Raw genomic sequence first — 72,089 nt, forward strand, 5'->3', positions numbered from 1 at the left:
ATTTCAGCTGAATATGGCCTGATAATTAAAGGAGAACTACTGTATAAGGCCGGTTTCACACATCAGTGGCTCCGGTACGTGAGGTGACAGTTTCCTCACGTACCGGAGCCACTGACACACGTAGACACATTAAAATCAATGCATCTGTGCAGATGTCATTGATTTTTTGCGGACCGTGTCTCCGTGTGCCAAACACGGAGACATGTCAGTGTTCGTGGGAGCGCACGTATTACACGGACCCATTAAAGTCAATGGGTCCGTGTAAAACACGTACCACACACGGACGTTCTCCGTGTGCCGTGCAGGAGACAGCGCTCCAGTAAGATTACAGTCATGAATATGCGGCTCCACCTCCCATAGGGGTGGAGCCGCATATTCATTTCTGTAAATGAGCGGCCCCACGTGACCGCATACAGTAGAAGGTGCGGCCAGGACAGGAAGCAGCGACAGCCAACGAGGGAGCCGGGTGAGTATTTTCAGAAAAGCGGGGGGGGCGCACAGGGGGTGGGGACATGGAGCTTTATTTTAAACACGAAATACCACTAAAAAAATGGATTATTCATATCTTCTTTACAGCAAACGCTGCTGCACAGAAGATATGAATCGTGGCTTCAGCACGATGCAGGGGACAGCGCTAAACTTTAGCGCTGTCTCTCCTGCACGGTCTGAGTGGTACCCAGGCGGCACACGGCTGCCGCACGTGTGCCACACGGATGGCCTACGTGAGCTCACGGACACACGGACACGGATAACTCCGGTACCGATTTTTTCCAGTACCGGAATTATCTGGATGTGTGAGACTGGCCTAACACAATGACTGAAGTGGAGACCAGCATGTCTGAACTTAAATATGTGCTCGCTATGCTACCTGCTAATAGGTATCAACAGTGTTGACAGCTCAAATTACAGGACAGTTTAGCTTGTCAGCAATGTGTTCCTAATGTCCATATTTGCATTTACAAAAATCTATAATCCATCATTTTCTGTAAAATGACAACAAATGAATAATGTGTGAGAAGAACAAGTGATCGTTACTGTTCCTGTGACAGCAAAAAACAAGGGAAGACTTGACAATTACCATTTCCTTCAAATGAGGCTAATGATTTGATCATCTCTCATGATATTCCTGTGCTGGTCTGCCTTCTTTTTCTGTAAAGTGCTGATTATGTTTGACATTCTTGCTTTGTAAATGGAATACAAGAGGTTATTGAGTAAAAGATCACACAAATTACTCACCTCGAACTACTGCAGCGCTTGTTCTCAATTACTAATGGATGACTTCCATTTGTTCAAGTAATGAATAGTAGTAGATTTCTGGTCTTGCAGACACTTAATCTTGTCAGGTGTCTATACATGTTAGGGATAAAATATTGCAACATAATTTGACTTTTGGGGGTAATAGTTTCATAATGATTTGTTTTTTACGATATCTACTTATGCTTCAGGGATTTAGAGATCAGTATTTTTTACAATAGTTTTTTCGGTTACAGAAAAAAATAACTTAATGCAGATATGTCTAATAGAACATGCAGCCCAATCTATGAGGAATGACTTATTGACTAATGCATCTGCATAAAGAAAAGGCTGCTCTTTAATCATTTGTTGAGAAACCACTTTAGATTGAAAAACCAGGAGATAGGATAATTAAGTTACCATGTACTTTGCCCACAAAATTATCAATCTGCACAAAAGCATTTACAGTACCCAATAAATTCTTTAAAGTGCCATGCAGTGTGTTTGTGTACCATGCAGTGTGTTTGTGCAACATGCAGTGTTTGTGTAACATGTAGTGTGTATTTGTGTGACATTCAATGTGTATAACATCCAGTGTGTGTGCCATGCAGTGTGTTTGTGTGCCATGCAGTGTGTTTGTGTCCTAAGCAGTGTGTTTGTGTAACATGCAGTGTACTTGTGTACAATGCAGTGTGTTTGTGTACCATACAGTGTGTTTGTGTACCATACAGTGTATTTGTGTACCATCAGTAGCGTAGCTACCGGGGGGGCAGAGGGTGTGGGTGCCCTGGGCCCGGTGCGCTGAGGGGCCCACCCGGAGCTACGCTACTGTAACTGTATCACCGATACAGTTACCTTCTGCGGCAGAGCAGGGAGAATCGATGTCCCTGCTCTGCCGCTATGGGGCCCCTGTCAGGAAATCAGCGGGAGCAGCGCAGGAGCCAGGAAGAAGAGAGGTATTTATTAATTATTTTTTTTTATAGGTGCTGCTGCCTTATTACAGGGTCTGACTATGGGGGCTGCCTTATTACAGGGTCTGCCTATAGGGATGCTGCCTTATTACAGGGTCTGACTATAGGGGTACTGCCTTATTACAGGGTCTGCCTATAGGGGTGCTGCATTATTACAGGGTCTGCCTATGGGGGTGCTGCCTTATTGCAGGGTCTGACTATGGGGGCTGCCTTATTACAGGGTCTGACTATGGGGGCTGCCTTATTACAGGGTCTGCCTATAGGGATGCTGCCTTATTACAGGGTCTGACTATAGGGGTACTGCCTTATTACAGGGTCTGCCTATAGGGGTGCTGCATTATTACAGGGTCTGCCTATGGGGGTGCTGCCTTATTACAGGGTCTGACTATGGGGGCTGCCTTATTACAGGGTCTGACTATGGGGGCTGCCTTATTACAGGGTCTGCCTATAGGGATGCTGCCTTATTACAGGATCTGACTATAGGGGTACTGCCTTATTACAGGGTCTGCCTATAGGGGTGCTGCATTATTACAGGGTCTGCCTATGGGGGTGCTGCCTTATTACAGGGTCTGACTATGGGGGCTGCCTTATTACAGGGTGTGACTATGGGGGTGCTGCCTTATTACAGGGTCTGCCTATAGGGGTGCTGCCTTATTACAGGGTCTGACTATGGGGGTGCTGCCTTATTACAGGGTCTGCCTATAGGGGTGCTACCTTATTACAGGGTCTGACTATGGGGGCTGCCTTATTACATGGTCTGACTATGGGGGCTGCCTTATTACAGGGTCTGACTATGGGGGCTGCTTTATTACAGGGTCTGACTATGGGGGTGCTGCCTTATTACTGGCTCTGACTATGGGGGCTGCCTTATTACAGGGTCTGACTATGGGGGCTGCCTTATTACAGGGTCTGACTATGGGGCTGCCTTATTACAGAGTCAACGAACATATTCTAATATGGAATACCATAGAAGAAAATAAGTGAAAAGAGGATCATACAAGTAAAATAGTAAATAGCAAGGTACCAGACCAACTGAGGAATGTCAGTTGATAAACCAATGGGCAATGCATTGCACATTGGTTTATCAACTGACATTCCTCAGTTGATTTTGTACCTTGCTAAATTCCCACTTCAGTACTGGTGGTTCTTTTTTTCCCCCTTCTTACCATTATTGTGTATTGTCAAACTTGTTTTAATATTTATTAATAAATTTACTGTTTTACTTGTATGATCCTCTTTTCACTTCTTTTCTTCTATGGTATTCCATATTAGAATATGTTCGTTGTATTGCCGAAGTGACTTCAGCCACCTATGATTTAGGACTATGGTAATAATTATTACAGAGTCTGCCTATAGGGGTGCTGCCTTATTACAGGGTCTGACTATGGGGGCTGCCTTATTACAGAGTCAGACTATGGGGGTGCTGCCGTATTACAGGGTCTGCTGCTTTATTACAGGGTCTGCCTATGGGGGTGCAGCCTTATTACAGGGTCTGCCTATGGGGGTGCTGCCTTATACTACAGAGTGTGCCTATAGGGGTGCTGCCTTATTACAGGGTCTGCCTATATGGGGGTGCTGCCTTATTACAGTGTCTGCCTATGGGGGCTGCCTTATGCTATAGAGTCTACCTATGGGGAGTGCATTATACTATATTGTCGACTATTTGGTGCATTATGCTACTGTATATGGAAGCTATCTAGGGGCCATTATACAGTATGGAGATTACAGTGTGGGGGTCATTATACAGTGTTAGAGCCATCAGTTTGGGGGCTACTAAGGAGTCAGTATACTGTGTGGGTGGTACTATACAGTGAGGGGGCATTATACAGTGTATAAGAGAGCATCAAACCGTGTATAGGGGAGCTGTACAGGGGGAGACTCGGGACATTATTAAATGTAAAGTAGGCACTCATTGTTATAGGGGAACTCAGGTTACTGTGGCTATCAAAGGGGCACACAGGGCAATATTACTTTCTAGGGGGCAAGATATGGGCACTGTTTTCTAGGGCACTTAAACCCAGTATTACTATATTATGTTAAAATGTTCATTCACTGGGCGATTGGAAAGTTCATGCTAGAACAAAAACCATCGTTCTTGGTAGCACACAGCTTGTCGTGTAAACGGGACATGTCCTACCAACAACATAATACGAACAGGGACAGAATGACCTTATAGAAATTGTTCTGTCCCAATCATTCTTTGTCAGCATGTGTAAAGAGGCCGGTAAAGGACTTAAATGTAGTTCAACAGTATGCAATCTGCTTGTGTAAATGTACTCTAAAGCATCACTTTTTAATTTTGGCCATGGCCACACTTTGTCTAAAACTGCAACTTGTTCACTTAATGTCTACATAAAGGATGAGTATTTCTGTTTATTATACACAAATGTCAGCAGTGTCTTTTTTTGTTACTAAAACTGGCTATTGGTTAAAATTGTAAACTTATACTTGATTGTCTTAAAGGGAATCTGTCAGCAGGTTTTTGCTGCCTCATCTGAGAGCAGAATGATGAAGGTAAAGAGACCCTGAATCTAATGATGAATCACTCAATTTACTGGGGGCAGCAGTTCTGACACAATCAGATTTTTTAGATTTAGCAATGCAGCAGAGCTGAGAAAGCTAATCCCGCCCACACCAGGCTCTTTGTGTACAAAGTCCATAGAAAGGTGCTAATCACAGTGGGAGTGGGCTGATTCGGAATAGGGCTCACAGCTTTTGCTGTGTCCAAGCAATGATAAACTCATTGTGCTAAAATAATCATTGCAAATAAACAAAACCAGGCGGGTCATAACACAGGCATAGCTGAAATCTGTGTTTTAACCCCTACAGCACGCTGTCTTCAGGTTACATAGCAAAAATCTGCTGACAGATTCCCTTTAAAATGCACCAGATTTACCCCAAAATTCTAAAAGTAGCTCATGATGCTACTATAGATAAAGATTATGCCATTAGTTGGCTTACTTTGGTCAACTAAATTACACCAAATTGTGCTGTATATATGAATTTTGAAAGTGAGTAAATCAGATTCATCAGAACTAAGTGATCTTTAAGTACTACCTTTGTACAAACGTAAGCTATGGCCGTCTGTAACTTCTCCTTATGACTGAGGGCTTGTTCACATGTTAGTTTTTCTCGTACCAGAGCGATCTGTTTTTTTCATGGATAGCACTCGTACCTATGATATTCTATGGGGCTGTGCATGTCCAATGTTTTCTTTGGATCGAGTTATCCGCTCAAAATATCGGTGACATGTCTGATTTTGATACGAGGGGTGGATCAAAATCAGCAATGCGAGACAACGGGTCTGTGAAAAAAATCAGACTGCACTCAGAAGTCACAGACTGTCAAAAAGAAGAAGGTGGAGAAACTTTTTTTTTCTTTTCACGTTTTAGAGAAACAGATGACACTCAGACCCCACTCTGACCAGATAATAGATCCATTTTTCTCGTATGTGTAAAATACTGACTTCTGAATGTGGCCTTACCTGTAATAGTTGTCAAGAACTTTCAGTGACATCTGTATTGGTGCCTGTCCTTCTTAGCTCTGCCTTTGTAGCTGGGTAGTACTGCACATTCATTGCAGGTGACGCAACTCTTGTTCTCTGTCTTCAAGGGATTGTAGTTCCGTCCGGGATGGGAGATTGAGAGTTGACTTTTGGCAATGCTTTCTCCTTGCTTTGTGGCCTAGGTGGGACTGCAAGCTAGTTACGCTCCTGAAAGCCTGCTGTCCACTGCCAGTTATAATTTGACTAGATTCAGTAAACTCCTTGCTATCCTGCTTGTATTCCCTGTAGACATTCCTGATTTTGACATCAGTTTGTTTTTTTAGCTATTCTCCTGCCTTAAGATTTTGGCCTGCACCAACCTACTGGTTCTGGCCCAACTACTGGACCTTTCACTTGCCTTTGGTTCACTCCTCTTGTCAGAAAACCTTACGTGGAAACAGTTTAGTGGACTACTTTGTAAATCTAGATCCTTGTACAGGGATTAAAGGGTTAAAGTCAGGGTTTCTTTAAAATCTGTTACAGTGGCTCCTGCCAAGTCTGTCCGAGGAAGTCTTTTTTATACATGTCATCTCTGAGAGAAGTTACAGTACTCTTTTATTTTGGGGTAATGCTTGAGCTATACCAAAAGGATTTTTGCAATGATTAGATTTGTTTCAAAATAGCAAAAAAACTTCCCTTGATAGTGGTAAAATGTACGGCGCTAAGGCAGGAAGGAGTACTGTAAATGTATCACAGACTTGTCAAGTTGTGTAAGAAAAGTCACATATTTATACTATAAAATTACCATTTACTATCACTTAATCAAAGACCAATTAGCATTTTTCATAATGTTACGGATGGGCTACAATGTTAAGTAGCACTAAGATTCCACTTTTCCATCTGCTATCATTACCATCCGGTAGGAATTCTGTCGGATTTATGAAGCACATGCACACAAAAAAAGATAGATCTGCAGTATTACATTGTGTCTCTTGTCTCCCGTGTGTTTGTCACATTTAGTTTAATGAACATTGTTTTTGAAGGTCTGCCAGAAACAATTAAATAAGGCAGCAGCCCATAAAAGCTTCTACTGTAAAATGTGTGACCTATATCAAATCCAGCAGAAATTGTTCAATTTGCTTACCAGTGACAAGAGGTACAAGGTCGCAGTGTCCATGGAGCTGGGCTGGCTTCTGTCCTTAATTTAACATGGCCCCTTTGGAATTCTACTAAAGGGCAAGAGCTACAACTTGCTGAGCTGAACTTTACTCTGATCTTTTCATCCGCTCTACTGAGAAGCATTATTGGTTTATTGTAATTCCATGGAGTCAGGAAATATTACACTAATAAATAATAGATGTTGCATTTACAGATTGTAGAAAGAACTACCTTAATTCCAACAAGAGAATTAAATGTAAAGTAGCAGAGGAGCATTTAATATTACTGGAGATATAATACTATAGATTTTGAATTATCTTAGTAACAAATTGAATATAATGTATATTACATCAAAGTGGATAAGAACATTCTTTGGAATACAACCAAAATTTTACAATCCCACCTTGAATCTTAATGTCACGGTCCTTAAAGCAAGTGAAATGTAATTAAAAATCCTATCTTCAGTTTAAATGAAAAAAAAGAATTAATAGGAAAAAAATTATGTCTCCGAAAAGAAAAGTATTTTGATAAGAAAATTTTCAAAATCAAGAAAATTCAGAAGCTAAAAAAAAAACAATAGCAGTAAAGATGAGCATAAAACGTTAGATCATTAAATCCTACAAAAAGAAACCATACATGGATCAAAAATGCTGGACATTCTTAACCAACTGTATATTTATTTTTTTTAAATATGGTCCCCGTTCATTGGAATTACATGGCACCAAATCATATGAATGGGTGACAATGTAATACATGTGATGTCAGACTGGCATGCATTGGACCCAACAGAGAAAAATGACTTTGAGGGTCTATTGTCAATATAAAATAAACAGAACATATGCATGCCCACTCCTGAACACACCCCAAATTATAGTTTTACTATTGCACATAAGTCATGTTAATAAATGGGCTCCAGGTCCAAATAGTTTCTTTTGGACCTTTGGCGCCTCTTATTGTGCCAGACCTTATGTTAATAAATGAAATGAGAGGAACACAATTACATAATTATACAGTGTAAGGCCTCATTCAGTCATCTGTGTTGCACGTATGTGTTGCATCCATTTTTTTTTCATGGATTCATCACGTAACCATTATAATTTATGTTGCCATTCATATGTACTAGTTTTTTCACAGACCGCGTGTCTATGCAAAACTCAGAGTCATGTCCAATTTTTTCTGGTATCAAGGATGAAAAGTGCCAATACAAGTCTTTGCAGCTGTGGGGTACTGTTCTTATATGACGTTACAAAGTATAGGAGATTTATTTATTTGTTCATCCATGAAAAGAACTAATGACACACTGATGGTAAAAACGGACATCCTGATTATAAAAACGGATACACGGACTATGTACTGACGACTCACTGATCCAAAACACTGATGACATACTGATGGTAAAAATGGACACATGTACCGTAAAATACCAACACATTGATCGAAAACATTGATGACAAGGGTGCCTTTTTTTGACATCTGTGTTTAATCACAGACTTGTGAATGAGACCTAGTACAGAAAAATAATAGATAATTCTTACTGTTATTAGAGCTGTGTGACATGGCACGGAAGAACCAGGTGGCCATGAAATAAGGGCAGAAGAGGAAGGGTTGGTAGACATTCTAGATCATTAGAAGATGTTGATATTTTCAAGGGAGCTTTTTTCTGTCCCAGAAACCAACAACGTCTATATATATAATTGTCTAAGGGTCTGTTTGTCTGTAACCAAAATCCCGTGTCGCTGATTGGTCATGCCCGGCCAGCCTCGACCAATCAGCATTCATAAATAAACTACATACATATACTAGAACGAGAATAACATGGAGGAGAGTCTCTGAGGGAGAGAATAACATGGAGGACAGTCTGTGAGGGAGAGAATAACATGGAGGACAGTGTGTGAGGGAGAAAATAACATGGAGGACAGTGTTTGAGGGAGAGAATAACATGGAGGACAGTCTGTGAGGGAGACAATAACATGGAGGACAGTGTGTGAGGGAGAAAATAAAATGGAGGACAGTGTGTGAGGGAGAGAATAACATGGAGGACAGTCTGTGAGGGAGAGGATAACATGGAGGACAGTGTGTGAGTGAGAGAATAACATGGAGGACAGTCTGTGAGGGCGAGAATAGCATGAAGGACAGTCTGTGAGGGAGAGAATAACATGGAGGACAGTGTTTGAGGGAGAAAATAACATGGAGGACAGTCTGTGAGGGAGAGAATAACATGGAGGACAGTGTGTGAGGGAGAAAAAAAAATGGAGGACAGTGTGTGAGGGAGAGAATAACATGGAGGACAGTCTGTGAGGGAGAGGATAACATGGAGGACAGTGTGTGAGTGAGAGAATAACATGGAGGTCAGTCTGTGAGGGAGAGAATAACATGGAGGACAGTGTGTGAGGGAGAGAATAACATGGAGGACAGTCTATGAGGGAGAGAATAACATGGAAGACAGTCTGTCAGGGAGAGAATAAAATGGAGAACAGTCTGTGAGGGAGACAATAACATGGAGGACAGTCTGTGAGGGAGAGAATAACATGAAGGTCAGTCTGTGAGGGCGAGAATAATATGGACAGTCTGTGAGGGAGAGAATAACATGGAGGCCAGTCTGAGAGGGAGAGAATAACATGGAGGACAGTCTGAGAGGGAGAGAATAACATTGAGGACAGTCTGTGAGGGCGAGAATAACATGAAGGACAGTCTGTGAGGGAGAGAATAACATGGAGGACAGTGTGTGAGGGAGAGAATAAATGGAGGACAGTCTGTGAGGGAGAGAGTAACATGGAGGACAGTCTGTGAGGGAGAGAAAAACATGGAAGTCAGTATGTGTGTAATAATTATAGGGGATAACTCAGGAGACTCTTTGCGTGGAACAAGACAACTACAGGACACAATTTATAAGTGGTAAAGTCTATATTATCACACGGTGATTCAAACAGGTGCAGAGAGAAACTCAAGTCCAAAACACTTGGTGCAAATATCAAATGCAGCTCAGCAGTCTATAGGAAACTTCAGAGGAAAATGCAATCATGCAGAAAGTCTATGAAGCACAATTATTCTTGAGGATACTTGACACAAATAAGTCCTTGATAAGTCCACAACACAGATAGATATGCTTATAAGGTAGTTCAAATAATATCTTAGCTCAACCAGGGAGGTCTGGGTAATAGTCTCAGGTTCTTGCAGAGCAGAAACAGCTTACATGTCCAGCAAATGCAGACGGATGCAAACACGAGCAGCAGATGAAGGAAGATTACTGGAACTGGTGAATGCAGCAGGAACTCAGAGCAGAGTAGCAGGATAACCCCACAGTTTCACAGGAGCAGGTATATAGCCAGGGAGTCACCAGAGGTTAGTAGCTGGATGCAAGGCAGAGTACTCTAGCACAGACTGAAGGCTGGTGTGGAGTTTTATAGCAGGAAGACACAGTGCACATGAGACCAAAGACGCCATCTTGGAAAAGGGCAGTAATGCACAAAAAGGTAATAAAAAATGTTCAGAGTGCTGACATTACTCCCTCATTAGAAGCGGCCTCAGGACGATCCTGGATCTGGTTTCTCAGGGAATCTCCGATGAAAATGAGAAATCTTCTGTTGGGCATTGATGTTTTCCACAGGTTCCCAAGAGTCTTCCTCAGGGGGATATCCCTGCCATCTTATCAGATATTGGAGCCGATTCCTGTGAATCCTGGAATCAACAATTTCCTCCACCACAAATTGTTCTTGTCCATCAATCACCACAGGCTGCGGAGGTGGCACAACACGTCTCTGGAAGGTATTAGGAGATACAGGCTTTAGCAAAGATACATGAAAAACTGGGTGTACCTTCATAGTCCTAGGCAGCTTCAGCAGGCAGGCCACAGAGCTCACAATACCGTTGATCTTGAAAGGGCCAATGAATTTCTGTCCAAGTTTTTGTGAAGGAACGTTTAACTTCAGATTCTTAGTTGCTAACCACACGGAATCTCCTACCTTGAACATGGGTGCAGGTTTACAGAATCTATCAGCCGATCTCTTATAACGTTCTTGAGCTATGGTCAGGGATTACTTCAGAACCTCCAGATTTTGCCTCATCGCAGTCAGCCTTTCCTCCACTGCCAGAACCGGAGAATTAATTGGAGACCTAGGTAAGATACATGGATGATAACCAAGATTGGCAAAGAAAGGTGTAAATTTAGTGGAGGCACTCTGAGAATTGTTATATGAAAATTCGGGTAACGGCAGCAACTCCAACCAATCATCCCGGAGATGGCTGACATAGCATCTTAGATATTGTTCCAGCATCTGGTTGGTACGCTCAGTCTGACCATTTGTCTGGGGATGGTAAACGGAAGAGAGACAGACATTAATATTGAGTGCAGAGCAAAACCCCTTCCAGAATCTTGAAGTGAACTGCACTCCACGGTCAGAGATGATCTCATCCGGAACACCATGCAACCGAAAGAGATTCTATATAACCAAGTTCACTGTATCTTTAGCTGAGGGGAGGCCGGTGCATTGAACAAAATGAGCAGCTTTAGTCAGGCGATCAACTACCACCATGATTGTATTCATGCCCCCGATATAGGCAGCTCCACAATAAAGTCCATTGATATAGACCCCCAAGGGCAGGACGGAACAGGTAATGGTTGTAGAAGACCTGTAGGTGCCACATGAGGAGTCTTGTAACGAGCACATACCTCGCAAGAGAGAACATAGTCCTTGGTATCTTTCAGGCAAGTTGGCCACCAGAAGAATCGGCTCGGGAACTCTTGAGTGTCTTCTGTACCCCCCTGTGACCAGCCAAGTTGGAGTCATGTACCAACTTGAGGATCTGCAGACAGACCACTTCAGGGATGTAGATAAGTCGATCTCTGAACCACATGCCACCCTTAAAGACAAGATTAATATCCACAGGTGGGTAATACATCACCGTCATAGGCCTCCCTGCACTCCTCCCACAAGTCCTGATCGTGGATAACTCTGATGAAATTGGCATCAGATAGAATGATCTTGGACGGGGCTCCAGGTACGGAATCTGCAGCATGGATTCGGGATAAAGCATCAGCCTACCCATTACGAGAACCTGGACGGTACGAGATAACAAAGTTAAATTGATTTAAAAATAAGTTCCAATGAGCCTGATGAGGAGAAAGACATCTAGCGGATCTAAGGAACTCTAAATTGTGATGGTCAGTTAGCACTATGATCTGTTGTGCAGCTCCTCGCAGATGATGCCTCCATTCTTTAAAAGTCGAAATAATAGCCAGCAATTCCTTGTCTCCCACGTCGTAATTCTTCTCTGCTGAGGTTAGTCTATGGGAAAAGAAAGCACAAGGATGTAGCAGACCCTTCTCTCCAGTTCTTTGGGAGAGAATAGCCCCCAAAGCATTATCAGAAGCGTCCACCTCCACAATGAAAGAAAGTGTTGGATCTGGTTGTATCAACAGTGGTGCTGATGTGAAACAGATCTTTAGCCGATCAAAAGCTTCTTTAGCCTGTGATGACCACTTAAAGGGCTTTTCCTTCTTTGTCAAGGAAGTAATGAGATGGACAATATCAGAAAAAATTCGAATGAAGCGTCTGTAGAAATTTGCAAAACCAATAAAACGTTGGACCTCCTTAACGTTCTTGGGTACCGGCCAGTCAAGGATAGCCTGAATCTTACCAGATTCCATGTTCAGCCCCTGGGGAGAGATGATATAACCTAAGAACTGTATCTCAGAATGATGGAACTCGCATTTCTCCGGCTTAATATACAGATAGTTCTCTTTCAGACGTCTTAAAACAGTTTTGACATGTTCTTCATGTTGCTGTAGAGAGTCAGAAAAGATTAGTATATCGTCCAAATAGATCACTACAACTGGTCGAACAAATCTCTGAAAATGTCATTAGCAAGGTGTTGAAATGTTGCAGGGGCGTTACAAAGCCCGAAGGGCATCACAAGAGATTCAAAGTGTCCATACCGGCATCTGAATGCTGTCTTCCACTCATCCCCTGGACGAATACGCACCAAATTATAAGCCCCATGAAGATCCAGTTTAGAGAACACCTTAGCATGGCGGACTCTTTCTAGTAATTTGGAGATCAGAGGCAAAGGGTATCGGTTTCGTACGGTTACTTTATTGAGTTCCCGATAGTCAACACAGGGTCTCAGGGTCCCATCCTTCTTCTTTACAAAAAAGATAGGTGCCCCTGCTGGTGAGGAAGAAGGACGTATGAAGCCTTTGGCCAGATTTTCATCAATATACTTCTTTAAGGCTTGAAGCTCAGGTGCCGCCAAAGGGTATACGTTACCAAAAGGAATAGCTGCCCCAGGAAGCAACCCAATGGGACAGTCATAATGCCTGTGTGGAGGAAGCTGATCTGCATTCTTATTGTCACAGATGTCAGAGAACTCTTTATATGCTGGAGGTAAAGAAAATACCTGTACATGTGCTTCCGTAGCTGTGGACTCAGGGACAGATTCTGTTAACGCTTAGTTGCTCCTTGTTGGAAAGATAATCTCCTTGGTCTCCCAGTTGATAATTGGGTTCTGAGAACGCAACCAAGGAATGCCTAAAATCACAGGAAAATGAGGAGAAGAAATTAGCAAGAAAGAAAGTTGCTCCTGATGATTAGGCTCCAACAAAATTTCAAGGGGTACGGTCTCCTGATCCACAGGCCCAGAGATTAAAGGTGACCCATCCACTGTTTCCATGGTAATTGGAGAGGCTCTTTGCTGAATTTCGATACCATGTTCCTTGGCAAATGCGATATCCATGAAATTGCCACCTGCACCAGAGTCAATCATAGCTGCACTGGAAATCCACTGTCCTGATCTTAATAGGGAGAGAACAGTGAGAGTTGTTTTCCTTAAGCTCCTTGGGGGGTGAAGTCATAGAAAGTGAATGGAATACAGCATTTAAAGGCAGGCTACATTCAGAGATGTCAGACTCATCATCACAGTTGTCATACTCCCCTACTGCTGCTAGCACCTTGTTAGGCCATCTAGGACACTTAGGACAATAGATCAAGAAGTGGTCAGACTGGCCGCAGTAGAAACATAGACTTTCACGAAGGCGATGCTCCCGGCGCTCACTGATCTCGTGCCTCTGAAAGGAATCAATTTGCATGGGCACCTCCTCCACCTCCCGAGATGTTTTACCTGCAGGCTCTTTGGAAGGAAGGGAAAAGTTAGAAATAAGGTTATATGCAGCAAACTTCTCCTGCCTACGCTCAGTAAGGTGAATGTCAATGCGCACACAATGCTGTATAAATGTCTCTAGCTCTTGTGGTAACTCAGAGCGAGCTAGTTCATCTTTTACAATACTAGACTACTTTTAAAAATAGGCAATTGTGCATAACTGTCCCAATTGGTTTCTACCGCTAATCTCCCGTTTTTGTTTGTTGTTTATATAATTTATATTTTGTAATTCATCATATGCATGGTATGATTTTTAATTATTCACTGCACTTGTCATTCACTGCGCGGCCCATTTCCCACAATGTCCGGATTATCTGAATGTTGCATGGTACTGGGCAGTGATGCACTAGATTAATGCACGTTGGGATGTGCAATAACTATTTAATTATTATCTTACCTTATTGATGAAAATAATGTTTTCACTTGCATTAAGCACTTGTCACTTTATGCGCTGATATACGCCGTGCGCTGCTCCTTGACTGCCTCTTGGTAGCGGTTCCCTGCTGCGTGATGTGGGCTTGGCGCCGACCAGCTCACGTGACGGGGACCTCTTGCTGGGAGGGAGGCTTGGAACTCAGTGACGGCGTCTCTCTGCGGCTCACGAGTGCGCACTGATTATTAGTTTTAATGTCACATGACCGGATCGAGTCACTATTTAAGATGGACGTTGATCCCTTATTAGTCACGCCCCCTGAGGAAGCGGTCACACATCAACGCGAAACGCGCGTCGGGGTATTCCAGGGCCTGGACGGATTGTTACAGACAACCATGGGTAAATAACTCCCTGTTTATCATTACGTAGCACTTTATACATGTTGTACCTTGCGGGATATTAGGACACGGTGCGCTGCTAGTACAATGAAGGTTTATCATTGAGACATATATACCTGTTGCGCATTGGAACTAAGGGCTATTATGCACATGTATACAAATGATAATGTTCCGCAACAGTATGCTATTTAAAATTTCGTCCATGTGCTTCTGGAACAACTGATGCACTTTGTATGAAGTCACTAATCACAATTTTTTCTGTATTATCAAATTACCATGTATGATGAATCTTTTAATGGATTCTAAATAAAATACAATTTTAAGATATTTTCTTCTTCTTTGCCATTTTTTGACTCTTGTTTCTCCCATGTTTATAATCTTTCTGCAGTGATCTAATTATGGAAAACACCTGCTCTAGTCTGCTTTCTGCAGTGATTGTTCCAGCAGTCTCCTTTTTTTTAGGCTAGAGTATCCTGTAATAATTATAGGGGATAACTCAGGAGACTCTTTGCGTGGAACAAGACAACTACAGGACACAGTTTATAAGTGGTAAAGTCTATATTATCACACGGTGATTCAAACAGGAGCAGAGAGAAACTCAAGTCCACAACACTTGGTGCAAATATCAAATGCAGCTCAGCAGTCTAAAGGAAACTTCAGAGGAAAATGCAATCACGCAGAAAGTCTATGAAGCACAATTATTCTTGAGGATACTTGACACAAATAAGTCCTTGCTTAGTCCACAACACAGATAGATATGCTTATAAGGTAGTTCAAATAATATCTTAGCTCAACCAGGGAGGTCTGGGTAATAGTCTCAGGTTCTTGCAGAGCAGAAACAGCTTACATATCCAGCAAACGCAGATTGAAGCAAACACAAGCAGCAGCTGAAGGAAGATTACTGGAACTGGTGAATGCAGCAGGAACTCAGAGCAGAGTAGCAGGATAACCCCACAGGTTCACAGGAGCAGGTATATAGCCAGGGAGTCACCAGAGGTCAGGAGCTGGATGCAAGGCAGAGTACTCTAGCACAGACTGAAGGCTGGGGTGGAGTTTTATAGCAGGAAGACACAGTGCACATGAGACCAAAGACGCCATCTTGGAAAAGGGCAGTAATGCACAAAAAGGTAATAAAAAATGTTCAGAGTCCTGACAATGTGAGGGAGAGAATAACATGGAGGACAGTGTGTGAGGGGGAGAATAACATGGAGGACAGTCTGTGAGGGAGAGAATAACAAGGAGGTAAGTCTGTGAGGGCAAGAATAACATGGAGGACAGTGTGTGAGGGAGAGAATAACATGGAGAACAGTGTGTGAGGGAGAGAATAACATGGAGGACAGTCTGTGAGGGAGAGAATAGCATGGAGGACAGTCTGTGAGGGACAGAAAAACATGGAGGACAGTCTGTGAGGGAGAGAATAACATGGAGGACAGTCTGTGAAGAAGAGAATAACATGGAGGACTGTTATGACCCCAATGGCAGAAGGTCTCAGGAATAATGCTAAGTCAGTAAATACAGAAAACCAACTCATAGGGCAGTGGTAACTGGGCTGACCATATAACTAATCCTAGCACCACAAATACCAGCAGCCGGAGAACGTTCCTACGTTGATCCTAGACGTCTCGCGCCAGCCGGAGAGCTAACTACCCCTAGAAGGGAAAAGAAAGACCTTTCTTGCCTCCAGAGGAAATACCCCAAAAAGTTGGATAGAAGCCCCCCACAAATAATAACGGTGAGGTAAGAGGAAAAGACAAACATAAGAATGAGCTAGGAATTTAGCAAAGAGAGGCCCACTAGCTAATAGCAGAATATAGAAAGATAACTTATATGGTCAGCAAAAAATCCTATCAAAAATATCCACACTGGAAATTCAAGAACCCCCGAACCGTCTAACGGCCCGGGGGGAGAACACCAGCCCCCTAGAGCTTCCAGCAAGGACAGGAATCACATTTAGTACAAGCTGGACAAAAATGATAGCAAACAAATAACCCAAAAAACAAAGAAGCAAGACTTAGCTTAATTTAGCACGAACCAGGACCAGCAAACAGGAGCAAACAGAATGTGTCTGATAACACCGATGCCAGGCACTAGACTAAGGTTCCAGGAGGTTTATATAGCAACACCCCTGAAGTAACGACCCAGCTGGGTGCAAACAGAGGGAAGGAAATCCCAGAGTCAAATCACTAGTAACCACTAGAGGGAGCCAAAAAAGTCTAATTCACAACAGTACCCCCCCTTAAGGAGGGGTCACCGAACCCTCACCAAGACCACCAGGGCGATCAGGATGAGCAGCGTGAAAGGCACGAACTAAATCGGCCGCATGCACATCAGAGGCAACCACCCAGGAATTATCCTCCTGACCATAACCCTTCCACTTGACCAAATACTGAAGCCTCCGCCTGGAGAGACGAGAATCCAAGATCTTCTCCACCACGTACTCCAACTCGCCCTCAACCAACACCGGAGCAGGAGGCTCAGCAGAAGGGACCACAGGCACAACGTAGCGTCGTAACAAAGACCTATGGAACACGTTGTGAATGGCAAACGAAACCGGAAGATCCAAGCAAAAGGACACAGGATTAAGGATTTCCAATATCTTGTAAGGACCGATGAAGCGAGGCTTAAATTTAGGAGAGGAGACCTTCATAGGAACAAATCGAGAAGACAGCCACACCAAATCCCCAACACGAAGTCGGGGACCCACACCGCGGCGGCGGTTGGCAAAACGCTGAGCCTTCTCCTGTGACAACTTCAAGTTGTCCACCACATGATTCCAGATCTGCTGCAACCTATCCACCACAGAATCTACTCCAGGACAGTCAGAAGGCTCCACATGTCCCGAGGAAAAACGAGGATGGAAACCAGAGTTGCAGAAAAATGGCGAAACCAAAGTAGCGGAACTAGCCCGATTATTTAGGGCAAACTCAGCCAACGGCAAGAAGGTCACCCAATCATCCTGATCTGCCGAAACAAAACACCTCAAGTAAGCTTCCAGAGTCTGATTAGTTCGCTCAGTTTGTCCATTAGTCTGAGGATGAAAGGCAGATGAGAACGATAAATCAATGCCCATCCTAGCACAAAAGGATCGCCAGAACCTGGAAACAAACAGGGATCCTCTGTCAGACACAATATTCTCAGGAATGCCGTGTAAACGAACCACATTCTGAAGGAACACAGGAACCAGATCGGAAGAGGAAGGCAGCTTAGGCAAAGGCACCAAATGGACCATTTTTGAAAAGCGATCACATACCACCCAGATGACAGACATACCCCGAGACACCGGGAGATCAGAAATGAAATCCATGGAAATATGTGTCCAAGGCCTCTTCGGGACAGGCAAGGGCAAGAGCAACCCGCTGGCACGGGAACAGCAAGGCTTAGCTCGAGCACAAGTCCCACAGGACTGCACAAATGACCGTACATCCCGTGACAAGGAAGGCCACCAAAATGACCTAGCCACCAGATCTCTGGTGCCAAAAATTCCCGGATGACCTGCCAACACCGAGGAATGAACCTCGGAAATGACTCTGCTGGTCCACTTATCAGGAACAAACAGTCTGTCAGGTGGACAAGAGTCAGGTCTACCAGCTTGAAATCTCTGCAACACACGTCGCAAATCAGGAGAAATGGCTGACAAAATAACTCCTTCTTTAAGAATACCAACAGGTTCTGTGACTCCAGGAGAGTCAGGCACAAAGCTCCTTGAAAGAGCATCAGCTTTCACATTCTTTGAACCTGGTAAATACGAGACCACAAAGTCAAAACGGGAGAAAAAAAATGACCAGCGGGCCTGTCTAGGATTCAAGCGTTTAGCAGACTCGAGATACATCAAATTTTTGTGATCAGTCAAGACCACCACACGATGCTTAGCACCCTCGAGCCAATGACGCCACTCCTCAAATGCCCACTTCATGGCCAGTAATTCCCGATTGCCCACATCATAATTCCGCTCAGCAGGCGAAAACTTCCTAGAGAAGAAAGCAACCAGGGCCTCTCTGTGACAAAACGGCCCCTGCCCCAATCTCAGAAGCATACACCTCGACCTGAAAGGGAAGTGAGACATCAGGCTGGCACAAAACAGGCGCCGAAGTAAACCGGCGCTTCAACTCCTGGAACGCCTCCACGGCTGCAGGAGCCCAGTTAGCAACATCAGAACCTTTCTTGGTCATATCCGTCAAAGGTTTAACAACGCTAGAAAAATTAGCGATAAAACGACGGTAGAAGTTAGCAAAACCCAAGAACTTCTGAAGACTCTTAACTGACGTGGGTTGAGTCCACTCATGAATAGCTCGGACCTTGACTGGGTCCATCTCCACAGCAGAAGGGGAAAAAATAAACCCCAAAAAGGGAACTTTCTGTACTCCAAAGAGACACTTTGAGCCTTTAACAAACAAGGCATTCTCACGCAAAACCTGAAACACCATCCTGACCTGCTCCACATGTGAGTCCCAATCTTCAGAGAAAACCAGAATATCGTCCAGATAAACAATCATAAATTTATCCAGATACTTCCGGAAAATATCATGCATAAAGGACTGAAATACTGAGGGAGCATTAGAAAGCCCAAAAGGCATCACCAAGTACTCAAAATGACCTTCGGGCATATTAAATGCAGTCTTCCATTCATCACCTTGCTTAATGCGCACAAGGTTGTATGCACCACGAAGATCTATCTTGGTGAACCACTTGGCACCCTTAATCCGGGCAAACAAGTCCGACAAGAGAGGCAAAGGATACTGAAATTTTACAGTGATTTTATTCAGTAGCCGATAGTCAATACAAGGTCTCAAAGATCCGTCCTTCTTAGCCACAAAAAAGAATCCCGCACCAAGAGGGGAAGAGGATGGACGGATATGCCCCTTCTCCAGAGACTCCTTGATATATGAACGCATTGCGGCATGCTCAGGTACTGACAGATTAAATAATCTTCCCTTAGGAAATTCACTACCTGGAATCAAATCTATGGCGCAGTCACAGTCCCTATGAGGAGGCAGAGCACTGGATCTGGACTCACTGAATACATCCTGATAATCAGACAAATACTCAGGAACTTCCGAAGGAGTAGAGGAAGCAATAGACACCGGCGGGGAATCAGCATGAATTCCCTGACAGCCCCAACTTGACACAGACATTGCCTTCCAATCCAGGACTGGATTGTGGGTCTGTAACCATGGCAGACCCAAAAAGACCAAATCATGCATTTTATGCAGAACAAGAAAATGAATCACCTCCCGATGTTCAGGAGTCATGCACATGGTCACCTGCGTCCAAAACTGCAGTTTATTTTCCGCCAATGGCGTAGCATCAATACCTCTAAGAGGAATAGGATTTACTAACGGTTCAAGAACAAAACCACAGCGCTTGGCAAATGACAGATCCATAAGACTCAGGGCGGCACCTGAATCCACAAACGCCATAACAGGGTAAGAAGACAAAGAGCAAATTAAAGTCACAGACAAAATAAATTTAGGTTGCAAATTACCAATGGCGACAGGACTAACAACCCTTGTTAGGCGTTTAGAGCATGCTGATATAACATGTGTAGAATCACCACAGTAAAAACACAACCCATTCTGACGTCTATGATTTTTCCGTTCATTTCTAGTCTGAATTCTATCACATTGCATTAAATCAGGTGTTTGTTCAGACAACACCACCAGAGGATTAGCGGTTTTGCGCTCCCGCAAACGCCGGTCAATTTGAATAGCAAGCGCCATAGAATCATTCAGACTTGTAGGAATGGGGAAACCCACCATCACATTCTTAATGGCTTCAGAAAGGCCATTTCTGAAATTTGCGGCCAGAGCACACTCATTCCACTGAGTAAGCACGGACCATTTCCGAAATTTTTGGCAATACACTTCAGCTTCATCCTGACCCTGAGAAATAGCCAGCAAGGCTTTTTCTGCCTGAATTTCAAGATTGGTTTCCTCGTAAAGCAATCCGAGCGCCAGAAAAAACGCATCAATATTCGCCAATGCCGGATCTCCTGGCGCTAGCGAGAAAGCCCAATCCTGAGGGTCGCCCCGCAAAATAGAAATAACAATTTTAACTTGCTGAGCTGCATCTCCAGATGAACGGGGTCTCAGAGAAAGAAACAATTTACAATTATTCTTGAAATTCCTAAACCTCAATCGGTCTCCAGCAAACAATTCCGGAATAGGTATTTTAGGTTCAGACATAGGACTACTGGTAACAAAATCTTGTATACCCTGCACACGAGCTGCCAGCTGGTCAACACTTGTAATCAAGGTCTGCACATTCATGTCTGCAGCAAGCACACGCCACTCAAAGGTAAAGGGGAGGAAGAGAAGGAAGGAAAAAAAAAAAAACTCAGAATTTCCTTTCTTATTATCCCACTTCTGCAATGCTTTAAACATTCAATATTGGCCTGGCATACTGTTATGACCCCAATGGCAGAGGGTCTCAGGAATAATGCTAAGTCAGTAAATACAGAAAACCAGTTCATAGGGCAGTGGTAACTGGGCTGACCATATAACTAATCCTAGCACCACAAATACCAGCAGCCGGGGAACGTTCCTACGTTGATCCTAGACGTCTCGCGCCAGCCGGAGAGCTAACTACCCCTAGAAGGGAAAAGAAAGACCTTTCTTGCCTCCAGAGGAAATACCCCAAAAAGTTGGATAGAAGCCCCCCACAAATAATAACGGTGAGGTAAGAGGAAAAGACAAACATAAGAATGAGCTAGGAATTTAGCAAAGAGAGGCCCACTAGCTAATAGCAGAATATAGAAAGATAACTTATATGGTCAGCAAAAAATCCTATCAAAAATATCCACACTGGAAATTCAAGAACCCCCGAACCGTCTAACGGCCCGGGGGGAGAACACCAGCCCCCTAGAGCTTCCAGCAAGGACAGGAATCACATTTAGTACAAGCTGGACAAAAATGATAGCAAACAAATAACCCAAAAAACAAAGAAGCAAGACTTAGCTTAATTTAGCACGAACCAGGACCAGCAAACAGAATGTGTCTGATAACACCGATGCCAGGCACTAGACTAAGGTTCCAGGAGGTTTATATAGCAACACCCCTGAAGTAACGACCCAGCTGGGTGCAAACAGAGGGAAGGAAATCCCAGAGTCAAATCACTAGTAACCACTAGAGGGAGCCAAAAAAGTCTAATTCACAACAGAGGACAGTCTGTGAGGGAGAGAATAACATGGAGGACAGTCTGTGAGGGAGAGAATAACATGGAACACAGTCTGTGAGGGAGAGAAAAACATGGAGGACAGTCTGTGAGGGAGAGAATAACATGGAGGACAGTCAGTGAAGGAGAGAATATCATGGAGGACAGTCTGTGAGGGAGAGAATAACATGGAGGACAGTGTGTGAGGGAGAGAACAACATGGAGGACAGTGTGTAAGGGAGAGAATAAAAATGTTCCCCGTTTTTAAGTTTATCATATGGTAAAATAAATGGTGTCTTTGAAAACTAAGTCATCCTGTAGAAAACAAGCTGTCATACAGCGATAGATGACTAATAATGTTTTGACTCTTAAAATAAAGACAGGAGAAAAACAATGGCAGTGTGTCCAAAGGGTTAAAACATAAATGTAAGCACCAATGATTATATGAATACTAGATGGTGGCCCGATTCTAACGCATCAGGTATCTACTAACTAATCATTTAATTCTGTCTGTTTGTCTGTAACAGAAATCCCGCATCACTGATTGGTCTCGCCCGTGACCAATCAGCAACAGGCGCAGTCCGGCCACGAATTAGCATGGAATTTGAACCACACTTCGCTGATTGGTCGCGCCCGGCCGCGACCAATCAGCGATATTGGCGTGTGATTTAAGCACCGCTTCGCTCATTGGTCGTGCCCGGCCGGCTGCGACCAATCAGCGATATTGGCTTGGGATTTAAACCCCGCTCCGCTGATTGGTCGCGCCCGGCCGGACACGACCAATTAGCGATATTGGCGCGGGATTTAAACACCGCTTCACTGATAATGTATATATTTTACCCGGAAAATCCTATGTATTCATTGCATTTTTCTTAAATCTTCCTAAATAATCTACATACACATTCTAGAATACCCAATGCGTTAGAATCAGGCCACCATCTAGTAGAAAGATAAATAGAAATGCTGATGGGTAATTTCAAACCAAATTCTTATATTTCTTATGAAATAACTTTGTATTACATTATAATATATTAAAACAGTGCATTCTGCTGTTTCTCTGATATCCCTCCTGGAAATACTGTATCTATATATATAATTGCCTAAGGGGTACTTCCGTCTGTCTGTCTGTAACTTCCATAATGGAAATCCTGGGTCGCTGATTGGTCGCGGCTGGCCGCGACCAATCAGCGAGATTGGGGTGGGATTTGAACACCGCTTCACTTTTTACTATTGATGCTGCCTGTGCAATATACTGCGTGGCTGTGTTATATACTGTGTGGGCTGTGCTATATACTTCGTGCCTGTGTTATATACTACGTGGCTATGTTATGTACTACGTGGCCTGTGTTATATACTATGTGGCTGTGTTATATACTACATGACCTGTGCTATATACTACGTGGGCTGTGTTATATACTACATGGGCTGTGCTATTTACTACGTGGGCTGTGTTACATACTGCGTGGGCTGTGTTACATACTGCATGGGCTGTGTTATATACTACGTCGCTGGGCAATATACTACGTGGCTGTGCTATATACTACGTGGCTGTTTAATATACTATGTTAGCTGTGTTATATACTGCATGGCTGTGCTATATACTACGTGGGCTGTGTTATATACTACGTGGCTGTGCAATGTGCTATGTGGCTATGCTATATACTACGTGGCTGTGTTATATATTATGTGGCTGTGCAATATACTACGTGGCTATGCTATATACTACGTGGCTGTGCTATATACTACGTGGCTGTTTAATATACTACATGGGCTGTGTTATATACTGCGTGGCTGTGCTATATACTACGTGGGCTGTGTTATATACTATGTGGCTGTGCAGTATGCTACGTGGCTATGCTATATACTACGTGGCTGTGCAATATACTACGTGGCTGTGCAATATACTATGTGGCTGTGCTATATACTACGTGGGCTGTGTTATATACTATGTGGCTGTGCAATCTAGAATACTCGATACATTAGAATTGGGCCACCATCTAGTATAAAATAATTGATAACTGGGTGTCACTTTTTACTTTTTCAAAGGAACAGCATCACCTTGGGCCCTGCTGACCTGGTAGTAGTAATACCAGATGTAGGTCACAGTTGCTTCTGGCAAATCCTTCAGTAGGGAGGAAGCAGAGGGTATAATGGAATTTAAATTGTTATGTTGCTTGCCTCATGTGCAGGGCATTGCAGTAACTTAGGTATCCTTGGTTATGACCACTAACAAATAACTAACTGTCACTATATGAGTGGTTGTAACCATGGATACATAAACTACTGCAATGCCATGCACATGGGGTAATTGACATAGCGAATCAGAAGAACTATACTACATTTCCAATTGGTGGTATTTGCTAATATTATTATTGCATCTAATACATATTAGGATAGGATTTTGGATTTTGCAATACCCATTTAAGTTGTATTAATAGTTTGAAAACAGACAACCTATTGTGACCTTAATGAAACTAGTGTTATCTTGGAACAATTTAACAATTGTTAAAAAATTACATTTGGATCGGTTGCAATGTCATTTTGCTTTACACTTCTACAACCCAATAGGTACCAATTGAAGCATTAGCGTTCCATTTAAAAATACAGCCAATAAACTATAGTTTTACAACATTATATTATTCAAACAACTTATTTCTTCATGACCCATAAGTTTCTTGTATTCGATCAAAATATTATTTACAACATAGAGAATTTTCAATTGTCGCACAATTTTCTCCTTCTCTAGTTACATTTTGGGAAGAACTATTCTTATATACATCACATAATCCATATTTTTAGTAAATTATTTGGTACTAGCTAAAGAGCCCAGTGTTGCCTGGGCATAGTAAATATCTGTGGTTAGTTATAGCACCTCACTTCTCTTATTTTCCCATCACTCCTCTCATTTTCCCCCTCACATCTTTCATTTTCCCCCTCACATCTCTCATTTTCCCACTCACTCCTCTTATTTTCCCCCTCACTCCTCTCATTCCCCCTCACTCCTCTCATTCCCCCTAACACTTGTCATTTTGACCTCACATCTGTCATTTTCCGATCTCTCCACTATTTTCCCTCATTCCTCTCATTTTGCACTCACGCCTTTTCATTTTCACCTAACACCTCTCATTTTCACCTCACACCTCTCATTTTCACCTCACACCTCTCATTTTCCCGTCAGTATATACATGATTGTCATCTCCCTTATATATAGTATACACCTGTATGTCATCTCCTGTATATAGTATATACCTGTATGTCATCTCCCCTGTATATAGTATATACCTGTATGTCATCTCCCCTGTAAATAGTATATACCTGCTGTATGTCATCTCCTCCTGTATATTGTATATACAGTACAGACCAAAAGTTTGGACACACCTTCTCATTTAAAGATTTCTCTGTATTTTCATGACTTTGAAAATTTTACATTCACACTGAAGGCATCAAAACTATGAATTAACACATGTGGAGTTATATACTTAACAAAAAAGTGTGAAACAACTGAAAATATGTATTATATTCTAGGTTCTTCAAAGCAGCCACCTTTGTGGCTTATGTGTGGTGCGTTTTGAGCATGTGCAAGTTTTGTGTGAGGCAACTTTTGCATGCGTTGCAACTTTTGTGCATGTGGCAATTTTTCCGCGTGTGCAAGTTTTGCATGTGGTGAGTTTTCCATGAGGTGAATTTTACACGTGTGACTAGTTTTGCGTGAGCCTAGTTTTGCATGTGGCGAATTTTGCGCATGGCGAGTTTTCCATGAGGTGAGTTTTGCACGTGAGCCTAGTTTTGCATGTGGCGAGTTTTGCAAGTGGCGAATTATGCACGTGGCAAGTTTTGAGCAGTGACTTTTGTGTTTCGACCTTTATGTGGCGAGGTTGGTGTATGTGTAGTGAAATGTGTGCTGAGGGTGGTATATATGTTCAAGCACGTAGTAGTGTGTGGTGCATTTTGTAAGTGTGTTCATATCCCCATGTGTGGTGAGTATCCCATGTCGGGGCCCCACCTTAGCAACTGTACGGTATATACTCTTTGGCGCCATCGCTCTCACTCTTTAAGTCCCCCTTGTTCACATCTGGCAGCTGTCAATTTGCCTCCAACACTTTTCCTTTCACTTTTTCCCCATTAAGTAGATAGGAACAAAATTGTTTGGTGAATTGGGAAGCGCGGGGTTAAAATTTTGCCTCACAACATAGCCTATGACGCTCTCTGGGTCCAGACGTGTGACTGTGCAAAATTTTGTGGCTGTAGCTGCGACGGTGCAGATGCCAATCCCGGACATACATACACACGCACACATTCAGCTTTATATATTAGATGGCAGGTATATTGACGACCTATTATTTATCAGGTGTGGGGATGAATCTAAGATCACAGAATCCATTTAATAAATTATTTCCAATAATTATATCTTGAAATGTACTGCTCTGCATCATTCTTCTATTATCACTTTTTCTATATTTACAGTTTACATGTCCTCCAGATACTATTACTACTACTTCTATGTCTAGAAAACCCATTATGGGAAACAACATCCTACATGTTGCCAACAGTTATCCCAAAAATACTATTAAATCTATACCGGAGAATTCACTAGAATTTAGTGAAACTGTAGGGATACACACAATTTCACACAGGAAATTAATTGCTCCTGTACTAGACTAACCAACAGGGAATCTCCCATCTGGATTGTCAAACAAGCTCACAATATTACACACGTGAAAAATCGTCATTAATCTACCGGTATTCCCATATCAGTTGTATCCGTACAGTACAGCCCCAATCCAATTACATCAAACAAGCTATCAAAAAAACCCTGTATTTTTTAAAGATGACAGTCTAGTTCTTGTATTACAGTCAGGTTGCAATATTGTGGCCAAAAAAGCTCCTTACCTGAGAAACATCCTTTCACCGAGTTTTTATAGGTTCTGTTGTACAAATACAACTTGGCTCCATGGTAAAGGGTTTTTCAAATGCGGCGCCAGATGCTGCAAAACATGTAAATATGTATTCCAATGTACTACATTCTCTAACTATGACAATTCACGGTCATATAACATTCACCAATACATTAATTGTGAGTCCCAAAATGTCATATATGCCATCAATTGCACCCTATGGCAAGAACTTTATATGGGTTGCACTAGTCTCAAATTGAAATCGCATAACTGAACATCGTAAAGTGGTTTTCCCATCTCCAAGATCCTATTCCAATATGTAGTAGTTATAATAAGAATATTGGCAAATAACGCCAATTAGAAATGAATTATAGTTCATCTGATTCTCTGTGATGCTTATCCCATGTGCAGGGCATTCCATTAGCTTGGTTATCCATGGTTACGACCACTAACAACTAACTGTCACAATATGAGTGGTGATAACCATGGATACCTAAACCGATACAATGCCCTGCGCATGGACGAAAGCGACATAGCTTATCAGAAGAAGTATACTTAATTTCTAATTGGAGGTATTATTATTACTATTACACCTACTACATATTGAGATAGGAACTTGGAGATGGGAATACCCCTTTAATGATGTTTCTAATATTGACAGCAATAAAAGACATATTTCTTACGCAGATAAGCATTTTATTGCCCACCATCAGCAACAGGTGTCTTCATCTCAGGCTTTTGGGATCAATATGATGAGACCTTTAATCTTGGAACTAGGTTTCCTGATGGCTCAAACCTGCGTGTGAAATCATGTTTCATTATTAATTATGTTTCATTTTATTCATTATTATTGTTATTCAATTGTCTATATTAATTTATTTACTTTTCACATTTCATCCTTTATTCCTTAATTTTTTCTATTCTATTTAGTTTTCAGATTTTCCAACGCGAATTTACTTAATTTGCATATCATGTGAGCCTTATTTCCTTTTGGATTCGTCCATTGTGATATTTAGGGCTGATTAGTAAATTTTCACATCAAACTTTGATAAAGAACGCGGGACTGCGTTTGACAGGCGTTGCTTTTTTTCTCCCTGTTTTCCTGTTTTGTACATCCTAGAATGGAAGTTTAAATGATTTAATAAAATTGAACATTTTATCCGGATGCTGGAATGCCTTACTTGCTCTTTTGTGCCCTTAATGAGCACATTCAAATAAAAAAATGCTAAAGGAATATCTGTCATAGCACTCACCTCAGTCACAGCAGAATGGGGTCATCTTTTACTCATGCTAGACATAATATGGTGTCTAAAATGTGCATCATGTCTGGGTGAAAACTCTTTGAAAATTTTACAAGGAATACCGGATCATCCAAATAATTGGCATTCAGAAACAATACAATACAGTAGGTAATAATATATACAATATTATTAATATTCTGATCAAGGAGAAGAAATGTAACTAAGGATATTAAAACACTTTTGGACCAAACAACTTAATTAGACTGACCATAGATTCTTAGACATTTTGGCGGTCTGAAGAGAATTTTATTGCCTTTTAATATCTGATTTTTCGTTTAATTAAGCCATTCATGCATAGACAAATTATAATGATGTTATAGCTGATATAACAGTTGTATTTTTAGAGTTTCTTTCTTTTAAAGATACTTTCATTGTAGAATAATTTCAAGCACAGCAATACATTATCCAACTGTGTTCCACATCACCAAATTATTGTGGTTTTGTCTTATTTGTATGAATAACCAAAAAAGATTTGAATGCCATTTGTGATCAATACAAAACAATTCCTAGCTTGGAATGCATTCTTTAGTCTTGCAAATGTTGTTCTCTGCTTTGGATCACTCAACTTTTGCTTTTGCTTCTGTTGAATCTTTCATATAATGGTTATTTCATATTGCAATTCCAATCATGACAGCAACATGTTCGACAATTTCCAAAATAATTTTCAGAATGTTTGGTGGACTCATGTTGGGCCGACATATCCACAGCCTCAGTTATCAATGGGGGTGAAATTCTAGAGTTACATCCCTATTGTGACCTTTTCATTTTAATAAGACAAAAAGATGAATGACTTTTCTTTCAACTTATGTTCACTGTGACAGACTGATTTGTGATTGCTCACATGTTTAATACATACACTACCACTGTCTGCATAGAAATATGTGAAGACAAAAAACTGATAAAAGAAAATAATATTGGGAAATATGTGAAAAGTAGTAGTAGGTGGATTGTAAATGGTTTAGATGCCAACACAGCCAGCCTGCATTGTTGATATCTACAGAAAAACATCTGTCACCTGCCTAACTTCTATTGTGTCCACAAGATTCTTATATAAATATAGGGTCCATTAAAAAAAATCACAACTGGTCCTCATTCAGATGTCCTTGGGGAAATTTGCATAAAAAAATACAATTTTCATCAATGTGCTGGTTACGATTTCCATCCAATTTTTGTCTCTATGTCCATTTTTACTATCAGTGTGACAACAGTTTTTCTTGAATTCAGAAAAAAACAACATTTATTAATGGCATCTGCGTGCTATCTATTTTTCCATGGATCCATTGACTTTCATTGGTGAGTTTGATCACCAGCATGGATTAAAAACAGAAATGGACTTATGAGTGAGATAGGCGGACCCCTAGATGTTCAGGTCCAGCAGGTTCAAATAAAAAAAGTTCAGGTTTGGGTAACCAGAAAAGTACCCGGAATCAAACCCATGCCCATACATCTATTACAATGTCAGACAGAACGAGAGACAGGTGAGGGATATTGTTGTTTTTTATTTTTGTTTTATTACAGCAGATAAAGGATTCAATTGAATGGGCAATAGGTGAGTATAACTGTGTTTGTTATTTTTAACAAACCATAAGTTTTGTACTTGAGCTTATGGCAAAATGGTGTGGAACTGCCGCATGGAGTGGAACTTCTGAGTTTGAATCCCAGGAGAAGAAAAATTAAAGTTTGTATTAGGTGTCGAGTTCCCACCGCTGCACAGGGGGAATCTCGAACCATGACCTCTGCATTCTCCCATTCTTCCCCAGCCACAGTGGAGCATGCTCAGCAGAGACGTCGCTCCCAGCATCTTGCTCAAGCTGATGCTGAGTGTCTGGTTACTGCTGCCCTCCCAAGTTCAGCTATTGTAACCAGCAGTAATTAGCGGTGAGCAGATGTTCCAGGGACTAAGTCCTGCTTTTGGTCAACTGAGCATGCCTTCGGGATGACCTCTCATTGGAGGTTGGGGGTCACATGTTCAGTTCCTGAAGTGACCCTGATTGGACAGCCAGCATCCGTGGGTTCCTGTGCCCATGCCCATGTCTTCCTCCAACTCTGTGGTGGCAGACAGGGAGGTGAAGGCACATGACATTTGGGACTGCACACAGGATGCCTTTAGGGCCTCCAAGGAGAGAATGAGGGTCTCCACCAATGTACACTGGCGCCCCGCTCTTACCTTTGCTCCTGGCGACATAGTGTGGCTCTCCACCTGTCACATCAGGCTGCGAGTTAAGTCCACTAAGTTTGCGCCTCTCTGCATAGGTCCCTTCAAGGTCCTGGAACAGGTTAACCCTATGGTCAATTGTTTGGCCCTTCCTCCACACCTAGGTATCACTGACACCTTTCATATGTCCCTCCTAAAACCCATTCACATGTCCCAGTTTTCCGAGTTATCTGCCGAGACATCGGGCTCATCTACGGACGATTATGAGGTGAACTCTATTGTTGTATGCAAGGTGTTAAGTGGCAAAAAATACTATCTGGTGGACTGGAAGGGTCATGGCCCAGAGGACAGGACCTGGGAACCTGTTGAGCACATTTGGGCTCCTCAGCTCACTGCAGCTTTTGAATGTAGTGAGGCCCAAGGAGGGGGGGTAATATTAGGTGTTGAGTTCCTGCTGCTGCACAGGGGGAATCTCAAACCATGTCCTCTGTGGTCTCCTATTCTTCCCCAGCCACAGGGGAGCCTGCACAGTAGAGACGTCGCTCCCAGTATCTTGCTCAAGCTGATGCTGAGTGTCTGGTTACTGCTGCCCTCCCAGGTTCAGCCCGTGGGATGACCTCTCATTGGAGGTTCAGTTCCTGAAGTGGCCCTGATTGGACAACTAGGAAGGTCCCGGAAGGACGCAGCTATAAAAGGTTCACATGACCGCTCGGCCATGCGCTAGTATAAAACCAAAATCGTGTATGTGTGGATGTGTGTATGCAATCTGATGAAAGCTCCTAATTGAACCCATTCCCTAGAGTTGTTGAGTGGGTGTAGGTAATTGGAGCTAACGAGCACCAGATTATGCCATCCAGCACTAAGCATGAGAGTATAGCATCCACTGCAGCGCCTGTCAGAGCGGCGCCATGCGCAATTAGAGCGCTTTCCTGGCCCAAGTTTAGGGTGGTTAGTTGCGTCCGCCAGAGTGGCGCTGTACGCACTTTGTGCAGTAAATCATTAGTTTAGGTTTCTCTCTGGCACCGCAGTTGCGATGCCGAACGCTATTGGGTCTAGAGGGACTCTAACCCTGTGTCCTTGGGCAGGGTCCTGTGACCAAAACACTTGCATTCACTCTGCGGTACTACGGCCCTGTGACGCAACAAGGTTCGCCTCCTACATACCGGATGAAATTAACCTGTGTGTTCACGTTATACCGCCATATACTGTCCGTCATTACCAAGCAGTAGTGGACCCCGGGCTGCGAACGCACTGTATATTTTCCTAAATATTATTTGGTGCATTCCGCCAGCCCTAACACTTTGTTTTATAGAATTATGCTGACTAGCACACAAACTTTCTTCACACATCAGATTGAGAATCATAATGACTTTTAGGCACCCTGAGCATTTAATTCTAATTCTAATTCTACAGATCTATTTAAATCTAATTTTAATTCCACAAGTCCATCATATTGTAATAATTATTAAGTCATACCTTTTTGTATGTTCTACTACTATATCACAATAAAAATAACTTTAAAAAAAATCACATTTTTTGGCTATCATATTGTGAGAGCCCTAACATTTTCATTTTTTCTGAATTAAGAGCTGTAAAAAGGTTTATATTTTGTGTAACGAATGATAGTTTTATTAGTACAATATTGGGATTTATACAACTTTTTGATCACTTTTCACTTATTCCTTTGCGTTCATTGAGCGGGATAATAAATTATATATCCAGTTTTAATAGGTCATTACAAATGGTATGATACTAAATATGAGTCACAATTTATAACAATTGTACTGGGGCTTCCACCTTCCTTGATATGGACCAACCGTGTCGGGAACCAGTGAATGCTTGGGGGGGGGCGTAAGTAAAAGACTACCTTGTACTTCACTAGGGCCCATGATGCTGTGGTTAGACTCGAGTAGCAGGTATTGCCAGGTACCTCTCCTGGATAGATCCTGTTAGATCATCGTGGGCATAATCAGTAATACTACCATCCTGGACATAGTTTATTTTTGCTTTGTCCAGAACACTGTGTTGTGCACTGCAAGCACAGTAGATGGGATTAATAGAAATCCCATTCCCATTGTGCTTCTTTTTTACTCTGCATAAAATCAACTGGAGTGCGTGTTTCCGAGCCACAGCATGTCAATTTCTCTTGCGCGAACGCTCAGTCTTCTGTGCAGAATTTCACCAGACATGCATTAGATGCGGTAAATCTGCAGTTTACAAAAAAGCACATAGGTTATAAGTGCATTTATACAGGTGTCTTTAGCCTGGTTTTAATAAATAATTTTAAAAAAATTACATAGAGTTCCCCCTATTTTTGTTAACCAGCCAAGGTAAAGCAGACAGCTGTGGGCTTATGTTATCAGGCTGTGAAGATCTCTGGTTATTGTTACCATCCCAGCCTAAAGGTACCTTCACACAAAATGACTTTACAACGAGAACGACAACGATCCGTGACGTTGCAGCGTCCTGGCTAGCGATATCGTTGTATTTGACACGCAGCAGCGATCTGGATCCTGCTGTGATATCGCTGGTCGTTGAATAAAGTTCAGAACTTTATTTGGTCGTCAGACCAGCGTGTATCGTCAGGTTTGACACCAAAAGCAACGATACCAGCGATGTTTTACGCTGGTAGCCAGGGTAAATATCGGGTTACTAAGCGCAGGGCCGTGCTTAGTAACCCGATGTTTACCCTGGTTACCAGAGTAAAAGTAAAAAAAACAAACCGTACATACTCACCTGCGCGTCCCCTGCCGTCCGCTTCCTGCTCTGACTGAGCGCCGGCCCTAAAGTGAAAGTAAAAGCACAGCGGTGACGTCACCGCTCTGCTGTTAGGGCCGGCGCTCACACAGTACAGGAAGCGGATGCCGGGGGACGCGCAGGTGAGTATGTACTGTTTGTTATTTTTACTTTTACGCTGGTAACCAGGGTAAACATCGGGTTACTAAGCGCGGCCCTGCGCTTAGCAACCCGATGTTTACCCTGGTTACCCGGGGACCTCGGCATCGTTGGTCGCTGGAGAGCGGTCTGTGTGACAGCTCTCCAGCGACCAAACAGTGACGCTGCAGCGATCGGCATCGTTGTCGCTATCGCTGCAGCGTCGCTTCGTGTGAAGGTACCTTAAGGCCATGTGCACACGTTCAGTATTTTTCGCGTTTTTTTCGCGTTTTTTCGCTATAAAAATGTGATAAAAACGCAAAAAAACCGCGAAAAAAATGCTTACATATGCCTCCTATTATTTACAGTGTATTCCGCATTTCTTGTGCAAATGTTGCATTTTTTTCCGCGAAAAAATTGCATCGCGGAAAAAAAAGCAACATGTTCATTAAATTTGCGGAATTGCGGGGATTACGTAGAACTAGGAATGCATTGATTTGCTTACTTTCCGCATGTGGCTGTGCCCACCATGCGGGAAGTAAGCAGATCATGTGCAGTTGGTACCCAGGGTGGAGGAGAGGAGACTCTCCTCCACAGACTGGGCACCATATAATTGGTAAAAAAAAGAATTAAAATAAAAAATAGTCATATACTCACCCTCTGATGGCCCCGGAGTCTTCCCGCCTCTCATCGGTGCACGCTGCCGCTTCCATTCCTATAGATGGTATGTGTGAAGGACCTGCGATGACGTTGCGGTCTTGTGATTGGTCGCGTGACCGCTCATGTGACCGCTCACGTGACCGCGACGTCATCGAAGGTCCTGCACACACACACCATCTATGGGAACGGACGCCGCTGAGGAGATCGGCTGTCTGCAGGTGAGTATAACCATTTTTTTAATTATTTTTAAACATTCTATCTTTTACTATTGATGCTGCATAGGCAGCATCTATAGTAAAAAGTTGGTCACACTTGTCAAACACTATGTTTGACAAGTGTGACCAACCTGTCAGTCAGTTTTCCAAGCGATGCTACATATTGCTTGGAAAACTTTAGCATTCTGCAAGCTAATTTCGCTTGCAAAATGCTAAAAAAACCAAGAAAAAAATGGGAAAAAAAACGCAAAAAGAAAATGCGGATTTCTTGCAGAAAATTTCCGGTTTTCTTCAGGAAATTTCTGCAAGAAATCCTGACGTGTGCACATACCCTCAAAGTACAAGCCCGCAACCAAATCAAAAGTGGAGCATCACATTAGATACGCCAATTCTGGCACTATACCGACTCTTTCCAATTGCCCTGATACAGTGGCAATCAGGCTAAGGGTAGTTGGGGTTGATGACAAGTGTGATTTGTTAAAAAAATCACATGTGCCATCAACTTCTGGTGTTAGTAATGGAGAGGTGTCTATCAGATTCCTCCATTACTAACCCGGTAGTAAAATAGTAAAACAAACACACATTAAAAAACACTTTATTTGAAAAAACACCCCCTGCCCTTTCCCTCTTTCACCAATTAATTACAAAAAATGTTGACACGCAGGTCCGATGTAGTGTACGTTTCTCAATGTTTCCAGTGAATGTGAATAGTAGTAAAGAGACCGCTATTCACAGGTGTCGGGTAGTAACTCACTACTATTCACATTTGCCTTTGTTGGTTATTAAAAATCGAGGGGGCCCATGTTATTTTTTTAGGACCCTCAAATTCTTCATAACCAGCAAAGGCAAAGCAGACAGCTGTGAACTGATATTATCATGCTGGGAAGGTCCATGGCCCTTTCCAGCCTATTAATATCAGCCCCATATTATGGGTGTCAGGTCCGAGCATTCCTACATGAACATTTTCCTGGAAAGTGGATTGGTTGTCGTGGGCCAGTTGAATGGCCACCAAGGTCTCCCAATCTGACCCCTTAGACTTTTATCTTTGGGGTCATCAGAAGGCATTTGTCTATGCTGTGAAGGTACGAGATGTGCAGCATCTGAAACAATGGATACTGGAAGCCTGTGCTAACATTTCTTCTGCGGTGTTGCTATCAGTGTGTCAAGAGTGGGAGAAGAGGGTTGCATTGACAATCCAACTCAATGGGCAGCACTTTGAACACATTTTATAAGTGGTCATAAACTTGTAAATAATTCATGAAAGAATAAAATTACATTAAAACCAAGCACACCATTGTTTTTCTTGTGAAATTCTCAATAAGATGTGCAACATGACCTTCTTCCCATTGGAAAAAAAGTTGGATCCAAAACGGCTGACTTCAAAATGGCCACCATGGTCACCACCCATCTTGAAAAGTTTTCCCCCTCTCATATACTAATGTGCCACAAGCAGGAAGTTGATATCACCAACCATTCCCATTTTATTTAGGTGTATCCATATAAATGGCCCACCCTGTTGTATAAACCACTCTATAGTCCTTCATTTAGTATAATGCACTCCATAGCTCCATATAGTATAATGCACCCCATAGTCATACAGTTTTATAGCTATCACAATGTACTCACCAATTTTAAAAAATAAATAAATACAATACTTGCCTCTTTTCCTAATTCCCCCGCTACTCCAGTCTTGGCACTAAGCGCTCTGAAGCTTTGTCTTCACTGCTCTGCATAGCGAAGTGACATCACCACATCGGGTAGAAGGGTCCGACCCCACAGGTGGTACACCACTGGTTACATAGTTACATAGTTAGCAAGGCCGAAAAAAAGACATTTGTCCATCCAGTTCAGCCAAAATTCCATCAGAATAAATCCCCAGATCTACGTCCTTATAACCTAATAACTGTAAGATACAATATTGTTACACTCCAGGAAGACATCCAGGCCTCTCTTGAAACACTCGATTGAGTTCGCCTTCACCACCTCCTCAGGCAAGGAATTCCAGATTCTCACTGCCCTAACAGTAAAGAATCCTCTTCTATGTTGGTGGAAAAACCTTCTCTCCTCCAGATGCAGAGAATGCCCCCTTGTGACAGTCAGCTTCCTTGGTATATTTGTATTGTCCCCTTATGTACTTAAACATTGTTATTAGATCACCTCTCAGTCATCTTTTTCCTAGACTGAATAATCATAATTTTGCTAATCTCTCTGGGTATTGTAGTTTCCCCATCCCCTTTATTAATTTTGTTGCTCTCCTTTGTACACACTCTAGTTCCATTATATCCTTCCTGAGCACCAGTGCCCAAAACTGTACACAGTACTGCACATGCGGTCTAACCAGGGATTTGTACAGAGGCAGTATAATGCTCTCATCATGTGTATCCAGACCTCTTTTAATGCACCCCATGATCCTGTTTGCCTTGGCAGCTGCTGCCTGGCATTGGCTGCTCTAGGTAAGTTTATCATTAACTAGGATCCCCAAGTCTTTCTCCATGTCAGATTTACCCAGGGGTTTCCCGTTCAGTGTGTAATGGTAATATTGATTCCTTCTTCCCATGTGTATAACCTTACATTTACCATTGTTAAACCGCATCTGCCCAAGTTTCCAACTTATCCAGATCCATCTGTAGCAGAATATTGTCTTCTCTTGTATTGCCTGCTCTACATAGTTTTGTATCATCTGTAAATACCGATATTTTACTGTGTAAACCTTCTACTAGATCAAATATGCTGAAGAGAATAGGTTCCAATACCGGCCCCTGTGGTACCCCACTGGTCACAGAGACCCAGTTAGAGAATATACCATTTATAACCACCCTCTGCTTTCTATCACTAAGCCAGTTACTTACCCATTTACACACATTTTCCCCCAGACCCCATTTAGAACATCTGAAAGGCTCTAATATAAGATCTAAAACATGTTGTATATGTCACATCAATCAATAGATATTGTTCCATCAAAAATGTTAGTCAAGTTCCCTTTATCTCTCTGTGGGGCACTGTCATAGCTGAATCAAGTTTGTTTTTTTCCCACTTTTTGAAGTCTGCAAAAGATTTCTCTATTAGTAAAATGTGCCAGTACTTTGTTATAGACATTTATATTTGTAAAGAGCCTTTATAATCACTAAAATAAATAACAATTATTCTTGTGATACAGTATTTAGACAAATGTAGGTCTTTCTCGAGAAATTAATAGATAGAAATGCACCAAGTGCTCCCTAAACACTAGAAGCTGTAAGCAAATAATTCACTTTCATAAAGTTTCATAAAGCCTCAGAATACAAGTTCAGATAAGACAAAGTTTACCATATTGAGCATCAACTACATCAGAATAATTAAATGCAGGAAGGAAAAGATCACAAAATAGATTGTAGAGCAGATTGTAAGTTGTGTGAAGATGCACTAGGGACTTGCGGAATAAAAATCCTTTAAATCAGCTTGGGAACATGCAAGCTGTCTAAACCAAAAACCAGTGTCTAGCTTTGCTGAGAGTAAAAATCTAATCATGATGATATAAGCATCCATAATATCATACCATTATTAACCCATTCATGACCGGAGCTTTTTTCGGTTTTGCGTTTTCGTTTTTCGCTCCCCTTCTTTTCAGAGCCATAACTTTTTAAATTTTCTGTCAATATGGCCATGTGAGGGAGGGCTTATTTTTAGCGGGACGAGTTGTACTTTTGAATTACATAATTGGTTTTAGCATGTCATGTACTCGAAAACGGGAAAAAAATTACAAGTACAGCGAAATTGCAAAAATAGTGCAATCCCACACTTGTTTTTTGTTTGGCTTTTTTGCTAGGTTCACTAAATGCTAAAACTGACCTGCCATTATGATTCTCCAGGTCATTATGAGTTTATAGACACCAAATATGTCTAGGTTCTTTTTTATCTAAGTGGTAAAAAAAAATCCAAAGTTTGTTAAATTAAAAACAAATTGTGCAATTTTCCAATACCCATAGCATCTCCATTTTTCGTGATCTCGGGTTGAGTGAGGGCTTATTTTTGTGTAGCGAGCTGATGTTTTTAATGATACTATTTTGGAGCAGATACGATCTTTTGATCACCCGTTATTGCATTTTAATGCAATGTCGCAGCGACCAACAAAACGTAATTCTGGCGTTTCGATTTTTTCTCGCTACGATGTTTAGCGATCAGGTTCATCCCTTTTTTATTGATATATCAGGCTATTCTGAACTTGGAAATACCAAATATGTGTAGGTTTGATTCTATTTTTATTGTTTTATTTTGAATGGGGAGAAAAGGGGGTGATTTGAACTTTTATGTTTTTTTTATATTTTTCATATTTTTAAACACATTTTTTTTGTTACTTTTGGCATGCTTCAATAGCCTTCATGGGAGGCTAGAAGCTGCCATAACTCGATTGCCTCTGCTACATAGAGGCGATGCTCAGATTGCCCCTATGTAGAAGAATTACAGCATTGCTATGAGCGCCGACCACAGGGTGGTGCTCATAGCGATCTGGCATCAACAACCATAGAGGTTCCAAGGAGACAAGGAGACCTTTGGTTGTCATGCCGATGCACCGCTGACCCCTGATCACGTGACGGGGGTTAGCGGTGTGCGTATTTCCGGCCCAATGACTGGAAGCGTGCGTTAAATGCCGCTGTCAGAGTTTGACAGCGGCATTTAGCTAGTTAATAGGCACGGGCAGGTCGTGTTTCCTTCCGCGCTTATTGCGGGTACATGTCAGCTGTTGAAAACAGCTGACATGTCGCAGTTTTGAGGTGCGCTCACTGCAATGCGAGAAACTCGAACGAGTCTCTCACCTCAATACCCAGCACTGCCGCTGGAACTCAGGACCAGAGTGTGCAGCTTCTTGTATTTCTATGCAGCTGAATGCTCCGGTCCGATCCGCCGGCGGCAGTGCCGGGTATTGAAGCAAGAGACTCGCGTGTGTTTCTCACATTGCAGTTCCAAGTGTGACACCGGCCTAAGGGTCATTCAGGCAAGCTGATGATTGGCAATGGGCTTTCATTAGAATGCTCATTTGCCAACTATTGGTTTATGCAATGGCTGTTGCGGTTGTTTAATGGCTGCGATGCACAGCCTCCCTAGGAAGCCCATGTGAAGCGCGCGTTGGGGCTGCGCACATAGGCCACTACAGTGGAGACCATGGGTAAGGGCAATATCTGGCGCTATCAATGATAATATTGTTCCCTTAAAGTGACATGACAGTGAAGTGAAGTGACAGTGATATTTTCTTACTGTTTGCATGGCTGGTTAGGATTAACTATACTGCTCCATATTTTTACTGCTATATATTTTTATACTTTTGTTACTTGTTCCTTATACATTTCACATTATTCAGCATTAGACCCTGAACAGTTTAGGTTTTCCACCAGTGTTTTTTACATACTGTAGGGACTGTCTTCACTTATCTATTGTACTGGCATTTTCTCTTAACTTGTTGCCATACTTTGCTTCCCCATACACTTAAATTAATTGTGGTTTCTGTTTGCTACACCTGTGGTACAAACTATTCAGCTTTGTACTTTAAATAATTGCTATTTTGTTTTGTTTTACATGTTCTTTGACTAAATTATGATATTAATTTTATCTGGGACATTTGTGCCCTTTTTCTTCTCTTATGTTGTATTACTTTAAGGGGGCTGTCCAGGACTTTGATGCTGATGACCTCTGCATCACTATGCCTTCCTGAACATGTGCAGTGAAGCAAGGCATACTCTCCCTAGCTTCATTGGCATATTGTGCTTGCCCACCAAGGCATAGTGATGCCAATTCCTATTCGGTCAGCTGGTGGGGACATCGTTAAATATGACTAGGAGGTGTGGTGACTATAGTATTTGGTGCTGAACTAGCAAACATCTCGCTGGACTGGTTATAGATAATTTTTAAATTACAAGCAACAATAATAGTATTTTGATGTGGTTTTGGAAGACATTCTTAGTGTGGGCATACTGAGATTGCACCTAGTGGAGCCTCCATGTGGACTTAAATGGAAATACTACATAAAGTGAACTTGAGCACTTTGGGTGAATATTTAAATTCTTGTGTAAAGTCTTTTTTATGTGAGCATTTATCGTTAAAAGATGTATTATATGGCTGTTGTTTAAAATATTTAGGAGATTAAAGAACTTAAAGGCAATCTATCACCATTTTTTTTTCTACTGCATCTGAGAGGAGCATAATGTTGGGGCAGAGACCTTGATTTCAGAGATGTATCACTTACTGGGTTGCTTGCTGTAGTTTTGACAAAATCTGTTAAATCTGCTGCATATCTACCAGTTCTCTGAATGCTGAGCTCTGTATAAGCCCGCCCACAACATCGATAGGCACCTTTCTGTGCATAGGCAGAAAGCTTCCAAACAGTGGTGTGGTCGGGGTTTTATAGAGCTTGTGAGTATGGTGGACTACATGGCAGCAGGTTTAGTAGTCCTATAAAGATAACCGCCTAGTGATAAAACAGTGATTTTATCAAAACTACACTAAGCAGCCCATTAAGTGACATATCGCTGGAATCAGGGTTACTCTTTCAATATTATGTTGCTCTCAGATTAGTTGGCAAAACCTGGTGACAGATTCCCTTTAAGAAGAAAATTTTGCTGTGTGTGAAAATCTTAATTCCTAGACTTTCAGGACCTTTCAAGTTCCTTATAAATATATTAAAAAGGGTAGCAACACACAAGATATGTGAAAATATTATATATATAAAATTTAAACTACATTAGTGCTATACAGAATATAAGACTAAGGTACTTAGCAGGGAAATTGGCCAATATGTGTGTGCCCATCAGCCACGACAAAAAGGTCACCTTGTGCTGATTGCTGTGAATGCACAAATTGGCCAATTTGCATGCTGAGGTTCTATAATTTTTACGTATATTCTATGTAGCAGTAATGTAGTTTAAATGTCCTACATTCTATATTTCCATATATATTGATGAATAAACTGTGTTGCTGTATTCTTTGATATGTATTTAACACAGTCATAGCAGTTTGTACATGTTCACACTTGCTTTATACTGTTAGGAGATGCTAATCAGGTTTTTTTTGTTCTCTTAACCCCTTAAGCCCCAAGGGTGGTTTGCACGTTAATGACCGGGCCAATTTTTACAATTCTGACCACTGTCCCTTTATGAGGTTGTAACTCTGGAACGCTTCAATGGATCCTGATGATTCTGACAACGTTTTCTCGTGACATATTGTACTTCATGACAGTTGTATTATATTATTTGTGAAAAAAATGGAAATTTGGTGAAAATTTAGAAAATTTTGTGATTTTCCAACTTTGAATTTTTATGCCCTTAAATCACAGAGATATGTCACACAAAATACTTAATAAGTAACATTTCCCACATGTCTACTTTACATCAGCACAATTTTGGAACCAAATTAGGGAGTTATAAGGGTTAAAAGTTGACCAGTTTGTGAGGTTATAACTGGCTATTAGGAGCAGTGCCTAGTGAAAAGGCTATGAACATAAGGATGAATGACCTCGGGGAGATCAAAACATCCAACACCGCGGAGACACCATCACGTGTTTCTCAACGCAGTGATCCAGAACACTGCCCCCATCCCTTATGGGAAATATGCCATTTTCATAGCCTTTTCACTAGGCACTGCTCCTAATAGCCAGTTTCCTACTCCACACTGATGAGGGGCAAATACCCCGAAACCACTGTCTGTGGATGGATACCATGTTTTGGCATAGGTGGTTTTCCTTTATTGGATGTGGCCTTCCTGTGGTTGTTCCTTCCCGGTGAAAGACCTGGCTATTCATTGCTTGCCTTGAGAAATACGTGATGGTGTCTCCGCAGCTTTTCTATATGCATTTGCATATTTCCCATAAGGGATGGGGCAGTGTTCTGGATCACTGCGTTGAGAAACACGTGATGGTGTCTCCGCGGTGTTGGATGTTTTGATCTCCCCGAGGTCATTCATCCTTATGTTCATAGCCTTTTCACTAGGCACTGCTCCTAATAGCCAGTTTCCTACTCCACACTGATGAGGGGCAAATACCCCGAAACAGCTGTCTGTGGATGGATACCATGTTTTGGCATAGGTGGTTTTCCTTTATTGGATGCTGCCCTTCCCGTGGTTGTTCCTTCCTGGTGAAAGACCTGGCTATTCATTGCTTGTGTTGAGAAACACGTGATGGTGTCTCCGCGGCTTTTCTACATGCATTTGCATATTTCCCATAAGGGATGGGGGCAGTGTTTTGGATCACTGCGTTGAGAAACACGTGATGGTGTCTCCGCGGTGTTGGATGTTTTGATCTCCCCGAGGTCATTCATCCTTATGTTCATATGAATAGAAATGGGACGCCATATTGCGTTTGGAGAGCCACTGATGTGCCTAAACATTGAAGCCCCTAACAAGTGACACCATTTTGGAAAGAAGACCCCCTAAGGAACTTATCTAGATGTGTGGTGAGCACTTTGACGCACCAAGTGCTTCACAGAAGTTTATAGTGCAGAGCCGTAAAAATAAAAAATCATATTTCTTCACAAAAATGATCTTTTTGCCCCCAATTTTTTATTTTCCCAAGGGTAAGAAAAGAAATTGGACACCAAAAGTTGTTGTCCAATTTTTCCTGAGTACGCTGATACCCCATATGTGGGGGGAATCACTGTTTGGGCACATGGCAGAGCTCAGAAGGGAAGGAGCGTCATTTGGAATGCAGACTTAGATAGATTGGTCTGCAGGCGTCACATTTAGTTTGCAGAGCCCCTAATGTACCTAAACAATAAAAAACCCCCACAAGTGACCCCATATTAGAAAGTAGACCCCCCAAGGAACTTATCTAGATGTGTTGAAAGAACTTCGAACCCCCAAGTGTTTCACTACAGTTTATAACGCAGAGTCGTGAAAATAAAAAATCATTTTTTTCCACAAAAATATTTTTTAGCCCCCAGTTTTGTATTTTTCCAAGGTTAACAGGAGAAATTGGAGCCCAAGAGTTGTTGTCCAATTTGTCCTGAGTACGCTGATACCCCATATGTTGGGGTAAACCCCTGTTTGGGCGCACGGGAGAGCTTGGAAGGGAAGGAGCACTGTTTTACTTTTTCAACGCAGAATTGGCTGGAATTGTGATCGTACACCATGTTGCATTTGAAGAGCCCCTGATTTGCCTAAACAGTGGAAACCCCCAATTCTAACTGAAACCCTAACCCTAGCCCCAACCCTAACCCTAGCCAAAAACCCTAGCCCTAACCCTAGACCTAGCCCTAACCCTAACCCTAGCCCTAACCCTAGCCCTAAACCTAACCCTAGCCCTAACCCTAACCCTAGCCCTAACCCTAGCCCTAACCCTAGCCCTAACCCTAATGGGAAAATGGAAATAAATACATTTTTTTAAATTTATTATTTTTTCCTAACTAAGGGAGTAATGAAGGGGGGTTTGATTTACTATTTATAGCGTTTTTTTAGCGGATTTTTATGATTGGCAGCCGTCACACACTAAAAGACGCTTTTTATTGCAAAAAATAGTTTTTGCGTCTCCACATTTTGAGAGCTATAATTTTTCCATATTTTGGTCCACAGAGTCATGTGAGGTCTTGTTTTTTGCGGGATGAGTTGACGTTTTTATTGGTAACATTTTCGGGCATGTGACATTTTTTGATCACTTTTTATTCCGATTTTTGTGAGTTAGAATGACCAAAAACCAGCTATTCATGAAATTCTTTTTTGGGGGGGGCGTTTATACCATTCCACGTTTGGTAAACTTGATAAAGCAGTTTTATTCTTCGGGTCAGTACGTTTACAGCGATACCTTATTTATATCATTTTTTTATGTTTTGGTGCTTTTATGCGATAAAACTATTTTATAGAAAAAATAATTATTTTTGCATCGCTTTATTCTGAGGGCTATACCTTTTTTATTTTTTCGCTGATGATGCTGTATGGTGGCTCATTTTTTGCGGGACAAGATGACGTTTTCAGCGGTACCATGGTTATTTATATCCGTCTTTTTGATCGCGTGTTATTCCACTTTTTGTTCGGGGGTATGATAATAAAGCTTTGTTTTTTGCCTTGTTTTTTTTTATCGTGTTCACTGAAGGGGTTAACTAGCGGGACAGTTTTATAGGTGGGGTCGTTATGGACGCGGTGATACTAAATATGTGTACTTTTATTTTTTTTTTATTACTTAGATAAAGAAATGTATTTACGGGAACAATATATATTTTTTTTCTTTATTTAGGATTTTTTATTTATTCTTTTTTTTAGACATGTGAATATTTTTTTTTTACTTTATAACATTGCCACGGGGGGGGGGGGGAGGGGGGGGCATCATGTTATAGGGTCAGATCGCTGATCTGACACTTTGCAGAGCACTGTGTCAGATCAGCGATCTGACATGCAGGGCTGCAGGCTTAACAGCGCTATATAAGCTTTATAAGTGATTATTTCAGCGCGTGCAGGCATCATAACTAAAAGAGCCACCTTGTCAGAATGCAGCATTTGTGCTGCACAAGGTGGCTCTTTTAGTTACAAACGCCTGAGGGGGGTGACAGGTTCCCTTTAAAGTGACAGAAATGGTATGTAACCTAAAGTGGCACAAATAGAAACATAAAGCCCTCTTATACTGTAGCTCCAACAATTGAAAAAGTTATGGCTCCCAGAATATGAAAACACTAGAGCAAATTATTGATATATAATATGCATGGTGACCAAAGACAGGGTCATTAAGATGTTAATATGTGAAAAACTAAATGCTATTAACAAAGATGCTATAGATTGCTTCATAAAAACTCAGGAGCCCTACTTAGGCTACCTGAGACCTCCATATACTGACCTGTCTATAGTTTCTCCCTTTTAATTTTGTCACTTCATCTTAGGTTTTAAAATAGTGGACAACACCTATCTTTAGGATAAGTCCTCAATATAGAATTGATGAAGGTCCGATAACTGGCCACTGTGAGGTATTGCAGATCATCTCCTATTGAAGAGAATAGCAGCTACTCTCAGTGCTTGGCAGCAGCCACTGACCAAGGTACAGAGTTTATACTTAGGAGGTGATAACAGTTGATTGGTGAGGGTGCTGGGTCTTGGACCTCCACAATTTCTATCTTGATGATTTTTTGTAAGGATGTCTCATTAACATAATAGTGGCAACCCCATTAAAATTTATGGATGGTGTGTGTTTCTCTTTTTTATCACAGGAAATCACAGGGAACAGTAAAAATAAAAACCTTAATTTTCTAACCTTGGCTTATCCTTAGGAGGCATCACCCCAACCACCCCATGCACATATGTCCTGTTGTAACATCTCTTAAATATTGTGTTCTTGTCTCAGTAATTAATTTCTAACCTGCCTTATGAAGGAGCCTCTGTACTCTTAAAGCTTGCAAATATAATTTTCCTGGAAAACCAATAAAGGTATTGCTCCTAGAATAGAATATTTTGTCATTTTTGGGCATAAAAGTATTTACACTCACCTCTTCACGACATTCACTGTACATGTACGGCGCTGCAGAATATGCATTGCCACAAACCTCTGTACTTGTATGGCACGATGATTGAGAAGGCTCACTCTGAGTGCCAGCTCGATCAAAAGTGGGTGTCAGTGCTATTTGAGAGCTGATGCCTGGCCTGCAGCAATGCCTATGAAATCCAAAAAAGAGAAAAAAATCCAGCTTCCAAAAACTTACAAATGTATTAAGGATAAAAGGCAAAGTCCAGTCCAATCCATTAAATTACATAGTGAAGAGTAGCAAGCTTGCTTCATTGTAGATGTTGACACTGGCGTTTTGCGTGTACTATTTAATGAAGCTGTGAGTTGAGGACCTGTGAGGTGTCAATTTTTCAAACTACAGACTCTAATGTACTTGTCTTGTTGCTGACTTGTGCAGTGGGGCCTCCCACTTCTCTTTCTACTCTGGTTAGAGCCTGTTTGTGCTTTCCCCTGAAGGCTACTCCCTTCAGGGGAGAGCACAAACAGGCTCTAACCAGAGTACACACCGTTGTAGGAAATCTTCAGTTTCTTGGCACTTTCTTGCGTGGAATATCCTTCATTTCTAAGAACAAGAATAGACTGTCGAGTTTCATGTGAAAGTTCTTTTTTTCTGGCCATTTTGAGAGTTTAATGGAACCAACAAATGTAATTCTCCAGATTCTCAACTAGCTCAAAGGAAGGTCAGGTTTATAGGTTCTCTAATCAGCCAAACTGTTTTCAGCTGTGCTAACATACTTGCACAAGGGTTTTCAAGGGTATTCTAACCATCCATTAGCCTTCTTACACAGCCAACTGGAGTGACGGTTGTTGGAAATGAGCCTCTATACACCTATGAAGATATTGCATTACAAACCAGAAGTTTGCAGCTAGAATAGTCATTTACCACATTAACAATGTATAGAGTGTATTTCTGAATCATTTAATGTTAGCTTCATTGGAAAAAACTGCTTTTCTTTCAAAAATTCAGAAATTTCTAAGTGACCCGAAACTTTTGAACGGTAGTGTATATTTATGTAATAACAAAAATGAACAAATAAATTACACATTCTTGGTAATGCGTTTGGAATGACCAGATCCAAAACAGTAAGACTAGATAACGCCTTCTGTGAACACCGTAGAAAAAAAAGACAGGTAAAAAGAAAACTTTTTCATCATACTGACAAAAAAAAGTGGAATTAAATGTGATAAAAAAAAGGAATGCAAAAAAATGGTATAGCTGAAAACATTATCTTGTCTCACAAAAAGCAAGCTACCAAACAGCTCCATCAGTGGAAAAAAAGAAAAGGTAGAGCTCTCAGAATAAAGCTATGCAAAAATTTTTTTTTGAATAAAATTGTTTTTATTGTGTAAAAGATTAAAAAAAAATGATATAAAGGTGGCATCGCTTTAAAGCTGCTTTAATCACTTTTACCATATGGAGAACGGTATTGAAAAAAGAGCAAAAAACAATTTTTGAATTGTTCATTCTACCTCCCAAAAATCGGAAAAGTAAGCAATCAAAAACTGTTATGTGCCCAACAATGGTACCAATAAAAACAACAACTCGTTCTGCAGAAAAGAATCCCTCACATGACTCTGTCGACAGAAATATAGAAAAATTACAGCTCTCAAAATATGACTATGCAAAAACTTTGTTTTGCAAAGCAAAGTGGTTATCTACTGTGTAATAGCAGCGAAACATAAAAAATTGTATAAATCTGGTATCGCTGTTATCGCACTGACCCGATGAATAAAATCATCTAATCAATTATACCGTACAAGGAACAAAAAAGAAATAAGTGAAACCAATTCTTGCCATGCTGTTGATGCTGTTGATTTGTTCATTCTGCCTTAAAAAGATTGCAGCAAGGCTCGGTTCACCTTTATCCTGCACTCTGCGCTGAGCTTTTACACCGGGGTTTCTGTGAAAAAACTCTGAAATACATGATTCAGACGGAACCTCCAACATAAGATTCCCTATAGTTAGGAAGATGGAGTCACTTTGGACATTGTCTGGCCTATGATCACACAGTATCTGTCTTTTTAAGAATGCATAAAAGTGCGGTCAACCACAGTTTGTGCACATCTGAAAAGAGGGACACTGCAGAACAGAGGCTAGATGGAGTCCAAAGTAACTGGATCCCTCAGGGGTTTCTTCTAAAGCATGTCATTTGGAGATTTAGATGGAAACCCTGATGTAAGTGCTCTGTGTAAAGCAAAGGATAAATGTGATCCAAAATTTTATTTAAAATGTTTCCAATTAAAGATTCAACTCAGGGGGGCTTCCTTGTCACAGGTAGCACAAAGGCTCTGGAAATGTGCAATGGCTCCTTGCCCCCCAAAAGAAAACCAGTGAATTCTGCACTCTCAAATCCAAATTCCCTCCTCCCTTCTAAGCCCTAGAGTGTGCCTAAACCACATTTGGCATCCACAAGATTGGCACCTCTGTAGTGATGAGAACCCTATAATTTCTGGGGAGTATGTCTCCAGAAGAACAAACAGGGAACAATATGCAGGCACTACAATGTACGGGCCCTACAATGTAAGGTCACTACAATGTAAGCGCACTACAATGGCAGATTTGCAATTTTCACTCAGTAGCATTCACTGCTGCTGGTTTCTGGCAAACACCCATGGAGTCAAAATTATCACTACTCTTCTAGATAAATTCCCAGGGGGTGTAATATTCAACATGGGTCACTTAAAGGGAACCTGTCACCACGTTTTTGGAAGATGGGATAAAAATAGCGTTAAATAGGGGCAGAGGTGGGCGTTACATTAGTGTGTGTGTTATGCGTTTATTACCCACCTAAGTTGCCGAAATAACTTTGCAAAGTCTCCGTTTTCGCCTGTCAATCAGGCTGGTCAGGTCGCATGGGCGTTGTCTTCCCCCAGATTTGGCGTAGTTTTCCGTTGGTGGCGTAGTGGTGTGCGCATGCCCAAAGGTCCGGAATCCTCTTCCAGGGGATTTAAAATAGCGCGGTGTTCGTTATTGCATTGGTGATCGGTGGGCGCGGCCATCTTCCTTTGGCCGCGCGTGCGCAGAAGCGGCGCTCTGCTGGCCGCGGCTTCAGGAAAATGGCCGCCGCGATATCCATCTGCGCACGCGCGGCATCCCGCGGCCATTTTCCTGAAGCCGCGGCCAGCAGAGCGCCGCTTCTGCGCACGCGCGGCCAAAGGAAGATGGCCGCGCCCACCGATCACCAATGCAATAACGAACACCGCGCTATTTTAAATCCCCTGGAAGAGGATTCCGGACTTTGGGCATGCGCACACCACTACGCCACCAACGGAAAACTACGCCAAATCTGGGTGAAGACACCACGCCCATGTGACCTGACCAGCCTGATTGACAGGCGAAAACGGAGACTTTGCAAAGTTATTTCGGCAACTTAGGTGGGTAATAAACGCATAACACACACACTAATGTAACGCCCACCTCTGCCCCTATTTAACGCTATTTTTATCCCATCTTCCAAAAACGTGGTGACAGGTTCCCTTTAAGGGGTGGGATTCAACTCTTCTGGCACTTGGTGGCTCTGCATATGGAGTCTACAAACTATTCTACAATATAATTTATTTTCCAAGAGTCAATTGGCATTCCTTCCTTTCTTGCAATGTGGCTAAGCAGTACTGTACAGTCACATTTGGGCCACATTTAGCACAAATTGTGTGACAAATTTAGGTGAAATTTTTACCAATTTCCCCATGTGAACATGTAAAATCTGGGGCTAAAACAACATTTTGTGGAAAAAATTCACTGTCCAATGGTATAAAATTCTGTGACACACCTGTAGTGTCAGTATGATCACTGCACCCCTAGATTAATTAATTGAAAGGTGTAGTTTGCAAAATGAGGTCACTTGGAGGAGTTTTGCTGTTCTGGCATCTCAAGGGATCTGCCAATGTGACATAGCATCCTATAACCATTCCAGCAAAATCTGAACTACGATATGGTGCTCCTTCCCTTCTGAGCTTTGTGTCTGAAAAGTAGTTTATTTTTTTTATTGTCGTACTCTGCAGAAATTGCTTAACAAATTATACCATTTATTTTCTCGTGTTTCTCTTTTGAAAATTAATAACTTGTGGCCAAAGCAACATTTTAGTGGACAAAAATGTAATTTCAATGTTATACAATTTTGTGAATCGTCTGAGGGCTAAAATGCTCACTGCATCCCTATTTGAATTCCACAAGAGGTGTTGTTTCCAAGATGGGGCAACTTGCGGGGGTTAATGCTATTTTGGCATATCAGGGGCTGTTCAAATGTGGCATGGCATCCACAATCTATTCCAGACAAAATGGCACTCTAGAATTCAATTGGCACTTCTTCCCTTCCAAGCCCTACTGTGCGTCCAAACCACATATCGGATATTAGTTTAACAAAAAAAGGGAGTTTTTATACGAATCTTATATGTAAAGAAAAAAGAGAGTACCAAGTGAATAAATATATAAAAATATCAAATTTTATTATGACAATGATAAAAAGAAGCATATAACATTATTTTAGTACACAGATAAAAGGAAAACCCTAGTAACAAACATCCAGGTCACAGGCAAAAAAAGGAGAAGTAGAAAACACATCAGGGTAATCTCATGAATCAGCATTAGTATCAGCACAAGATAGCAGAGTATAGCTATCTTATATAGTTTCAAGGTCCATGTGGACATATATCTACCATATTTAAAGTCAATTATTGTGCCTACTTAATGCGAGACTGCTTACCCATGATGGAGTAATTAATCTGCCTGGGGCTCCGAATACCCCCATATTGGATATTGCTGTACTCACAACAAATTGTATGGTCCAGTTTCCCCTATTGCCCTTGTGGAAATTAAAGGGCCACTGTCACCCCCCCCCAGGCGTTATAAACTAAAAGAGCCACCTTGTGCAGCAGTAATGCTGCAGTCTAACAAGGTGGCTCTTTTAGTTTTTGATTAAGTTATTACCGCAATAAAACGTTTTAAAAATTGGCCAAACGTACCAGCGATTGTACCGGGAGGCGGTCCGAAGCGTCCTCTATGAATCTTCAAACTGCCGTCACTCTTCTCTTCAGGGCCGATGGTACCCGCCCCCTTCGCGTTGTTGCTTCAAATCCGGCGCCTGCGCTGTGCGTGCCTGCCTGGGGCCTGCGCAGTCTTCTTTGGCCGTCATCACTCACACGCAGGGTGCCTGACTGTGTCTGTGCGGGCAGTGCGGCCGCCCTGTTACTGAATCCCCGCCCCGCACTGTGTTATTCATTATGCACACTGCGGGGCTGGCATTCCTGGGCATGCGCACTGCACTGCGCTGTTCAGGCCCTCCCCCATCTCGGACGTTCTCCCTTGTCTGACGTTCCCCCTGCTCCCCCGCCTTCCGGCATTATTTTCGGCTGCCAGATTCCAAAATCTGGTGAGGATTAGTGTATATGGCGGCAAGCTGCTGTGTGCTTTGTCTCTCTCTATGTGTTTGTATGTTTTAATGCAAATGCATATTTACACCAGCAGCAATGAAAATTTGGTACTTGTGTGGGTGGCCATAAATTACAAGGTACTGATGATCAATACTGTTTTTTGGGGGAGCATTATAGGTTTACATTGCGTTCGGGCAATACGTTTTGCGAATATAGCTAGCGTATTGCACCAGCGCAATGTCTTTAGCGGGATTGCTTTTGCCGATCCCGCTATCGCAGATCCACAATCTGCGCTAGCGAGGAACGGAGCTGGGACGCTGAAAGCAGCATCTGAGGTCCGACTGAAAATAACGGCACATCGCAAGGGCGTGCCTAAAAAATGGCATGCGCTAGCGATGCGATCCAGATCCTAAACACATTGCCGTCAATGGGTGCGCTAACGGACCCGTTGCATGGCGTAACTTGCGACAATCACGCCATGCAGCGTACTCCTTTAGCGTTAACCCATTAACGCTTAGTGAACCTATTCGTAACGCACTGAACATCACTAAAGGAGGAGGGGTCTGCATTATACCACATCAAAGAACAATAAACGTTGAGGGGTGACCATTATTACACCGTACTGCAGATCAATGCACGGTCAGGGGTCTGCATTATTATACCGCACTGATCATCAATAAACGGTGAGGGGGGATCATTATTATTCCGCACTATAGATCTATAAACGGTCATGGTGGAGCATTGAGTGGAGCACTTAAATACGTGGCACTGAAATACGTGGCACAGAAATACGTTGCACTGAAATACGTGGCACGTGGCACTGAAATACATGGCACGTGGCACTGAAATACGTGGCACGTGGCACTGAAATACGTGGCACTGAAATACGTGGCACGTGGCACTGAAATACGTGGCACGTGGCACTGAAATACGTGGCACGTATGGAAGAGTTGGAAGGGACCTCCGGAGTCATCTGGTCCAACCCCCTGCTCAAAGCAGGATTCACTAAATCATCCCAGACAGATGTCTGTCCATCCTGTGTTTGAAGACTTCCATTGAAGGAGAACTCACCACCTCTCATGGCAGCCTGCTCCATTCATTGATCACCCTAACTGTCAAAAAGTTTTTTCTAAAGACCAGATTTTTTAAAAAATTATTCCCTGATATGTAAAACAATAGAATTCAAAGAGGGCGTACTTAGTTTTTCTTTTGACTCTATAGATAAGTTTATTTACTGGTGTATATTTTTAGGGACATTTTTAAGAAATCCTGTACCGTTGTCTGCAGTATATGGAAACAAGCTAGAATCACTCTTTGCATTCATATGCAGCAGTGTAACCATTCTAAGGAAAATTATTGTAACTTTTTACCATTATACTCATGCCATTGGCTTTAGAAATGCAGAATATAAATCAGCTTTGAGAATATTATTTTAAAGTAGTTCTATTCACCTAAAAGAGCACAGCTTGATAAAATGTTCCTCGCCCAAACTTTCCAATCTCTAAGCTGTGCAATGATCTAGCAATAAATATGGATCATGGCCTCATAGTTAGAGGAGTTGCTATTGATTCTTCATAGTCCTTTGATACAGATAAGAATACAGAGCATTATTGAATTTCGCAAGAATAGCTTCTGCTGCTTTGAATCACAGTGGAACAATGCAATTTCTTCTATAATAACAGTAACTGAAACTTAATGTAACCCTTAAAGACATGGATGCATATCTAAGTCATGGATCATGTGAGGAAACAATACTGGATCCTGAAATTATTAATCATTCTGCATTTTTATTGCTCGATTCTTATTTTACCAATTCATCACACGTGTGTCTTGTTCTAATCATTTATTGTGTCTTGTTGGGAGAGATAATATTGATTTGTCTCATCTACTGATTGCTGAAGGCTGCTTTTGTGTTTTGGATTATTTTTAATATCAATTATGAGCATAATAGATTCCAAATTCCCTTTAACCGTATAATGAGGCAATAATATTGCTTTCCTAGTAAGTTGTATTGCTTCAGCCATCTGTGTATTCACTTTTATGACCTCTTCAAGAAATGATTTATTGCTTCTACAGAGTGAAGGATACAGTGACCCAAAGCTGGCAAGCACTGTATTATGTGGTAGCCATTAAATTCAGCAACCTCTGGTTTTAGAAGATAAAAAAAAGGTTGAGAAAACAGAAAGTTCAGCCCCAAAACAAGAAAAAATTTGAAAATGAATCAATATGCATTTAATGCAGTTAGTCTGAAATTTTTAGTAATGTAGAAAATTAAATATATGCATTTAATGTAGTCAACCTGAATTTTTTAGTAATGTATAAAATTAAATACAGAACAAGTTTTTATAATTGGCTATTGCCCCTAATGATTACATTTTCAAAAGCTGAGTTTAGTTATAGGATTTAGTGAATCACTCAGTCAGGATGAAGGAACTAGGGTTTGCTCACGTCTGCGTATAAAATCGGAAAGTGCAATGTGAAATAAAATCGCATTGCACTTGCAACAATGTTCATCAATTAGGCAGTGTCCATCTGTGAGTTTTTCCTCACCTGGAATTGGGGTGAAGAAAAAATCGCAGCATGCTGTGTATGGACGCGTAAAATGGCCAAGACTCACCAATAAAAGTCAATGGGTGTGAGAAAAAAAAGAAAAAGAAAAGAATTGAGAAGAGAAAGGGGAGAATGAGTGGGTTTAGTCCATCAGACAGAGAATTGATGTTACTTGCCGGGGTGGACCGGGCTCCGCTAGCTCTGTCTCTTAGCGCACTGACACTCTGCTCATGCTCACAGCACAGTTTGAGCCGGGTGTCATTAGCATCGGATGCTATACACTAATGTGACTCCATCCTATCATACATAGCCGAGCTCCTGTTGAAACTGTGGGATCAATGAAAACAACAACTCCCATTGAAACAGCCTTCTAAATTCATTGTTACCATCATGCTGTTTCCTCTTTTATAGGCTTACAGTTTTTATTGTGTTTACAATTTTGTTGCTTTGTGTACTATATTATCCTATGCTTTACATAGCCCATTATACTTATTTATTTATGAATTTTCATATATCCTATTTATCCTTGTGTTCATTGATATCATCTTTTTTCAGTGGCTTTAAATTACTTATCAGATTGGCACCTTTGTCTCAAAGTTATAGCGCCTACGATTCTGTGAGAGTGACTCTGGATGATCTTCTGCTCACATTGTCTACCCTGATTAATCTCCTGAACACATTGTTTATTCTTTTTGCTTGTCTTGTCTACCCAGTGCCAAGTGTATGTTTTTCCCCTCTTCTTTTGTTTTATCAATAAACTTCATATGTTTTTTATTTGTAGTTCTTTTGTTACCTTTGTTGTACTGTATTCATCTTATGTGGGTGCATGGAAATTTTATTAGATTTTGACAATTTTTTTAGACTACATGAAATTTGATACTACCCCTCCCATCATCACAATTTGACATCAAATTTCCTCTTGTTTCTCTATTTAATGCACCCTTTATCTTTGTTATGATATACTAGATGGTCGTCTGATTCCAACGCATTGGATATTCTAGAATATGTATGTAGATTATTTATGAAGATTTCAGAATAATGCAATGAATACACAGGATTCAGTCGGCCGGGCGTTACCAATCAGCGAAGCGTGGTTCAAATCTCGCGCCAATTCGCAGCCAGACTGCGTCTGTCGCTGATTGTTCGTGACCGGGCGCAACTAATCAGTGAAGCCAGGGCCAGCTCCAGGTTTTTGAGGGCCCCAGGCGAAAGAGTCTCACAGCCCACGTAGCATATAACACAGCCCACGTAGTATATAGCACAGCCACGTAGTATATAGCACAGCCACGTAGTATATAACACAGCTAGGTAGTATATAACAGCCACATAGCATATTGCACAGCCACATAGTATATAGCACATCCACGTAGTATATAGCACAGACCACATAGTATATAACACAGCCCACACAGTATATAGCACTGCCCATGTAGTATATAGCACAGCCCATGCAGTATATAACACAGCCCACGTACTATATAGCACAGCCACGTAGTTTATAACACAGCTACGTAGTATATAGCACAGCCACGCAGTATATAGCACAGCGATGTAGTATATAGCACAGCCTACATAGTATATAGCACAGTGACATAGTATATAACACAGTCCATGCAGTATGTAACACAGCCACATAGTATATAACACAGCCACGTAGTATACAGCACAGCCACCTAGTATATTGCACAGCTATCACATACTAGCGGAAAAGAAAGGAGCATAGATACTCAAATGTAAAAAAATTACCAATTTTTATTAAAGATACACAAAACAGTATACAAATAAGAATAAAGCAACATGACAGAATATGTAACATAATTCCAGCATGCGGACAGGAGGAAGAGCAACCAGTACACTGAGAGATAGGACACACTACCAAATACGACCTGGGTAAGTCTGGGATTGTACAAGAATATATGCTTGCTATAAGAGAAAATCTCAGAGGGAACAACGCCCTCTACACATAATACCCATTCATGTCCAAGTATAGCTAGTGACATGTAACCAGTGAGAACTTACCCATAGTAGATCGCGGTCTGTGTGTTGCCTTCCCACTACCCCTGACGCGCGTTTCGCACGATGGCTTTTTCAAAGGGGAGGTGACAGAGGTGTCTTGCTGCAACTGCACCTTTTATAGGAAATCGGAAATCAGATTTATCCGGCGCATGCGCATCTAACTCCCGCACATAAAATAGTGCAATCTCACTTGGCGTCATTGTGCGGCGTGTGTGTGGGCGGAAAACTGCCTGCGGTACCAATATACATCCGCGCCGCACAACATTAGGATGCCATTGAGATTAAACAATGTCGGGTAAGTAAAGTTGCGCATGCGCACTACTTGTGCCGATATACCCGGATGTCTATACTCCCTGGCCCGGAAGTGTATAGGTCCTAATGCTTCTGCGTATAGCGGGCATCTAGTATCAACAGATCCACGACTACATTGCCATGGAAATCAGGATAAGTGTGCGCTTGCGCACATCGGAGATATATCCACCGGGATGTAAAAAAATAAAAATAAATTATAGTCGCGATCCCATACCTATACCTAACCAGTACTTCATGTACCTGGATTAAGTACCGAAGTATGTCTATATGCCAAGATATGGATCCTAGAAATGCCCACACAGAGACCTAGATGAAAATATAATGATACCGGACATATATATCTAAACCACCATATATACTAAAGAGCAAAACAAGGATCAAGCCACGAACAAACTGTACGTGTGACATCTAAAATACCTGATCCCACTAGGAATCACTATAGATAATCATGATATAAAAACCAGTGTATAATACGGTAAATCAGATGTCCAGATATAAAATCTGGACCAAATTGATAAGTGCCAAAAAGTTTTTTTTTTATATGAAACCATAATCATTATGACAAAAAAATGTGTATACAAAAAGCGATTACATGTGTGTTAAGAATGCATAAACCAATGCATTCGAAACATACATACACATGTGATTAAAGTGCATAAGTGACTGCATATAAAACCATGTGCAAAAAGAAGCATATATCCAAATATCAAATCTGGAAAACATTAGTGAGTGCCAAAGCATTCCATGAATGCTATATATCAATAAAGTGTACCAACAAACACATAGACATGTTAAACAAAAACAAACAACATAATAAATACGATATAAGTAGTAAGATATGAGGTATATATATGGAAAAAGTCCCCCTAAGGCTATGTGCACACGATGCAGATTTGGTGCAGAATTTTCTGCACTAAATCTGCACAAAATCTGCATCTTCTGTTTTTAGTGCGTTTTTTGTGCGTTTTTTATGCTGATTTGTCATTTTGCGTTTTTTGCAGTGCAGTTTTGGTGCAGTTTTTTAGTGCATTTTTTGTGCGTTTTTTGTGCGTTTTTAGTGCGTTTTTTGTGCGTTTTTTATGCTGATTTGTCAGCTTAAAATAAAGCTAAATAAAGAGATTAAAAAAAAATAAAAAATTACGTGATGTCATTTCCTAGTCCAACCTTTTCTCAATCTCCATTTTGGAAAGCCATAACCACTTTCTGACAGGCCTTACCATGAGTGCTGGTAATGAAGAACACAGGGAAGAAAGTAGCCCACCGCATACTGAACAGCATGTTACTTCTGTGCGGATACGCAGGCCATAACGCCTCCAGATGATTGGGGTTTTACTGGAGTATCTGAACCAGCAAAGATTGCAGGTAAGGCTAGGTTCACATTAGCGTTGTGCGGCGCAGCGTCAGGCGCTGCAGTGGTGACGCATGCGTCATGCGCCCCTATATTTAACATGGGGGCGCATGGACATGTGTTGCGTTGCGTTTTGTGACGCTTGCGTCTTTTTTGGCGTTTTTTCGCATGCGTTTTGACGCGTTTTCGGCAACGCATGCGTTTTAGGACGCGTGCGTTCATTTGCAGAAATGCAACCTGTAGTCATTTCTAGCGGCGTTTTTTTGCCGCAAAAAAACGCATGTGTTTATTTGCGGCAAAAAAATGCATTGCTGTCTATGTAAACGCATGCGTTTTTAAGCACATGCGTTTGTTTGCGTTAAAAATGCATGCGTTTTTATAGAAAAAAAAAACAGAAAACAAACTGAAAAGCCACCCACCACCATCAAGGTGATAAAGGGATCCAAACCCTAACCCTACCCCTAACCTCACCCCTAACCGTTTAATGAACATTTTCTGACATAGTGCCACGTATTTCAGTCACGTTTAATGAATATTTTCTGAGTCATAGTGCCACGATATTTAAGTGCCACGTATTTAAGTGCCACGTATTTAAGTGCCACGTATTTAAGTGCCACGATATTTTGGTGCCACGTATATAAGTGCCACGTATTTAAGTGCCACGTATTTAAGTGCCACGTATTTAAGTGCCACGTATTTAAGTGCCACGATATTTCGGTGCCACGTATTTAAGTGCCACGTATTTAAGTGCCACGTATTTAAGTGCCACGATATTTTGGTGCCACGTATTTAAGTGCCACGTATTTAAGTGCCACGTATTTAAGTGCCACGTATTTAAGTGCCACGCATTTAAGTGCCACGCATTTAAGTGCCACGATATTTCGGTGCCACGCATTTAAGTGCCACGCATTTAAGTGCCACGTATTTAAGTGCCACGTATTTAAGTGCCACGATATTTCGGTGCCACGTATTTCAGTGCCACGTATTTCAGTCACGTTTAGGATTAGGGTTGATATTCATAGCCTAGAGAGGGGCCATGGATATTGCCCCCCCCAGCTACAACTACCAGCCCGCAGCCGCCCCAGAAATGGCGCATCTCTAAGATGCGCCAAATCTGGCGCTTAGCCTCTCTCTTCCCACTCCCGTGTAGCGGTGGGATATGGGGTAATAAGGGGTTAATGTCACCGTGACATTGTAAGGTGACGTTAACCCCAGTTAATAATGGAGAGGCGTCTATAAGACGCCTATCCATTATTAACCCCTAAAAAAAATTGGCGTAGGCTCCCGCCCAATTTTCATGTACAGAAAGGGAAAGCCAGCGACTGCAGGCTGCTAATTTGTAGCCAGGGAAGGGGTTAATCTTCCCAGGCTATGAATATCATCCCACAGCTGTCTGCGTGGCCTTACTGGCTATTAAAATAGGAGGACCCCAGAAAAAAAATGACCTAGGGTCCCCCTATATTTTATAGCCAGAAAGGCTACGCAGACAGCTGCGGGATGATATTCATAGCCTAGAGAGGGGCCATGGATATTGGCCCCCCCCCCCCGGCTACAACTACCAGCCCGCAGCCGCCCCAGAAATGGCGCATCTCTAAGATGCGCCAAATCTGGCGCTTAGCCTCTCTCTTCCCACTCCCGTGTAGCGGTGGGATATGGGGTAATGAAGGGGTTAACGTCACCTTGACATTGTAAGGTGACGTTAACCCCAGTTAATAATGGAGAGGCGTCTGTAAGACGCCTATCCATTATTAACCCCAAATTACTGAACACAAAAAAAAAGAGACAGGAAAAAGTATTTTAATATTCTAAATTTTACCATACTTACAAATCCCTTGATGATCTGTAGTCTTTTCCGACGTAGTCCATTAATATCGAGTGTCCCACGACGATCTGCCATGGAAAACAGCCACACCAGGAGATGTGACTGCTCTCCATGGCTGCCAAAACACACTGACAGGAGCAAAAGCTCCTGCAGTGTGCCTGCGCATGCGCGCGAGTTTACCGGCGTTCAATGAACTCCGGGACTCTCGCTTTACGACACTGCTGAAAAATTTTACAGCATTCAATTGCCGTAAAGTGAGCTCCCGGAGTTCATTTAGCTCCAGGAAAAGAACGGGCAGCTCCGATACACTGCAGGAGCGATTAACTCCTGCAGTGTATCACCGGAGGACGTCGTGGGACAACCTATTAATGGATTACGACGGAAAAGTTTTTTTTTTTGGGGGAGAAGAATGATCGAGGAAGGTGGCCTTCGGGGACGTATGTGGTGAGTATGTACTACATGTTATATGTGTGTTTGTGTTTTTAACCCATTGTAGTCAGTCGCCTGACGATGGGACAACTCTCCCATCATCACATTTCGATGGGAGCAGTAGTCCCACCCGACGAATGACTACAATGAGTCACTACTGACAGACTGACAGACAGACACACAGACACACACACACACACACACAGACACTATACATACCATTTCTACCATACGCCTCACATCGATCCCCATCCGACTGTACGACTCCATTTTCGCTACACTCCGCCCACTCACTTCCTCCTCTGATGTCACTTCCGTCTGCTGCGGTTTTGACACCCAAATCCGCATAAAATCTGCAGATGGTATATACATCTGCAGTTTTTATGCGGATTTGACCCACAGAATGGGAGTCAATGGGTGCAGAAACGCTGCAGAACTGCACAAAAGAAGTGACATGCACTTCTTTGAAATCTGCAGCGTTTCTGCACGGATTTTTCTGCACCATGTGCACAGCTTTTTTTTTTCACATTGATTTACATTGTTCTGTAAATCACAGTGCAGTTCTGCAGCGTTTCTGCTGCAGAAAAAAACGCTGCAGAACTGCACTAAATCTGCATGGTGTGCACATACCCTAAAGGTTCTTCCTTCGTCCGATTCACATCCCAACAAAGTGCTCAGTGCAGGTGTCAATAGATTGTATTCTTCTATATCGTGGAACAATCCTAATATCCGATTCCAAGGGGCTGATGCAGCAGATTGCATATCACATATGGAAGAGTATACTATAAAGAATATATACAATAAAAAATGATTAAAATTACAAAAGACACACATAGTTTAAATATCTATATATCTTGGAGCCCTATATGTATTTTAACTATAATCTGTTCAACTATACATAGAGCAAACCATAGGGACAGGACCCCCCGGGGGGGGGGGAAGGGGGGTAAAAAATAATACCCAAAGTGAAAAGGTGGATCATAAAAAGGGGACAAATGTAACCTTCTCATTTAGACCCTTTGGTGATATTGTGTCAAGAATGGTGATCCACCTACATTCGCGTTGGGCAAGCGTTTTTTTCAAATTACCACCCCTAACACCTCCATGAACGCAATCAATTCCCCTTACTTCCAACCCCCTAGGGTCACATCCGTGGTGTTCCCTAAAATGCCTGGGCAAGGTCTTCAAAATTGAAATATCGGACACTTCTTTCGCTGCTGTAATGTCGCGGACATGTTCTCGGGTCCTCACCTGGAGTTCTCTTGAGGTGAGGCCCACATATATTAGGGAGCAGGGACAGGTGGCATAATATATCACATAAGATGTCTTACATGATATGTATTCCTTAATTTTATATTCCCTGCTCCCATCAGAGGATTTAAAGGTCCCACACCTCCTTATGTTAGAACATGCCATGCACGATCCACACGGGAAACATCCCAACTTCTTGCTTCCCTGATTGAAAATGGTCAGTTGTTTTGCCACGTAGTGGCTGCTTACTAAATGGTCTCTCAGATTTTTGCTCCTTCTCTGTGTCATTTGTGGAGACTCTGATAGATGAGCAGCCAAAACATTGTCGCTACGTAGTATCGACCAATGCTTTTCCAGAATCTCTCGCATCATGTCCCATCGACAGTTCGAAGTAGAAATATAGCTCAATTTATAGTCCTTCTTCTGTCTAGTCCTCTTTATTGAGGGTTTAAGTAAAACACTCCTTTCCAGAGATCGTGCATGTCTATATCCTGACTTGATGCACCGGTTGCTGTATCCCCTGGCCTTAAACCTATCTCTAAGAGTAGTAGATTGTTGTTCAAAGCGGACCTCAGTGGAGCAGACTCTCCTATTCCTGAGGAATTGGCCAACTGGGATGGCTTTAATAGTGGAGAAGTTGTGGGCCAAAGCAGCATGGAGGAGAGAATTGACGGAGGTGTCTTTCCTATACAAATCAGTTTCTATTCGTCCATCGCTTCCGACCCACAAACTGATATCTAAAAAGTCTACATGTTTTTTGTGCCATTGAAAAGTAAATTTTAGATTAAATGAATTGTTGTTCAATTGCTGCATAAAATTCAATAGGCTGGCTTCGCTACCCTCCCAAAACATCAACACATCATCGATGTAGCGAAACCAGCCCATTACTGGGTCCGCGGCCCGTGCACCGTCGCCCTGGAAAACCTGTCTCTCCCAGAAACCGAGAAACAGGTTTGCATACGACGGCGCACAGGCCGCGCCCATCGCAGTGCCCTGCGTTTGCAAAAAAAAATGATCCTTAAATACAAAAAAATTATGTGTCAACGCAAATTCTAACAAATCCAAAATAAATTCAGAAAAATGGCCATCCCAGTTGGCCATCTCCAGGAAAAAGCGAGCCGCCCTCAGTCCGTCCACATGTTTGATTGATGTGTACAGTGATTCGATGTCGATGGTGACTAATAACATCCCCTCATCAACTGCAACACCGTCAATTTTAGTTAATATGTCTGTAGTGTCCCTGACACATCAATAAATTTACAGAAGTTTTCGCTCAACCCCCCCTATGCCAGAGACGATAGGTCGGCCAGGAGGATTACAAGCATCCTTATGCACCTTAGGTAGAAGGTAGAATGTAGCTACCTTGGGACATTCTGGAAGGAGTGCATCGCATATTTTCTTAGTGATGGTACCTGACTCATAAGCTTCTGTTAAGATAAATTCCAACTCGGCATGGAAGGCCTGCATGGGATTACTTGGAAGCATACAGTATGTATCTTTATTTCGGAGCTGTCGAAAGGCCTCTTTTTCGTAACTCTTGACCGGCCAAATCACGACATTCCCCCCCTTGTCCGCTGGTTTAATAACCACTGAGTCCAATGATCGCAATTCATTCAGAGCCTGTCTCTGTTTAAATGTGAGATTGTCATTACACACATTTTGTGGTATCTTTTTGAGATCTTCAATTACCAGTTTACAAAATATTTCTACCGGTGGACAAACGGACAGGGGGGGGAATGTCGTCGATCTTGGCATTATCGAGGGTGGAACAATACCTGTATTGTTGGGTTGTTGGTCGTTAAGTAGATCTTCCAAATCTGCCAATGCCTGTTGCTCAATGACATCTAAATTTTGGTCGGTCTGATGATATAGTTTTTTGAAAACTAGTTTGCGACAAAATAGGTGGACATCCTTCAGGGCTGTAAAAAAGTCTATGTATAGTTGAACAGATTATAGTTTAAATATCTATAGACCTTGGAGCCCTATATGTATTTTAACTATGTGTGTCTTTTGTAATTTTAATCATTTTTTATTGTATATATTCTTTATAGTATACTCTTCCATATGTGATATGCAATCTGCTGCATCAGCCCCTTGGAATCGGATATTAGGATTGTTCCACGATATAGAAGAATACAATCTATTGACACCTGCACTGAGCACTTTGTTGGGATGTGAATCGGATGAAGGAAGAACCTTTATGGGGACTTTTTCCATATATATATATACCTCATATCTTACTACTTATATCGTATTTATTATGTTGTTTGTTTTTGTTTAACATGTCTATGTGTTTGTTGGTACACTTTATTGATATATAGCATTCATGGAATGCTTTGGCACTCACTAATGTTTTCCAGATTTGATATTTGGATATATGCTTCTTTTTGCACATGGTTTTATATGCAGTCACTTATGCACTTTAATCACATGTGTATGTATGTTTCGAATGCATTGGTTTATGCATTCTTAACACACATGTAATCGCTTTTTGTATACACATTTTTTTGTCATAATGATTATGGTTTCATATAAAAAAAAAACTTTTTGGCACTTATCAATTTGGTCCAGATTTTATATCTGGACATCTGATTTATTATACACTGGTTTTTATATCATGATTATCTATAGTGATTCCTAGTGGGATCAGGTATTTTAGATGTCACACGTACCGTTTGTTCGTGGCTTGATCCTTGTTTTGCTCTTTAGTATATATGGTGGTTTAGATATATATGTCCGGTATCATTATATTTTCATCTAGGTCTCTGTGTGGGCATTTCTAGGATCCATATCTTGGCATATAGACATACTTCGGAACTTAATCCAGGTACATGAAGTACTGGTTAGGTATAGGTATGGGATCACGACTATAATTTATTTTATTTTTTTTACATCCCGGTGGATATATCTCCGATGTGCGCAAGCGCACACTTATCCTGATTTCCATGGCAATGTAGTCGTGGATCTGTTGATACTAGACGCCCGCTATACGCAGAAGCATTAGGACCTATACACTTCCGGGCCAGGGAGTATAGACATCTGGGTATATCGGCACAAGTAGTGCGCATGCGCAACTTTACTTACCCGACATTGTTTAATCTCGATGGCGTCCTAATGTTGTGCGGCGCGGATGTATATTGGTACCGCAGGCGGTTTTCCGCCCACACACACGCCGCACAATGACGCCAAGTGAGATTGCACTATTTTATGTGCGGGAGTTAGATGCGCATGCGCCGGATAAATCTGTTTTCCGATTTCCTATAAAAGGTGCAGTTGCAGCAAGACACCTCTGTCACCTCCCCTTTGAAAAAGCCATCGTGCGAAACGCGCGTCAGGGGTAGTGGGAAGGCAACACACAGACCGCGATCTACTATGGGTAAGTTCTCACTGGTTACATGTCACTAGCTATACTTGGACATGAATGGGTATTATGTGTAGAGGGCGTTGTTCCCTCTGAGATTTTCTCTTATAGCAAGCATATATTCTTGTACCATCCCAGACTTACCCAGGTCGTATTTGGTAGCGTGTCCTATCTCTCAGTGTACTGGTTGCTCTTCCTCCTGTCCGCATGCTGGAATTTTGTTACGTATTCTGTCATGCTGCTTTATTCTTATTTGTATACTGTTTTGTGTATCTTTAATAAAAATTGGTAATTTTTTTACATTTGAGTATCTATGCTCCTTTCTTTTCCGCTAGTATGTGATATGCTCTTTTCGGAGTGATGCTCCTTTAGATTTATTTTGAACATTGGGAGAGTTTTTTCTGACTATTTAATATGCTCTCGGCCACTTATAGATGCTTATTGATTATTGTGTGTATCTATATTGCACAGCTATGTAGTATCTAGCACAGCCTACATAGTATATAGCACAGCCCATGCAGTATATAACACAGCCCATGCAGTATATAACACCGCCCACGTAGTATATAACACAGCCCACGTAGTATATAGCACAGCGGCGTAGTATATAACACAGCCCACGCAGTATATAACACAGCCCACGTAGTATATAACACAGCCCAAGTAGTATAAAGCAGTGTGAGCACCATATCCCTGTTAAAAAAAAACAATTAAAATAAAAAATATTTATATACTCACCCCCGGATGCAGCCCAGGCCTTTAGCGATGCTCCTCGTGACGCTCCGTTCCCAGTAATGCCTTGCGGCAATAACCCGTGATCATGTAGCGGTCTCGTGAGTCATTGCCGCAATGCATTCTTGGGACCGGAGAGTCGCGAGGAGCGGGAAAAGCTGGCGCAGACGCTGGAAGGTGAGAATATAATGCTTTTTTTATTATCATTATTTTTAACATTATATGTTTTTACTATTGATGCTGCATAGGCATAGGCAACTTCCCCTGACGAAGCCGCTGCGGTGGCGATACGCGTGGGGCTTTGCGCTTATATACACCCCCGGTCTATTTTTAGGATTTCTATCCACATGCGCATCCACCCGATTTTTTTTTTTATCCCAACTACCTCGTGGCCACGGCGTACTCCAGTCCTGATTTAGGTAATTATGGCTACCTTGGCCTGCAATATATATAGCAGTACCAGATAAGTCAGCACTGCAGGTATTTTTATATGTAGGCTCTTTCCCCTCGATGCTAATGGCAATTGAGGATTCTAATATAGGCAGCATTATACTACCTTTTTGGTGTTTCTAGCTTACTATTAGGCTCAATACATCAATCTTATATAGCCAGGTTTTTTGTATAGGACTGTCAGGTGGTACGAAGTTTAATCACTGATTCAGTGGAGCATGTCTTTATAATCTAGCATATATTGAATTTTCTGTATAGTTATATATATGTGGGGGTGTTGTATATGCACTGATTTTAAATGTTTTTATTGTAATTGTTGTGGTGTTGAATAAAGGTTTTCTATATTCTTTCATACTTTATGGTTGTGCATGCCTTTTTTAGTCCAATCCTTTTTCTTCGCTTTGGTATTCAAGAGCTAATAGTGGGATCTCCCATTTAGTGCCTCCTTTATTAGCTGACCCGAAACTCCACAGTGGTCAGTTGTACCCCAGCCCTGAAACTGCTGTAGCTAGGACGCTATGAAGTATAACCAAGTGTTTGGAACTGCTAGGCCCTCATTATCCTTTCCCCTTTGCAGGATTTCAAGTCTAATTCTGGGTTGCTGTTTTTTCCGGATGAGTTCCCGAAACAGCCTATGTATTTTTTGAAAGAAAGACATAAGAATCCAAATCGGAGTATTATAAAGAAAATAAAGGAGTTGTAGCATTAGGATAATTTTCAAATGATTACTTCTTCCCACTGGAGACATTTGGAGGCGATACCATGTATCCACCTTAGACCTAAATTTTAACAGCAGGGGGGGCTAAATTATGTGAATGAAAGTCCTGGGGGTTAGCAGAGACTATTACCCCCAAATATTTAAAAGTTTACTATTTGAATTAGTGTTTGCTACAATGAGTATTCCTCTGGAAGAGGATCAACAGGCAGAAGTACCAATTTGCTACAGTTAATTAGAAGGCTCGACCATTTTCCATATGTTTTAATTATGTCCATTATTGGTCCTATAGAAGTGCCTAAGTTCCCTCAAAAAAGAAGCATATCATCAGCATATAGAAAGATTTTCTATGTATTTTCTTTATTGACCCACACCGAAAGCCAGAGATTGCAGGATTATTTTGTATCAAACATTCCAGTGGCTCTATGGCTATTGCAAAAAGAAAGGGTGACAGGGGATAACCCTACTGTCTTCTCCTTCCCAGATCAAACAATCCCAATATATGACCATTAATCCAGAGTTTTACCCTAGGAGAACTATATAATAACTGGATCATTGAAATAAATTTATCACTGAGTTCCATGCCTTTTAACACAGCCCACAAAAAGTTCCATTCAACACTGTCAAATGCCTTGGCGACGTCTAAGGAAAGGATCTTCCTTGTTCCTGTGGATTTTGAACTAAGCTGCATCCCCATATATAACCGCCTTATATTATTTGAAGTGGACTAGTTTGGTATCAATCCAGTTCGATCATCATGTATTACCCTTGTAATCACTAACCTATTTGCAAGAATCTTAGCCGGCAGTTTGACATCGGTTTGGTGGAAGGAGATGGGTCTATAAGAATCAGGCAGGGATGGATCCTTTCCAGGTTTCAATATCAAAACTACCACCGCCTCTTTCATAGATTCCGGGAGGTTACCAATTCTAATACTTTCTTGAAAAACTACCAGTAAATTTGGAAGCAATATTTCATGACATATTTTGAAGAATTCCCCAGATAGCCCATCTGAGCCTGGGTCCTTTGCATTTTTGGACACTTGAATGGCCTCCTCCTATTCCTCAAGTTCAATTGGTTTGTCTAGTATATCCCTTTCTAGATTTGATAAATGTGATAATGGAATGGTTGCTAAAAAGTTCCCTATTTCTTCTGAACAGGTGACGCTTCTAGAAGAATACTCGAAAAGTAATTATGCAGAGTGTGGAGAATATCTGCATCCTCCGTAACCATGACCCCTGTGTCAGAGACTAGTCTAGAAATGTACGAGCACCCATTTTGAGCTTTAACAATAGTTGCTAGCAGGTGGCCCGCACTTTCACCCTCAGTAAAATATGTTTGTTTTGTAAAAAAAAAAGTTTTTGTACAGCTAGTCCCAATAGGTGATTATTCATTAGTTTTTCAGATTCTTTTATATTTTCCACAGTGCTATCTGAGGGGTTTGATATAAATTCTGATTCTGCTAGGCCAACCTTCTCTTGTAATTTTTGGGTGTATTCTCTTGTTTTAGTTTTCCGTTTACTAATTTCACCAATATAGAGCCCTCTAACGAATGCTGTCATAGCATCCCATACTATTAACCTTGAAGCGGAGTCCACATTAATGTTAAAGTATTCCCACAATCTGTAGTGTAGAGAACCCCCAATAGTCTGAATCCAAAATGGGTTTAACTGCCAACCTCAGTTGTACCCTTTTGGGGCAATGATCCAACATGATTCTTGGTAAATATTCAACCTCCTTTACGAAAGACATTTTATTCACATTTCCAACCACCATGTCAATTCTGGACAATGAATGGTAAGACATAGAATAACAAGAGTATTGTTTGATATTAGGGTGCTTAGTGTGCCAAATATCTATCAACTCCAACTCTGACAGAACCCTGGATAGAGAGGTCTGTCAGGCTGACTCAGATATGGTTCCTGTATGAAATGTATCCCAGTACAGGTTTAAATACATATTGAAATCCCCCATCATGAGCAAAGGCATATGTGCAAGTGAGGAGAGAGTATTTTTTTCAGCACCTCACTAGAGTAAGGTGAGGGATAAAAATGGCTACTATAAGCATTGGGATGTTATGTATAGCACAGAATATAGAGATAAAGCGAACCTCTGAGTCTACCATGACTTTGATGCATGTGAACGGGATGGCCCTATGAACCAGAAGACTCACTCCTCTTGAGTGCGTGCTGCATACTGAATGATATGAAATGACATCCTATACCTATGCAAGAGATGCGTCCTTTCCTTCACCATATATGTTTCCATTAACCCCTTTACCCCCAAGGGTGGTTTGCACGTTAATGACCAGGCCAAATTTTACAATTCTGACCACTGTCCCTTTATGAGGTTATAACTCTGGAGCGCTTCAACGTATCCCAGTGATTCTGACACTGTTTTCTCGTGACATATTGTATTTCATGATAGTGGTAAAATTTCTTTGATATTACTTGTGAAAAAAATGGAAATTTAGCAAAAATGTTGAAAATGTCGCAATTTTCCAACTTTGAATTTTTATGCAATTAAATCACAGAGATATGTCACACAAAATACTTAATAAGTAACATTTCCCACATGTCTACTTTACATCAGCACAATTTTGGAACCAAATTTTTTTTGTTAGGGAGTTATAAGGGTTATAAGTTGACCAGCAATTTCTCATTTTTACAACACCACTTTTGTTAGGGACCACATCTCATCTGAAGTCATTTTGAGGGGTCTATATGATATATAATAACCAAGTGTGACACCATTCTAAAAACTGCACCCCTCAAGGTGCTCAAAACCACATTCAAGAAGTTTATTAACCCTTCAGGTGTTTCACAGGAATTTTTGGAATGTTTAAATAAAAATGTGCAAATTGCCTCTTCTGAGAAAAAGAGGACTTAACTCTATAGCGCCACCTGTTGGAAGTAGCGATCCTACAAGTCACAATCAACCCTCTAACGAGTCGTGCAATATGACTTAGGATAAAAGCCAAATCAGTATCTCAATTCGCAGACACGGTGTTTCGGGCTGTTGGCCCTCGTCAGTGCGAAGCATGAGAACTGATTTGGCTAGGTGAGAGGCTCTGGACTGGGGTCTAAGGGGTATCGTTTCTCCTTATGGAGAGTGACATACCATCTCTGGCTTGTCAAGGTAAGGAGGCTTATTTGCCGTACAATGCTCCTCTGGGAAATTAAATATGCAAATTGCCTCTTCTGAGAAAAAGAGGACTTAACTCTATAGCGCCACCTGTTGGAAGTAGCGATCCTACAAGTCACAATCAACCATCTAACGAGTCGTGCAATATGACTGCTCTGTGACTGACGTGACGTGACTGATGTGCACAGCTCCAGGCTTTTACAGGCGCCTGCTCTGAGCAGGCGCTGTGAAGCCACCTCCCTGCAGGACACGGATGCCGCGGCCATTTTGGATCCGGGCCTGCTGCATGGAGGAGGAGGTATGAGACCCTCGGAGCAACGCGATCACATCGCGTTGCTCCAGGGGTCTCAGGGAAGCACGCAGGGAGCCCCCTCCCTGCGCGATGCTTCCTTATACCGCCGGAACACTGCGATCATGTTTGATCGCAGTGTGCTGGAGGTTAATGTGCCGGGGGCGGTCCGTGACCGCTCCTGGCACATAGTGCCGGATGTCAGCTGCGATAGTCAGCTGACACCTGGCCGCGATCGGCCGCGCTCCCCCCGTGAGCGCGGCCGATCGCATATGACGTACTATCCCGTCGGTGGTCATACGGGCCCACACCACCTCGACGGGATAGTACGTCTAATGTCAGAAAGGGGTTAAGCATATTCTTGCTGGTTGGTAAGTTCGCAACCATGAAAATATTGCGCATTTCTCGGATGGGTCACCCAGTCCTCTGACATTTCACTTTTAAGATTTATATTTTTGGACATTTTGGACAAAAAGCAAAGTACCTAGCATATGATATCACTGTTTTTTCTACTTGCAGAGAGAGCACACTGGCAGGTAGCTGGTCATGCATACAGTAGCTTCCTAACCCAACTACATATAAAAAACTAATAACACATGTAAACAACTTAATAGACATTCCTCTTCTAATAAGAGGATTGAGGCTTTGTATGTTACTGGAGTTGTGTGACTAGCTGCCTCTATTGTTATATAGCATACCGTCCTTTTGAATTCCAGCCACTCTGCTTATCTAAACAGGTAATAAGTGGCTACCTGCCATAGAACAGACTGACAGAAATTGAAAAATATTATATGCAGCGAAGGGGTAAAAAAGAAACCACAACCATCCTCTTTGTGTCAGGATCATATAGATCTCAGTGGCGCCTGTTCCGTCGGTCTTTTTTGTTATTGTCCAGCCATAACAAAGCATCATGTGGGGTCTCAAAGATATGTATCTCTCCTTTTGCAGCTTTTGCATCCTCCATGCATCCAACCCTCTCCTCCACCTCCTCCACTTTTTCATTTACTTTATGGAGATCCTGTTTAATGCAGTGAATATCCTTCTTCATGCTGCCCATTTGTTCACTAATCATTGTGTTAGAGTAGTGTTAGACAAGGAGACTTCTGCAAATATATCTCTCATATTTGGTTCAGGAATATCATCCTGTGAGAGAGCACATAGCACAGACTTGCTCCCTTTGGTCTGCAGGGTTGATCTTTCCTCACATTCTGTGAATGTTTGCACCATGTTACCATCTGTAACGTGGTATTGTGAGCATTCTCTTGATTGTGCCTCAAGCTGCAGGGGAGTCACAGAGACACTTGCAAATCGCTCTAGTCTTGCAGCAGCATCTGCTACTCTGTCTGAGGCTGTAGTACCTTGCGTAGGAGCCATTTTGGAGGATTCATCTTCCCTCGGCCGGGTCTCCTTCTCTCCCAACTTCCTGCTGCATGTCATGATTTATCTCTTCAGCAATGTCCCTGGAGCACAGACCACAGTTAGAGGAGACACACTGGTCAGTTCTGGGCTGCAGGAGTGAGTCTAAAGCCAGGTAACTGAGGATTTTTCAAGATGGAAAACAGGTGCTGTGTAAAACACTTCTTCACATGCTGTCCAGGCCATGCTCCCCTTTAAAATTGTTTTAAATTATTTCATACATCCATTACGGATGTATAGTGGGTCAAAAATGGTGTTGCAATGTGACCCACTAATACCTGGTTAATACCCTAAGAAAACGCCGGTATATTGGCGAAACGCGCTTCAGAGACACGTACTGGTTTTAATGATTATGTAGCACTAGCCATACAGTCTGTACAATTGATCAACATAGTGAAAGTGAGTTTTAGTGTGCCACTACAGTACCCAGCTTTGAGCTTGCCCAAATTTGTGTGATAACCTGTCAATCTACCCACATGTGGTCCAATGTGGGGATATCATGTTCCAATACACCAGCGTGTGAATATCTCCACCACCAGGCCTCAATACACATTGAAAGCAGCGCATACCGAATGTCAGTGTGCCGCCCAAAGTAGAACTTGATGTGGAGACCCAACGCTTTAATATACTAGCATGGTATCATCTCTGCCGCTTGTACTTACAGCGGTCCTGCTTGAGCGGCTGCAAACTGTATAGCGAGGCTCTTACCAGTGAGACCACACATGTAGGAGTTATAGTTACAAGCAATCATTCATCTAAATCGCTGTATCTATTTAAATTGATGTATCCTATAGGTGTTATAGTGTGATTATATATGAAGGCACTGCAGCAACAAGCAGTAATCTGTTCTAATTGTATTAAAACTAATTAAATTGGTGTACTCAGTGAGTGTATGGTTGCGCACAAGCATTTAATTTATACACACATATCATATTGGTACAATATTGCCAACATCAATTAACATCAATTAACAATTAACATTGATTCCTAATCTTTTGTCATAAGACTAGGCATCTTATGCAACATGGGAATTAACTTTAATAATAATGTAAAGGGACAACAGTCAATAATCCCAATTGATTTAAATTTATTTTTCTACATTTATCACTAACCAGGAATTAGTGGGTCACATTGCAACACCATTTTGTGACCCAATATACATCCGTAAAGGATGTAAGAAAATAATTTAAAACAATTTTAAATTTATATGGAATAAAAGTTAGATTTTAATCACACAATCCCTTTTTTCTCTCTATCTTATATTTACTCTTAGGTAAAGTATGAGCATTTTATTCCCGTATTTTGTGTTAGTGACGTATTCATTAAAATGCAGCATGCTTTAGAGAAGGCGTTTTTTTCAGGTGTTTTATTTGCTTGTTCTGTATTTGCATGCAGTTTGTTGGTATAGATGTATGGATGA

This window comes from Ranitomeya variabilis, chromosome 1 (assembly GCF_051348905.1).
Source record: "Ranitomeya variabilis isolate aRanVar5 chromosome 1, aRanVar5.hap1, whole genome shotgun sequence".
NCBI classification, from domain to species: domain Eukaryota; kingdom Metazoa; phylum Chordata; class Amphibia; order Anura; family Dendrobatidae; genus Ranitomeya; species Ranitomeya variabilis.